Raw genomic sequence first — 55658 nt, forward strand, 5'->3', positions numbered from 1 at the left:
ACAGTTTAAAGCATAAAATCGGCAAACGTTTTACCAACCTAAAACATTATTTGAAAAGTATAGCTCATACTATAACCTCTCAAAAACCACTCATAAACATAAATAAAAGTCATAAAATATCTTTAACATAATTTAAAATCATAATTCATAACTAGTGCGAAAAACTAGCGTCGGTCCTCAGGTTATGTGCACCTTCAGTCAAGTCAGATCAACCATCAAGACTCCATTAACATTATTATCATAATCATCTGCATCAATCACACCTAGTGAGTCTAAAGACTCAACAGACCATAATCTTGATAACAAGTACTACAAATACAGATCACATACAACAGTGCAAATACTTGCACTTAAAATAGTGTTTTCATGAAGCTGCATAAACTTTAAACAAAAACATTTTCATGAACATTTTCATCAACTTTAAACATAATCATTTTCATAAACTTTTTATAATCATTTTCATATCATCCTCAACATATTCATATACATATTATCATCAACATATACGTATTTTTTTCCTTTCGTTGAATTCAGATCGTTATTTGTGACTTTCGTGTCCGTCTACGTGTTGGGCGATGGATCCACCTACATGTAACCACAGTACTGGGCGGCGGGGACATCAGCGACACTCTCAACCGTCAACTGAGCCTTGGCCTTACGTATTAACATATCATCATATCAAGTCATTGGAAATACGATCGTCGGGCTTCCTCTGGGGCCTTCTCCTTTAGACGGGCTCCCTCTGAGGTCTTCTCCCATAAATGGGCTCCCTCTGGGGCCTTCTCCCGTAAACAAGCTCCTTCCGGGGCATTTTCCCTCACGACATCTACAATCATATCATCGTATTCGTATCAATGAAAATACGATCGTCGGGCTCCCACTGGGATCTTCGCCCTCACGATATCTCCAACATATCATCGTATTAGTCATAATTACTTCACTTCCTTAAACGATTCGTATTCTCATCACTTTAAAAAAATTAAACATGCATATAACGTTTTTCTTTTAAACCAAGCATGCAACATGTCTTTTAACGTTTTCGTTTCATCATATGATCCCATAAACATTTAAAATAATAAATCATAACATATTAAATCATAAAATCCATAAACATTTAAAATAAACATTTTAACATGTTAAATCATGGCATTTGAAATATCATTTTGACATATTAGATCATAAACATGGAAAATAAAATTTTTGACACATTAAATCATAAACATTTAAAATAAACATTTTAACATATTAAAAATCCATAAACATTTTAAATAAAAATTTTAACATCATAAAAATTTATAAAAGTTTAAAATAAATATTTTAGCATATAAAGACCCATAAACGTTTTATAATAAATGTTTTAACATATAACGATCCATAAACATTTTTAACATATTAAATCCATAAAAAAAATTAAATACATACTTTAACATATAAAAATTCATAAACATTTAAAATAATCATATTAGCATATAAAACAGCATTCAGGACACTTCCATGACGTTTACTATTTTCGGGTGTAAAATTACTGTTTTACCCCTTGACGTAAAATTTCACGTTTTTGACATTTTCTTAATTTTATTGACTTTAACATGTCCCAAATAATTATTTAAGTTTACATGAATTTTCTCATATTTTTATTTAGCCTAAATCGAGGACTTTTAAATTAATATTTAAATATAACGTATTAATGCGTTTTAAATCACGAATAATTTCAAACTTTAGTATAAAATTCCCAAATTACAAACTTAGGCTTTTAATAATTATTTGAGCTTAAATATTATTTTTCATAATTTTATTCCGCTTAAGTAGGCGTTTCAATTAATTCTTTAATTAACGTTTCGTGCGGCGATTAAATCACGGATAAATACAAAACTCATTATTTTGATCCCAAATTTTAAACATGACTTTTTTATTATTTATTCTACCCTTGGGAGCCATGAACCATACCCGTGGACCCATGGTTCCAATTTTCCTTTTAATTTCCGAAATAATGAGACATTATTGAACACACCGAGCCATCTCCCAATTTACTTGAGCCATGGTCGAGCCACCTCAAGCCAAACCCGATCCAACCCACCTAGTAACCCTCCTGACCAACCCTGACCCATAGAACCTATCCCTAGCTCACTCAAACCCTGCTGGAAACTGACCCAATTGCATGCATGTGTGTGTGTGAGGTGTTCTAGTTGCACTAGGACTCCTAGCTAGCCTAGGGCTCTTCCAGTTGAGCCACTGCCAAGCCACCATGACCTTAACCGACCCTGAACCACGCCCAGACCCAGCCCAGACCAGCACAAGCATTGGACCCCGCTCAGCGAGCCACCAAACAAGCACAGCAACTGCGCGCTTCCTTGCTTCTAACGGTTCTCATGTTTCCTCTCGAGCCAGCAGCCTCCCAAGCCTCAGCAGCCCCTGCCCAGACCCTTGTGCACCATATTAGGACCCTAAGGACCCAGCCCAGCCCAGCCCAAAGCCCCATGTCCGAGCCCCTACATCTTGCGCAAGCCACACACCATGCGCGTCCCCTTCATGCTCTCGGGAGGGAGTCCTAGCCACACCCCTGACTCATACACAGCCCTAGCCAGCCCTGGTCCCAGCCGAACCCAAGACCAGCCACTATCTCCCTTAAACCGAGCCCTTCAAACCCCATGACAGAAAGTTTGTTTCGGCTGGTGTTCTATTCATGTTGTGCAACGTTTGTGGTGATTTCTATGACTGTAAAACTTGTGAAAATCATCATTGATCATATCCTAGTCGTGACATCCCCTTGAACAACCATATAAACATGTTTTAAATCCAATATCAAAGGTTAAGCACAAGCACATGCATAGTTACGAAAATTATGATTTGTGTGACTTGATTTCATTCAAAACATAATCCAAAAAAATACTATGGTGTGATAGATGATTTAAAGAAAAAATATGGCATGCCTTTTGCGTATTTAACGCACGTTAAAATATTGACGATTGAAGAACGACGACGAGGGAACGACGGCTTGAAAAACTCTATCAAACTTGATGATTTTCCCTTCTACCTTGTGTGTGTGCGTGTGTTGTATATTGAGAGAAAAATGTTTGGAGTTTGTAGGGGAAGTGGGCGTGACAATTGAAGGTGTGGGGAAGGGTTTTGGGGCTTTAAATAATTAAACAAAACACTAGCAAAGCTTATGCCTATTAGAGAAGTTAATTAGGCCCATTTAGCCCATTAATGTTTAATTAAAATATTAAAAATAATTTTGCTTAAATAAGTTTGTGAATTTATTAGCCGGGTTGCCAAAACATTTGTATTTTTGTTGAAAATCCAACACAGATAAAATTTACGTTCCGGCGTATAAAATCACCTCAAAACCCCTATTTTCAAAAATAATAAAAAGGATCAATCATATTTTAAATAATTAAAAAACAATTATTTAATAAAAACATTTTCTATTTTCCAGCTCTCATTCTCCGTTCCTCGATCGTAACTCAAATAACCTTTAAAAATACATTTTAATGCAACCATGCAGAAAAATATATTTTAAACATGTCAATATGCACAACATAATTAATTTATGCAATTAAAACAATTAATTGAAATACACAAGGAATTTAATAACTCGTATGCATGTGGTTCGCGTGGACCTTCAAATTTTCGGGGCATTACAAAACTGATATGAACCAAACCGATGATATTCAAACTAATGAAAATAAAAATGTTCTACAATTGGAGCAAAACTAATCCATCCTCACTGGTGATCGCTAATACTTCAGCACTACAACAAATGCTTAATGAATACTCCATGCGATTTTAATTTTGCAATTAGAAACATAGAAGAATGACAAAGCTATTTTAGATAGCAGTTGAACAGAAGTTATGCGGGAAAAATTGAACCAGATTGATAAAAATAAAGTTTGGTACTTAGTTCCTAGGATGTATCATCAGTCCGTTATAAGAACATGATGGGTTTATAGAAACAAACTGCACAAATATATAATTTTGAATAAGAAAAAAGTAAGATTAGTTACACAAAGATTTAGAGAAAAAGAAGGCATAGACTTTGATGAAACTAGGGATGGCAACGGGACGGGGCGGGGGCGGGTTTGCCATCCCCATCCCCCTCCCCCTCCCCATCCCCGTCCCCTAATTATATCCCCGCACCCATCCCCGGATCTACCTAATCGAGGAATCCCCGTCCCCGAACCCGCGGGGATAAAATCCCCGTCCCCGTCCCCGAACCTGTTTGAAATACCCGAATATATTATTGTATTTATATATATATATATATATATATAAGAATTATATTTTATATATATATATATATTTATATATGTTACTGTATTTATATATATATAACTGTATATGTATATATATATGTTATCGGGGCAGGGTTTGGGAGGGTTTGGTATGGGGATAGGATTCCCAAACCGTCCCAATATATTTCGGAGATTTTTAAAAATCCCCGAACCCGAAACCAAACCCATTAACATATCCTCGAACCCGTCGCATTTCGGGTTTTCCCCACGGAGCCCCGAAACCGCGGGGAAAATTGCCATCCCTAGATGAAACATTTGCACCAGTATCCAGGCTTGAGGAAATTAGAACATTTATTGTTAATTCTTCTTTAAAAAATTCAAATTATTTAAAATAGGTCAAGATTTAACTTGTGAATGGACTCCTACAATAATATGTATATGTGGAAAAACCTCCAAGATTTGTTAATCATGCCTTGTTGAATCATGTTTTTAGACTAAGTAAAGCTTTGCATTGATTAAAACAAACAGAACATGTTTGGTATGACACATTATTACATTTTGTTAAGAATTTATTTACTTTTGTTAAGAATGGTCATACATTGTGTTGGGTTAAGCGTGCATGGGTGAGAGTAGTACTAGGATGGGTAACCTTCTGAAAAGTTCTCATGTGTCAAGCTGCTGACGTTGTGTCGCTTGATCTGGTTGGCTAAGTGGGCCATAAACTAGTGAAACTAGATCTTAATGGGTAATAATGTCTTTGCTGGTGACATGGCCGACGGTAGAGAAAAAGTAAGACTGATCTATAAGGGATATGAGACAGCACCAACAGATAGACACGCACATTCCCGGACTCATGGGCATAACAGCTCGACCTATTAGCATCCAAGTAGGTGCACTCTACGTTGCCACAAGTATAAGGAAATAAAGTTGTGCTTTGGCTAACAGCTATAACTTTTATTAGTACGCAACCGATATGTTTGCTAAGCACAACTGATCTTAAAGATCGAATATAATAACAATAAATGTTTGTGCTAGTGCTCGAAATAGAGCCTGAAAACTATAAATATATCTGATAAAGCATGAGCTTTTGTAAAATTTTAAATTTATAGTTCGTGTTAGTTGCTCAAGTTTTGTGATCATCAAAAAGGGGAGATTGTTGGAATATTTCATGTTTGTAATCTTGATTTTGATGTTAACAAAACTTGTTATTTTGTTTCTAATGAATTTACCTAAGTGCGCAGAAGCTGAAACTGATCAGGATTCAAACTGATTAGTTATCGAGCCAAAACTGAAGCTATCAAGACGAAAACTAAAAGCGCCACCTAATTTCTCAAACTGAATCAGTTCAACTGATATATCAAAGATCAGTTCAACTGATTGTCTAGCAGATAGGTGGTTAAGCAGAAGACCTTCAGAAGCCCGGCCAGCTGATGAAGAGCTCAACTGATGAAGAGTCCAACTGACCAGTTCAACTGAAACAATGAACTCAGTCTAGCTGACGAGCCAACTGATTTCACCAAACCAGTTCAAGATCAATTCAACTGACCATTTCAGAACATCAGTTAAGAATCAATCAGTTTACAGAACACGACAAGCGTATTCAAATGGAATGGAATCCAGCTGTTCGCATTGAGGAAAAGCTTTTGTCCAGTCAAAGGATAATAATGGACGTTGCAGCAATGCTTAAAGCCAAAAACGTTCCAGAATGGTTGTCGGAAAGTACAAACATATTTCGAGGAACAGATTCAAATTACAACGAACATATTTGATGAGTCTTGGTGTACGGTCTCATTGCATCTATAAGTACCAGACCAAGATCATCAATATACAAGTTTTTGGAAAAATATACAAGTGTGAAAATCGAAAGAAGAAGGGCACACATAATGCACATCAGCTTACAAGAAGCAATCACACCCGATTTGAGGGAACACTTCAAAGTGTTATCAGCTTAGATTAATAGCACAATTCCCTCAGTGTGTGAGAACACTTCCGTATTGTATTCATAGATCAGTTTTTACACACACACACAATCACTCACATACATACAGAAAATAGAGAGTATTGGATAGCTGAATGAGTCTTGCACAAAGACAATAAACTTATGTATGTAGTCTTTGGCACATAGACATTAAACAAGTGTTGGCTGGAATGTGTTGCCTTCAGTCTAGGCTAGGAGTTCAGTTAGGCAGTAGTGTAAGTCCTAAGCTGAGTGGGTTTGTACAAGACATTGTATAAATCAAATTCTTCTAGTGGAACCTACCCGAGGTGGTAAAAGGGGTGACGTAGGAGCAGTTGAAATCTCCGAATATCCATAAACATATCTTGTATACTTAATTGTTTAACTAATATTTTCAAAGTGATTTGATCAGTTCGAGTTGCTATCAGTTCAGTTCTTACCATAACTTAACAGATATATGCAAGAACTGATCCCATTTATATCAGTTAATCAGTTTACACAAGTTAAAAGGCTTTCAAACTAATTAGCTTTCTTATCGAAAAATTATTTCGAGTATTTTTCGCTTGGTTTAAAACCAAACTCGATTTAATTCATCGGTGTTTACATTCTTAGAACACGAGCTATTGCAACTCATTGAGAATATTGTGTTTGAAGCACCCTCGCAGGTGTCAAAATCGATCCATCTGATTCCATCGGGGAATGAAGAACTGATATAAGTTAAAGATGGTCTATTGCCTAAGACATTTGAGACAGTACAAGAAGTTGAAATAATGGAATTATCCTTGTTACAAGATATAACAACAGTTGAGCAGAATATTGTTGTAGTTGTTGAAGTTCAGAAAGATGAGCAGATCATTCAGGATCAACCAATTTTGATGATTGATCAAGCAAGTACTTCCTCTACCAGTCAAGCACCGGATCTTCAGCTTCTCATTACTCCACCGCCTATGGGATCCAAATATCTTCCAAGAATTATGAACTTTCCAGAACTAGAGATCTCATAATATCACATATTTGTTAGAATCAACGCCAACTTGACTTTGATTACATCCATTTTGACAGTCTTGAAACGAAGTCAAGTGATCACTTCATATAATGTTGAGAATTTCAGACATAAAATGCTCAAGGATTTTTCTAATGTGTCTAAGCATGTGCTCGGCCTTTTCACGCAAGTGGAATACATCAATAAAACACAAGCTACTGCCAACACTAACCTTGGTGGACAAATTAAAGTCAATAATTTTCAGTTAAACTCCATGATTGACAAGGTGAACTCTCAGCTTACCTGAAAAATGGATGGAATAAGTTCTCAGCTAGCTGAAGTGCTTCAAATTCTTAAATCCCTCGATGGTATTAACAAAAAAAGGGAAGTGGGCCAAAATAAGTTTGAATCTAGTCATTATGAAGAATTCTCTCGTAAGAAAAAAGCTTTCAAGTCAACTAATTCCAGAAAGCCCTCGAGGAGTTACAAAGAACATCACAATAGATGGTGCTTCGATCAAAATGTCTTTTATATGTTTTATTATTTGAAGTTATATATGAATTCATTCTTCCAGTTTTACGCATAATTTGTCAATCACCTAAAAGGAGAAAATTATTGGATCAATTTAATTTTGGTGATTTAATAAAAGACTACTGATTGCAGATTATATTTTAATAAAAACTATCCAAACTGAATTTACAAGAGAAACTTATTATCTATATGTTGATGTTTCTCAAGTCGAACTGATCACAAAGCAGAACTAGTCTTCAAAGCTTAACCGTTATTAAAGCGATACTAATGGAAAATCACTGATTAAGGGCTACTAATTCAAATATCACTGATCAAATCATCTTATTGAATTAGGCAGACTATTTGACGGATATTCTCTGAAGATTTTCAGACATTTTTTGTTAAGGATCAGAGCCCTATTGATTTATCGGTTAAAATCTTCACAACATCTTTTCATTCCATTAAATGTCAGATTTCATGCACACTACAAAAATTATACTATCTTTCAGAAAGGACGATCACATGATACAAAGACGTTTATGTTTTGAAATTACTATCTGATTCAAAAAACCAGCTGTTGGAATTGAAGTCTATAAATATAAATTGTGCTATTTCGGTTATCTTTATTTACTCTCAGTTTGATAACCAAATTGTTGTTTCACTTAGTCATTTTCTGTGTTCAAATCGTTTCAGTAATTCTTTTTCCACGCAGTATCCAAATACTGGTTTTTTGTTACCCAACTGATCGAGAATTACAATTCAGTGTTGCTAACCTAACTGAATTTACTTGCATATTTTAGATTGTTTATTCACTCTTTCTAAATCAATCTCTTAATCCTAATAAAAACATATTGAAGAGCCGATCAGTAACTGAATAATTTTCTCATCATTAAAACATAACATAGTTTATAATTCTCATCATTAAAATTGGACATGAGTTTATAAACTTATGTACTCTAATCAACAAGCTATCGGTATAGATTAAAAAATATATAAAATTATTAACCAATTTTTTTAAAAAAAACTCAGGGTATCCGAATTTCAGCGAACTAATCCACAACGGTGATCTTTCCCCTTAAAGCGTAAATCCAGATAATGTCACAGCCTATAAGTTAGTGAACAATTTTTTTCTTGAATTAATGACGCTGTTATCCAAAAATAATAATAATTCACTCATTCTCCAAAAAATCGAACTTCAACATTTTAAACTCCTAAGATTATTTCTAGATTATAAAAAAAAATTATCCTATTTAATTATAAAATCAGACCAAATTATAAAGTACAAAAAATCTTGTGAGATCGATCGTCTCATAGTTTAATTTTAAAACACGGATTTTTGACTAGACTCAATTCATAAAAAAATAATATTATTTTTCTAGTACATATAAATAAAATTGACTAATCTCACAAATATTGATCCGTAAAACCATCTCAAAAGATATCAACTCATAGATAAAAACTTGTGTGAGACAGTCTCACAGGTCGTATTTTGTGATACAGATCTCTTATTTGGATCATCCATGAAAAATATTACTTTTTATGCTAAGTGTATTATTTTCAATGTGAATATCGGTAGGATTGACACGTCTCACGTATAAAGATTCATGAAATAATCTAGACTACTCAACTCATACAAAGTAACAACACTAATCCCATTCACCCATTATCCTTCCCCTTTAAACCTGTGTCGCCTACACACCGCAACAAACATTTTGAGAACAAGGCGAATTACTCTCTGAATGGAATTCCCCCTCTATTGATCGGAATTTGACTGGAAGATTATCTCAAGCGTCTTCAGGTGATGATTATCACGTGAATTTGAATCTGGTTGTTAATTGTTTGCTTTTTCAATCGCTGGATGATTTGGTGGCGTCAATCGTTATTTATCGTTAATTCTTATTGGTAATGGGGTTTTGAAGGTGTTGATTTGATTCTTACAAGGAATTCTGAATTTTATCTCATTGAATCAAATTATCAGCTGAAGATTGAATAATAGAAAGCGACAGAAGATGCCTTCGTCTCTGCTATCGCCAAATCCAGCTGTGAATCCCGACAGATCAGCCACCAGGAGGAGGAAGAACAAAATTCAAAGGGAAGAGAGCCTCGGCAATATCTCTCAGCAGCAAAATCCGCCTATTCAATGGAAATCAGACGCTCAGCAGCAAATCTACTCCTCGAAACTTCTACAGGCGCTGCGGCAAGTCCGCGAAGGCAACTGCTCGCCGGCTCAAAAATCCGCTCCGAGGCGCGTGCGAGAAGCCGCGGACAAAGTCCTGGCCGCCACAGCCAAAGGCCGAACGAGGTGGAGCCGGGCCATGCTCACGAACCGGCTGAAAATAAAGTTCATGGAAAAGCATAACATCGCGAAGCGGCAGCAATCGGTCATCACCGCCGTCACCCGTGGCAATAGCCGGTCGACGAAGAAATCGAAGGTCAGGATCTTGCGCCTGAAAACCAAGAGTTTACCTGCTGTTCAACGCAAGACGCGCGTTTTGAGCCGCCTGGTTCCCGGTTGCCGGCAACAACCGCTGCCCGTGGTGTTGGAGGAGGCTACCGATTACATCGCGGCGCTTGAAATGCAGGTACGCGGACCTGCATTTTTATTTAACTTGATATTTACTCTTTCTTTAATTTAATATTTATTATTATAGTATATGTTATTAGTAATCCACATTTCCGATAAAACTAAATCGATCCAAAACGATTTTGGTTCTGCTTTTGGTTTCTGATTTGGTTATGATTTGAATTGATATTTATTTTTCTAAAATTTAGCGAGAAAAAAACATTGGACTATAACGTGAAAGTTTTAAAGTTAATTATTTGATAATTAAATTACATAATATTGTAAAATATATAACTATAAATAAATAAATAATGGATCAAATTTAAAAATTTATAGTTTAATTACACATATTAAGTATACTACAAAATTTTAAAGTCTAAAATTAATTTACGTTTCCCATTACGATTCACATGGTTCTGATTCAGATTTTGAAACCGTAACCAAAAATCGATTTAAATTTCGGTAAATTAGTTTCATCCAGATGCTATTATTTGCTAGGTACGAGCAATGACGGCTTTAGCAGAGTTGCTTTCTGTTTCTGGAACTGGTTCTGGTTCATCTTCCTCCAGCGATGGGCATAGCCATCCCTCCTCAAGCCACCCTCCCACTAATTGATATGTTTTTTTTTATAAATATTTTTTCTTCTGTTTTTTTTTTTTTTGGGAACTGATTTAATATGGCAGTACACATGTCATTTTTAACATTTCTATTTTCATATCTTAATGTGTATATTATCACTTTTACATTCCGTCTCCACTCTTACAATTATCTTTAAAAATAAAAAAGAGAGAGGTGTTTTCGATCTTTGTAATTCTAGACATTTATTTGATATATGGTCGAAATGCAAATATATGATGATATGGTAAACGCAAATCCAAAAAAAAAAAAAAAAAGAAGAATTTAACAAGTTTTTGTAGCAGTTTATTTGATAGTACAAGTGTCAAGTGTGCAACTTTTTATTATTTGTTTTGCCAGAGTTTTATAAGAAATTTTACGTTTGCAATTAAAAATTGAATTTTGTTTCGATAAGTTCAAAAAACTAGCTCAGCTTTGGACCAAAATCGAAAAAACGATTGGTTGCAGGTTTCCCATATGATACCATAATCGAAGTCTCCCTTGCACAGTTTTAAATTTAAATATCGTTACCATCAACGTAAAACATCGAATATATCGATTTATAATTACAATTAGATGGGAAAATCGTTAAAAAAAAACGTACTTTTCTATGATGCACCGAATGAAATTCAGCTGAAATAGCTTTTAGCATACATTCACCTCTTCTTCTTTTTTTTTCCGATGAACTACGTTCAATAGAGGATAGGGGATGTTGGAATATTTTAGTTTTGGTAATGAGAACCAAATTGAATACTAAAGGTAAACTGGATTTAGTAGTCCATCTGATTGATAACCTAATTGATAAATCAATATGAAGATACCGTGAGCTAAAATGATTCTGAGTCGAATGATTTAGATCCACCGAATATCTATCATTCAGGATAAAATCTTTCACTTTCCCGATCAATGATTAAGGATCAGAGTCAGTTGTTTAAGCTTTCTGTTTTTCACCGATTAGTGATTAAGGTTCAGAGCTGCAGTCAGAATTCTGAACATATCATAAAAGACTACGACTTAGCAACAAGGACATCCACAATCATGAACGAATATTTGGAACATGTTAACGTTGCCAATTGAAAGTATAAATAAATCAGTTGACTTGAATCAAGATACGGTTCCGACTCTCAATCATACAAAGTAAACTGATAGTATATCGATAAAGATTTTAAAGCCCAACCGAAAGTTAGCACACCCAGATAATTCATTATCAGATCAGTTAAATGATCAATTTCGTGCTTGAAATTTTCAATACTATTTGTAATTGAAAGTAAAATTCTTACTTCTCAAATTCTTTAAATCGGATTTTATTGAAAGTTTCAGGCAAGCAGTATTTAATTTCTGTTGAACTGAGTGATTTCAAAGTGCTTGTAATTATCAAAGTTTTTTAGTACAAGCCTTTTGTGAGAAATTAGGGGTGACATAGGAGTATTGAAATCTCCAAACATTCAGAACCAATTTCACATACAGTTTACTATTGCATTTTACTCAACATTTCTCGCCCAGTTTTATTGAGTTATTTGTTCAACCATATTTGGCAAGCTTATTCCGCACAGGTCAACTGATTGACTTGCTAAAAACCTTACTAACAAGAATAAAATTTCAGTGTTGCTACCTCAACCGAAATATTTTTTGGTTAAATTTATTCAATCCCTCTAAATTCTAGTTTTGATCCTAACAAATGGTATAAAAGCAGTTCATTCTTGTACCTTAACAAAATATCTTTATGGAATTATTCAGTAAAATTACAATCTTCTCTAAAGAAGATTTTGATGATTAGAAGATCAGGATGCAAACTCTATTAGCTGCTCAAGATGATGATGTGTGGTTCGTCATCATTGATGGAACAACAAAGATATTGAAAGCAAATATAGCTATAGCCATCGCTGAAGGTGCTACTTAAATTATGGAATCTACCAATAAGCATGTATTTGACTTTAGCTTAACCGACTTTACACGAGAGGACCTTGTTAACGCATTTTATGACATGGTCGATGAGTACCAAGGACTTTCTCAATCATTCGAGGAAATTAAAATTAAGCAAAGTGACATGCCAGACAATAGAACTAAAACTGACTGGGAACAATCTAGTGAAATGTTAAGTTTGAAAGCAAATACTACTAAGCTGAAAATTTAGAATGAGATAATACATTATGAAAACTAGAAAGTTAAATCTAATAATATGAAGCTAACTAAACTAGTTTCATCCTGAAATAAGTCCTCATTTATCTTAATTTGCATTGCAGAAACCTGTTGGATACAAAATCAGTCTCGATTTTAGCAACAAGGACAGCATTCCTGAGAAAAGTACTCAACAAAAATTAAATGCGCAAAGGGAAATGTATTCACTTTGTAATATCCAGTATGGTTCATGAATTTCAAGAACATATTCATCAAGTTTCCAAGCATATTGAAGATATGAGCAAAGGTAGAAATATTGGTGTTGGTTATATACATGAGAGTTCTAATGCTAAATCAAACTGGAACCCCATTCAAACCAGTCTAGCCAAGCAAAACTCAATGAAAGGCAAGTCTAACTTATACATTAATATCAGGCCAGTTCAGAAACGATATAGGCTAAACAATAAAGTCGGAAAAGGTAAACAACATATGATTTCTACTGCACACAGAACACACCACACACATGAACACACACAATCTATTTGAAACACAACAAGTGGTCGATCAGTTAAACTGATCCAAGTTTGGGTTCCAAAAGGACAGATCCCGTCTATGACCTAAGTATGGTACAAAGAGTTATTCTTAATTTGTGATTGTAGGGCACATTAACTGAACTAATCAATGATTCGGTTTGGTACTTGGACAGTGGATGCTCAAACACATGACTAGTGAAGCCAAACTACTATCAAAACTAAATCAGTTTGCTGGACCCAAGATCACATTTGGAGATGTTTCTCAAGGTATAATTTTTGGTAAGGGTAAGCTTATTTATGGTAACATTATCATTAAAAAGATATTACTTGTTGAAAATTTTAAATATAATTTTATCAGCATTTATTCAGTTGGATTTAGTAAACAAGTCTGTACCAGTCAAAGATAAGTATGGATGCATTATAATGACATGTGACATGTGTAGTGTTACATCAAAAATAGTTGGACCACTCAACCTAGTAAACCAGTGTGCTTTATTGCTTCCAACTTACCAAAAACTATTTATAACATAAGATGTTAAGTCATTAAATTTCAGAGTCATTGAAGATCTGAGCAAGAGTGATTTGGTTACTAGGTTTACAATGACAGAATATGTTCAGCTTATCAGTTTAGAAAGCAAGTTAGGTCATCTTTTAAAAAAAGGGTGTAATTCATCAACCAGAAGCATAGAAGTTCTAAACATGGACTTGTTTGGTCCTATTTCAGTTATGAGCTTAAGGAGAATGAATTACACTCTAGTCATCGTTGATGATTTCACAATTTCACAAGGTTCACTTGGGTAATCTTTTTCAAATAAACTGGCGCTCAACTAATCAAAATTTTCAAAAGACTTTTAAGTAAAAAATCAAAGAGAATTGAAAAAATTAGATCCGACAGAGGAACTGAATTCGTCAACCAAACATTGTCTATTTTTTCTAGAAAATCATGGAATCATACATGAGTTTTCAGTAGCTAGAACACCTCAGCATTATGGAGCTGTTGAGAGAATAAATAAGATTCTTAAAGAAGATACTAGAACAATGCTCGTTGATTTTGAAATTTCTCAAAGATTTTTGGGTGAAGCAGTAAAAATTGAAAGCTATACTCAGAACAGATCAATGGTTAACAACAAATATGTAAAACACCTTATGAGATCTAGCATGGTAAGCAACCCATTATATCTTACTTCAAAAATTTTGGTTACAAATGTTTTATCCAAAACAATGATAAAAATCATAGAACTGCTTCTGATGCTAAGGCAGATGAAGGTATATTTCTTGGATATTCTTTACTTAGTAAAGTTTCACGAGTATTTAATAAAAGAAATTTGAATGTTGAAGAATTTGCACATATTATATTTGATGAAATAGTGTCAACTGATCAAACCAAACTAATCAATCGATCTGAAGAAATAAATCTAGAGAATGAAAATGAAGATGAAGTATATAAAAGAACTCCTCAAATTCCAGAACCTGAGTTGATTGATCAATCAGTCGAACAAAATGGTACTACAGTCGACCAGTTCGTAGATGCACAAAGATCCAATAGAATCCCAACTAATACCAACCAAACTGATATAAACTCAACTGAGCAGAACCAAACTGAACTCAATTCAATTGATTCAGTTCCACAGAACATTATTGTTGAACCATTATACAGATGGAACAAGAATAATAAACCTGGCTCGGTAATATATAATCCAAATTCCCTTATAAAAACCCAAGGGCAAATAATCAATCAATTTTTAATGATGCATTTATTTCTCATATTGAATCTAAAAAATTTGACAAAGCTCTAACTAATAGCAACTAGATTGATGCTATGCAAAAAGAGCTCAATCACTTTACTAAAAATCATGTCTAATACTTAGTTCCAAGACCTTCTCACCAATCTATTATAGGCAACAGATGGGTGTACAAGAACAAGCTAAATGAAGATGAAACAGTAGTCAGAAACAAAGAAAGTCTAGTTGCCCAAGGATTCAGGCTAGAAGAAGTAATCGAGTATGATGAAACATATGTACCAATAGCTAGACTGGAAGTAATTCGAATGTTACTTGCCTATGCTTCTTACAAGAATTTCAAAGCCTATCAAATGGAAGTAAAGAGTGAATTCTTAAACGAAAAACTGCAAAAAAGAGGTCTACGTTGAACAACCACCAGGTTTTATCAACCATTTATTTCATGATCATGTCTATTGATTAAATAAAGCTTTTTATGTGGTTTAAAACAGGGTCCAAGAGCGTGGCTATAGGCATTATTGATAATAATCTGTTTAATTCACAAAGATGATCATACCTTATTAATGCAAATTTATGTTGATGATCATATTTTGATCAACTTACCGCAAAATATGTGAAAAGTTTGCTAAACTGATGCAGAAAAAGTTCGAAATGAGCTTGATGAGTGAACTTAATTTCTTCTTAAGACTGCAAGTTAAGCAATTGGCTATTGGAATCTTTGTCAATCACACAAAGTACACCAAATAACTACTTAAAAAATTCGGTATGGAATTCTGTTTAGCAGCTGCAACCCCCATGAGCTCATCAGCTAAGTTTGATAAAGATGAAGGAGAGATATCAATTGAGGTAAGATTGTATCGAGGGTTGATAGACTCATTATTATGCTTAACTGCAGTCGACCAGATATCATATCTGCGATTTTTATGTGTGTAAGTTTTCAGTCTGACCCAAAACATTCACATTATTCAGCAGGCTAAAGGAATTTTTAAATATTTTAAAAGAACTCAAGAAGTTGGGTTATGATATGATAAATACTCATTGTTCAATTTATTTGGATATTCTCATGCAGATTATGTAGGGTGTAAGTTTGACAGGAAAAGTACGAGCATATTATGTAGGGTGTAAGTTTGACAGGAAAAGTACGAGCAGATCATGTCAATTTCTTGGAAACTAATTGATTTCTTGATTCAGTAAGAAGCAAACATCAATTGTCACACCTACTGTAGAAGCTGAATACCTAGCTTCTGAGAGTTGTGCTCAAATACTATGGATTCAACGAACAATTGAAAGATTATGAAATCGATGCCAAATAATCACATATCTTCTGTGATAATATAAATGCAATAGTCATTACATACAATCCGGTTTTACACTCGTGAACTAAGCACATTGACATTCGTCATCATTTTATTCGGGATCATATAAATGATTTTAGATTGGAATACGTATCAACTGAACAACAAACAGCAAACATCTTCACCAAACCAATATCCGAGAATAAGCTTTCTTGTTTCAGAAACATTTTAGGACTTATTGACTTATCTTAATGCATGAATTTAGGGGAATACTGAATCATAGAACTCTACTTATTAAATATCTGCCAGTTAGCCTATGGATTTTTAGTCTTCAGTCAAGCTCACAATCAGCGTACTAAAAATGTTTTTATCCAAACTGATTCTATCATTTAATAGTTTCATAATGCGTCATTAAATGTTGTTTATCACAATATTACGCGACTTAATAATTTTTTGTCACGCACTTGATATCGATTCAAAATTTTCATTAAATATCGTGACACGTTTCCAAGTCTGTTATCAGATTTAAAATCGCACATGATATATACTTCAAATCCATAACACATTTAGTTATCTCTATCTTCTTAGTATTCTTCAAGCAGTTATATATTTTATTTCATCTCGAAAATCACCTAATTTCTACCTTAAGAACATATTTCATATATGGTCATTCGAGAAACTCCTTCCTATATCATGAACGCACTTGCAGTCGATTTCAATCGATTTACTCCATGGAAGATGTTGTAACTCAAGCTTTCGAAAATGTTGAGTAATCTAAACTCCGAACATTCCTCGGTTCTTCTTTGGACATCTACGTGGAAGAACTTAAGAATTTCTATGCCAGCAGTTTAGTAACTAAATATGGGAAAATTTTGATGCTTCTGGGAGAGGATAGTCTGTTAATCGATGAGGATTATTTATCTGCACTTTTTCAGTTGCCTTCTGAAGGGCTAACTGATTTTTCTCTAGTTCCTCATCAAGCAGTTGAGGAAATTAAGCTGAAGTTCTCTGCATCTGGCGAGAGCATCAAAACATTCGATAAAAAGAAAGAGACAAAGTTGGAATATCAACTGTTGGCTGACATTGTGGCTAAGCCTATTCTAGCAAAGGCATGATCGTTTGATGCCTATACTATAGAGATGTTTTTATTTATGACATTCATTGACAAAAGACTCAAAATCAACTGGCCAATTATTATATTCCAAATTCTCAAGTCAATGATTCTTAATGAGAAGCAATCAATTGGTTTTGTCATCCTCTTGAGCAGAATGTTTGAAGACTCAGGAGCCTCACTGAGTAACTCAGTAACTCTGCACAAGTTCAAAGCTCAAACTGCACCAAACATTCTCTCTCTCAGACCTAAAAGACAATCTTTGCATGTCACCTCTGCTGGGATTATAGTCATCAATAAAGAGATTGGAAAGGATCTGATTACTAAAAGGAAACCAGTTGATAAAAAGTGCAGCGGGATAACTAGACTGAATCCTAAGAGGAAATTGATTCTACAAGCCAGTGACTCTGAGGTCACAACTCCTTCGCATATTCCGAAAAATGCTAGAACGGAAAAAATAGACCAGTGCCTGCACCAATTAAGGCAATTTCTTTAGCTCAGATACAAGTGGCTGAGGATTCTGATCAGCCAACTGAAAAACTAAAACTGATAGTTGTGGCAGCCCCTCTCAGAAAAATCAATATGTCATTGGCTCTTCCTCCTCCTAGACCAACGACAAGAGTAATCATTAGAGACTTCACTCAGTCCACTAGATGAGGATTGGTTTCTACCTTCTCCTAAGCTTCAAGGAAAGGAAAAGCTCAGATGGCTTAAGTTCCTATCTCAGAATCTATATCAACTGTCCAGACTCGGATAGAACAATTTATTGATGGATAAAGTTAATGCATTTGCTAAAGAAAACATTGAATTATTTGATTAGTCGGTACAATTTAGGACAATATTCCTTGCATATAAACTGAAGAAAAATGAAGTACTTAAAATTTTATAGCCTTTGAGTAATCAGCTCGGCGTCAAGTCGAGACTGTAGTCATCACTGAAGCTCTTCAGTGATGAGATTATCTTCTGGATCTTCTCAAGAATCAAAAGCTGACTATAGTTTGTGCTGAACATAGATCTAACTATGACCCATCTTACCCAACTGCTTTTGATGATGTAACTGTGATCAATCAACTAGATATGGACCTGGTCTCCCTGCCGATGAAGATCAAATTATGGCAAAACGATCACAAACTTTTTGAACTAATGAATTCCTAGAAGCAGGAAGTGCGTGGATCTTCAGTTCAATCTGTATCTAAGAGGCCCATTGAAATTGATTCCAAAAGAACACAACAGCCCGACCAGTAAGTTTTTCCTCCCTCCCTATCTATGAGAACCTTTACTTTATCTAATGTGTTGTGCAATCCATTGCACAACAGAACATTGAAGATGATGAGGATGATTTCCCGCTCAGTACACTTCTTGCCCCTTCACCAAATAAGAAAACTATTTCATTTTACCCCACTGAAGATGTCACATCATTTGAGGATATTTTGTTGTTAGAATCAGCTGAAACTGCTTTTGTTCGAGAGCTTTTTCAAGAGATAGTTGAAGTGGCAATGACTGATCACAATGATCCAGTGTCATCAAAACAAGTTAGTTAGACTGTAGAATAACCGGCTGATTCAGAAATCTTCTCGATTGATCAAGCATGACCTTCTACCAGTCTAGCTCTTCAATTTGTGGGTCCATTTTCCAAAGAGATACATCCAGTATATTCATCTTCTCCCAATCTAGACCTAACTGATGGAACGACTTAAGATCAGATCAACACTAGCCTCATTTCTATCTCCTCTTCTATCACAATCCTTAAAAGAAACAATATAAATATAGAATAAGCCTTATAAACGTTCAAATATAAGATGCTTAAAGATGTGTAAGAACTATCTAGAAGTATGATTGATATATTTAGTCCACTGAAATAGATAAAAAAAAAAAAAAAGACACAAACAGCAACTGCTACTTATCTTGGTGGGCAAACCCAAGCCAACAACTTCCAGCTTCGCACCAAGATAGAAGACGTTTAGGAAAATTTTAAAGGAAAAATTGATGGTGTTAGCTCTTAGTTAGCTTCCATATTCACTTACTTGAAGCCACGATCTGGTACTTGAAAAAAAAAGGAAAGAGAAGAAGCCAATTAGTTAAAGTCAGCCTAGTTCATCTATTGAACCACATGAGAAATCTACCAGTCAGTTTAAAATATAACCATTACAAATTAGATTACTTGGTTATTCAATTAGCTTAGTTGTACGTACTGTTAAAAATAAATGAATTCAGTATTTTTCCATTATATTCTCAAACATCAAAAGAGAGAAATTGTTGGAATGTTTTAGTTTTGACGACTGGAACCAAACTGAATTCTAGAGGTACAATGAACTCAGTAATCTAACTGATTAATAACATAACTAATAAATCAGTATGAAGGATATCGTGAGCTAAACTGATTATGAGTTGACTGATCCACCAAATATCTATCATTTAGGATAAAATCTTTTCATTTTCTATTAAATCAGTCTGATTAGTGATTAAGGATCAAAGTCAACTTTTTAAACTTTTCTTTTTCACCGATCAGTGATTAAGACTCAGAGCTACAGTCGGAACTTTGAACATATCAGAAAGGACGGCGATATGGAAAAAATGACATCCACAGTAATGAACGAATATATTTGGAACATGTTACCATTGACAATTGAAGGTATAAATAAATCAGATGTCTTGAATCGAGATATGGTTCTGACTCTCAATCATACAAAGTAAATCGATAATCTCTCGATAATGATTTTAAAGCTCAACCGAAAGTCATTACACCCAGATAATTAATTATCATATCAGTTCAAGGATCCCTTTCGTGTTTAAAAATTTTCAGTACTATTTGTAATTGAAAGTAAGAAGTCTTACTTCTCAAATTCTTTAAATCAGAGTTTTACTGAGAGTTTCAGTCAAGCATTGTTTTAAGTCCTGCTGAAGTTGGTGATTTCAAACTGCTTGTAATTACCAAAATCTTTTAGTGCAAGCCTTCCATGAGGAAGAATGGGTGAAGTAAGAATATTGAAATCTCCGAATATCCAGAAACAATTTCGCATTCAGTTTACTATTGCATTTTACTCAACATTCCTCACCCATTTTTTTGAGTATTTGTTCAACCATTTTCAGCAAGCCTACTTCCGAACAGGTCAACTAATTAATTTGCTGAAAACATTACTAACAAGAATCAAATTTAAGTGTTGCTAATCCAACCTGAAATATTTTTTGACTAAATTTATTCATCATCTCAAAATTTAAACTTCGATCCTAAGATGAGAAATATTTGAGAATTAGGAGTAAAATATTCAAGCTTCCTTCTTCAAGAAACACCAAGTGAAATATCCGATCGGTAAGGTTTTCAATTTCTGCATAATTTTTTTAGTGTTCGCGTCATTTAAATTATTTCCAAATTGAATTCAAGCCAAATTCCTTATGGGGGATTTGTAAGAACTTATGCTTGACAGATGTGAATAAATATATCAACAGTAGTATAAAATCGTAAATTTGTGTTTTATCAGAATTAGGTGTTGTGTCAAATGTTACAACATTTACGACAACATGCAGCGGAATATTATATTTTGTAACACACATTCACTTTAAATAAATAGATGGACGAGATTAAATATGCACAAGTAAGTATAAATACTTGTGCGGTGCCTCAGGGCAAAAATTAATCATTAGAAAAACGAATCGTTTACAAAAACCTATCACTAGTGATTAAGACTAAAATCAATTTTCTCAACACGTTGAGAAAATAAAAGCTTTCTAAAACAACCAACAATACTAAAACATCAATTAAGAAAGCAAAAACATGATGCCAAAAAGAGGAGTCACGAAAACGATCTTCAGCCAACTTCGTTACGGATGTTGTATGCAGATGTTCCCAACATTCAAGGCAACACGCGATCACCACTCTTCAAAACAGCACGATCCTTGATGACTTACTTCTCTGATATTCACGGCGTGCACAAGTGCGTATATGTGTGTTTGTATGTCAAGAGAGAGTTAGAGAATTTTTAGTTCCTTGATCTCTTATTTGTAGTTGTAGACTTTTTCTCCACAAGGAAACCTACTGCACAAGGAAAGTAAGATTTTAATTAGAAATAATTTCTTAATACCATATCTCTTTAAAATCATTATCATAAATAGCATATCTAAAATATATTTGCTTAATTATCTCATTATCTTAGAAAGGCAAAATCTCACAAGATATTATATGAAATCAAATTAACAAGGAAAATATATTGTCAGGGAAATAACTTAAATCAAGACATTTTATCAATTAAATTCGGAAATATTATTTCCCTTCAATCTCCCCCTTTTTGACTTTCTTGGACAAAATGAGATCAAACTCATTTATCCTTGTTTAGCTCAAATCATCTCCCCCTGAGTTAGATAATTTTTCTCCCCCTGAATAAAACAAAATTAGCACATGTATTGTTAGTTGTGTTGACAATACTTGAGACAACACCTACAGGAGAAAATTTAGGTCATTAGAACAGAGCAACAAAATCATTTCAGGGAAACAAAACTAACTAATAACAGACTCAGCAAAAACAGTAAAAGCATTAACATGAGAAAGTTTTCAAAACAAAGCATCATAGCATAAAGAGTTTCAAGTGATCCTTCCTGGGTGGTTGTTTGAGCTTCATCTCCTCCCCTTTTTTGTCCAGAATGGACACCAACATCCAGGAGTATCCGGTAATGAGCCACTTGATCTTCATAATTGGCGATCAAGTCTTTAGCACGTACAATCTCCTTTAGAGCAAAATTAATTTGAGCTTGAAGGACGGAAGGAGCAAACTGAACAAAATTAGATGTGGAGAACGGAGGCGCAACATGTTGTGCAGTCTTAGGGGCAACATCAGTCATAACACTTGGTGCAACACGGTCAGCGCACCATGGCAGATCAATTTTCCTATTGCCCTTGAAAAAAGAACATGAGCTATCTTTAATAATTCACTGGTATCAGAAAGAGGCTCAGCAATGTCACAGACAAATCCTTGAGAAGCCAGAATGCCGTAGATCAGAGATAGAAACGGAAATTTTGAGGCCTTGAGGCCACCCTCGGCATTTTGAAGAACCGTCTGGAAAACCAGATCGTTCATCACCAACGCCGGGTGATAAATTTGTATAAAATTCAAGTACAAGCGTGCGACAATAAGGAGTGACAGCAGAAACAGTCGAGTAAAGCTGGTAGTGCTTGAGAAAAGACACCAGATTTTGCCTATTAAAGGCATTTGAATCCACGTTCTTTTCCTCCAGAAATTCTCTATAATCATACAAAGCCCACTGAGCACCAGCTGCTTCACTAAAGAACTTATTATTGAAGGTTGTGCCCAAGTCATAGTAACTAAGGTCTGTGTTGTCCGCAATGTGGGAACATCTCCAGCAACATCCTGCTCAACAGACTCACTTTCTTCAAAAGTGTCCTATTGCTCAACAAACTCATCAGTAGAACTGTCAGACTCTCGGTAAGCAACATCAACAGACGGAATTTCAGCTTTTTGACTCTTCAAGTTGGCCATAACCATTGCATGTCATTGATTATGAATTGAATTTCAAGTAAGGGAGGAAAGACAAGACAAATGCAGAGAGACGAAAGAAATTGCTTAGAAAGATAATAATGCGGGTAACGTGAATTTAGAAGAAAAAGAGTGCGGATTAAAAGATAAGCAAGCACAATCACCACAACGGTAACAAAATCAGGGTTTAATCAATCAATCTCTAAGATCCTAACAGTAAAAAGATTTATTGTGAAAATTTTAGCCTTTAAGGTCTCCCAAGACTACCGAGATAATTGCGTCAAATATCTTTTCAAAATAATTTTCAGAATTAAAACCCATATCGAATTAACACCACCGAACCATCAAAGATCACACATATTCAATTTTTCATAAAATCTGGATTTTTCATCAAATTTTCTTTGTTGAAATACTCATGTCCTCATGACACAACAATATTTACAATGTTATTTTTATGCATAACCTATGTATGCCTAATAACAGAATTAGAAATATGAAAACAAAGATGAAGTGTTGTCACAAATGTTGGCAACATCTTCCGACAACATGCACAATTTCAAAATTTATTTTGATTTTTTTGCACACTTAGAGACTTATCAACTTTCTGATCATAGAAGTGGTAGCTCCCACACTAGAAGAACAGTATTCATTGGACTCTTATAGGTAGCTTTTTCCAACTTCTTATGTTTTTCATCATGTATTAAACTCAGAAGAGGTAGCTCCCATACTAAAAGCGCAGTCTTTACTGGATTCTTTTAGGTAGCTTTTTCCCATCTTTTCTTCTGATACAGAGCAATATGCATAATTGATTTGTCTTTTTACTCCATTTTTAAGTCACTTTTCGTATGGGACAAAGTCATGGTGTACATGATCATCCGTCAACTACTTTGTGATTAAATCAGATTGTTAAGCATATCCAAGTGTGTTAATATTAGATAGAACAAGAAATTGTAAGTGCACCAGAAGATTATGCAACATTATGATATCACTTCATATAACAGTATGCATGCAGATGCAGTATGACTAAGTCCTAAAAATGCTCATGCATGTTAGATGTTGTCCGAGATGTTGTAACATCTGAGACAACATCTATGAATGATCAGGCAGAACACATGCTAAGAGATTTTCTAAGGTTGGAGAATCTCTCAAAGTCTAATGCTTTTGTGAATATTTCAGTCAGTTGGTTGTTTGTACCAACAAATTCAATTCGAATCAATCTTTTTTCTACTAAATCTCGAATAAAGTGGTGTCTAATGTCAATGTGTTTAGTTTGAGAATGTTGTACTGGATTTTTTGAAATATCAGTTGCACTCGAATTATCACAGTATCCGATTTCTCCCTAATGAAACTTACCTATGAAAACCATGAGAAATCATCAACACACACAAAATAATACTTCTTACCTCCAAAGCTTTCCACTTCCATAGGACCCATAATATCCATAGTGTAGCAATTCCAGACAGCGTGTTGTCCCAGATGTTGGCAACACTGGGTGTGACACGCGAGTCTGTTTTTCTTTTTGACAATCTCCGCACACATGTGGTATTCCAGATGAAAGATTAGGCATACCTCGTACTGCATCATACATACTCAAGTTCTTCAAGGTTTTGAAATTTGCATGTCCAAGTTTTTGATGCCAAAGGTCGAGTTCAGTGATTTGCACATGTTTGCATGAAATTTCTTCACCTATTTGATAGCAATTGTCTGAAGACCTTATACCTGTCATAATGCACATGTTAGTTTCATCAAAAACTTCACAAGTATGTTTATCAAACTTGACAAGCAAATTATCGTCACACAATTGGCTTATGCTTATCAAATGTGAATTTAATCCTTCAACATGAAGCATATTGTGGAGCTTTGGTAGTCCTTCAACATTCAAAGTACCCTTTCCAACAATTTTTCCATTAGCTCCCCCTCCATAGGTTACTCTCCCACCTTTTTATCAACATAATCAATGAGATATTCTCGTGATTCCTGTCATATGGCGAGATCTTCCACTATCAAAGTACCAATAACATGCAGTGTTAGTTTTTAATGAAGTATAAACAACATTACAGTGAATTTTTACCTTTGGTACCCAAACCTGTCTTACTGTAGGTCGATTCTTGGAGGTGTTGCGGGAAGTGTTGTGAGACATTTGAGGCAACATCCAGCTTGACTTTTGGTTCATGCGGTCATCCCTGAGTTTAAAACAATATGGCCTGATATGTCCAGGCTTAAAGCAGTAATGCATACATACATGCGTTTTCTTTTCTTAGAACAAGTGCAATGGATTGTCTTTTCGGTGGAGAGCTTTTGGTTGAAGGTGTAGGTTGTGACGGTGTGAATATTTCAGTTTTTCCTTTCACAAAAACTGTAGATTTTGAAGATTAACCAGTTTCATATACACTGTCTTTGAACCCTAAACCCTTCTTGTCATCTCTTCCCTTTGAAAGTATGGATTCAAGCTTGGATGTGCTCGAATTAAACTTGGATAAGGTTTCAGTTACCTTTTGAAGTTCTTCTTTGGTCTTACCCAGTTCTAAGTCCTTTTTTCTCAAAATTACTTCAAGTTTGGCAACCATGGCTTTTAGATCAGTGTTTTCTTTTACAAGAGTGGAGTTAAGCTTGTTTCTTTTGGTCTAATCGTCAAACAACTCTTCATAAAGCTTTTGAACACTCTCAAGAGTCATCTCTTCATCATCAGCTTCCGATTCATCATCTGCCCTCGAATTTCCAGAAGTAGTAGATTTCAAACACACTGAATTTTTGCAGATGTTGCAGCCAGGTGTGTCAACACCTAGGGCAACACCTAAAAGATTCACCTGTAGCCTGCGATTTTCTGTCAATAATGCAGTCAAGGAGGTGTGATTATCTTCATCATTGGATTTTTTCTCCTCATCAGATTCTTCATCGCTTAGAGATGCATTGTAGCCTTTGTTCTTTCGCAATCTGTTGGCACATTCATTTGCATAGTGTCCAAACCCCTTGCACTCTCTACACTGCACTGAATCATACTTCCTTGCGTTAAATTGTTCTCTGCCTTCATTCCTTGGTTGAGATTGTTGCTTGGCAGGAAACCTCTGTAGTCTTTCAGGAGCGGGAAGACTTGGAAATTTCGAGGGTTGTGCATCCTTCTTCTTATCTCTGATTCTTTTCAAGTAATCCCCGAATTTCTTTGTGATAAAGGAGATAAAGTCCTCACAAAGGTCTGATTCATTGACTTCTTGGGATATTTGAAGAATGTCATTGTAGGTGTCGTTTGAAGCTTGGAATGCAATTGTTTTCCTTTTATCCTTCTTCTGCATGTCTATGTTCATCTCAAAAGTCCGAAGTGAACTGATAATGTCTTCCAAAGCCATTTGCGTTGTGTCCTTAGCTTCATCTATCGCACAAATTTTTATGTTGAATCTTTCGGGCAAAGAACGAAGAACCTTACTAACTAATCGTTTATTGGATATGGGGTCTCCAAGACTGAACGCCTCATTAGCAATTTCCTGTAGGCGACGATCATATTTCAGTATATTCTCAGATTCTTCCATCCTCATCATCTCAAACTTGGAAGTGACCATCCTCAGTCTTGTTCGTCGCACACTCTCAGAACCTTCACAGTGTCTTTGTAGAATGTCTCATGCGTACTTGGCCGAGACACAATTAGTAATAAGTCCGAACATGTTCGTATCAACTGAAGAGAAAATGGCATTCAGTGCCTTTGAGTAGTAATTTGAAATCTGCACTTCATCAGTAGTCCAGTCACTTTCCGGTTTTAACAGACTATCAACATCTTCGTCTATTCTCCTTGGTGGAGACCAACCGCTTAGAACTCTTTGTCATGCTCTCTCGTCTATTGATTTTATATGAAACCGGATTTTGACTTTCCATAGACTGTAATTGGTTCAATCTAAGACTGGTGGTCGGAGTGCGGTGTTTGCGAGTGATGGATCCATTTGATATTTCTGTCAAACAAAAAAATCAGAATCAACACTTAGTATATCAAGAGTAGGCTCTGATACCACTTGTAAGAACATATGCTCGACAGATGTGAATAAATATATCAATAGTAGTATAAAATCGTAAATTTGTATTTTATCAGAATTATGTGTTGTGTCAAATGTTACAACATTTACGACAACATGCAGCGGAATATTATATTTTGTAACACAAATTCACTTTAAATAAATAGATGGACGAGATTAAATACGCACAAGTATAAATACTTGTGCGGTGCCTCAAGGCAAAAATTAATCATTAGAAAAACAAATCGTTTACAAAAACCTATCACTAGTGATAAGATTAAAATCAATTTCCTCAACACGTTGAGAAATTAAAAGCTTTGTAAAACAACCAACAATACTAAAACATCAATTAAGAAAGCAAAAACATGATGCCAAAAAGAGGAGCCACCAAAACGATCTTCAGCCAACTTCGTTACAGATGTTGTCTGCAGATGTCCCACATTCAAGGCAACACGCGATCACCACTCTTCAAAACAGCACGATCCTTGATGACTTTACTTCTCCGATATTCACGGCGTGCACAAGTGCGTATATGTGTGTTTGTATGTCAAGAGAGAGAGAGAGAGAGAATTTTTAGTTCCTTGATCTCTTATTTGTAGCTGTAGACTTTTTCTCCACAAAGAAACCTATTGCACAAGGAAAGTAAGAGTTTAATTAGAAATAAACTCTTAATACCATATCTCTTTAAAATCATATCATAAATAGCATATCTAAAATATATTTGCTTAGTTATCTCATTATCTTAGAAAGGCAAAATCTCACAAGATATTAATGAAATCAAATTAACAAGAAAAATATATTGTTAGGGAAATAATTTAAATCAAGACATTTTTTCAATTAAATTCAGAAATATTATTTTCCTTCAGGATTCATGTCGCCATCAAATAAAACTATTTCAAATGGATTTTTTGTTCCCTCGAGTTAAAGCTAATTTATTAATGTTTTTGTCAACATCAATATTAGCTGTAATTAAGCATAAGATAAGAGTTGTTGTAGGGGCCCCAACTTTGCTTAAATAACACTTGTGAGTTGTATCACCACTTTCAATCATTCCACATATTTTATCTGTTAGTTTTTTTAGAATATTTTTATTTTTATCAACAGAAATAGCGTGAAAATTTTGAGTATATAAGTTAATACTTGTATGTATATATATATATATGTGTGTGCGCGCGCGCGCTCAAACTATATTTATTTCATATTAAATATTTATTTGTGTTGGGTCAAGTTTACATGAATAAATAGTATTGAGACGAGTGATTTTCTGAAAAATTATTGTGCATTAAGCTGTTGACGCTTCGGTATTTGATCTTTTTGGTTATGTGAACCATGAGGCATCAAATCTTTAATGAGTAGTCTTGCCTGGAAACAGTGCCAACAACAAAGAAATATCAAGACTGATATCGAAAGTAATATAGAACAACACTAGCAGTGACACATGCTTCTATCCGAACGCATGTGTCTAACAACCTGATCCATCGATGTCCAGACATATACAATCTCTCATGTTCACTCGTCGCTTAATGTGAGGCTCTGGTATAATTTTTGGACTAATTTTAAGTTTTTTACTCTAACAATTTGTATTATAACATCTAAACAATATGGAAGTGGATCCCAACGAATTAAAACCAACATAAAATAGACCGTTTAACCTCAAGTATTTAACCACCGCCAAAATATGAATGGAACATTAGGAACAATATGATTTTGATTTATCTTAAATGGGCTAGCAAAATATTAATAAAACAATAGTCAAATACTTGTAATATATGGACATAACGATTTATCATAGAGATAAAATATGAGTATTGTATGGTCTTATATTTTGGTCATACGATATAAAATATTTAATTTCCATCATTATAAATAATTATAACGTCCAATAAAATCGTAAATCTTCAATCGTATGATTGATATCAAGGTCAGTCTTACAACGTGATTTTGATTATTTTCAAGTTTGAGCAAGTATTGCGATGTATATTGTTACGAGCAATAATCATGTATACCAGACGAGCAACTATGACGTGATGTTTAATATGTATACAATTCAAAATATTTAAGTTGCATCGCTGCTAGAAAAACACAAACTATAATTTTGTTATGATAGCAGATGATCGGTCCTAGAAACATTTTTCTTTCCCGTGTACTTTTTTAGTCTGAAAATTTATATACAACAAAAAAATTTGCAATTCAACAAGATTGTAAATAATTTAAACTTGTATAACTAAACACACTTAATTGCTGGTGACATTCCAATAATTGATTAGGTTGGATGTTAATGTTAAGAAGTAAGAACCCATAAAAAATGATAGCTTGTTAATCAAAAAAGTTAAGAAGAGATATATCTATCACTAGACCTGTCCATCACCTTACTCCACTTGACATTTGTCTAATCATCTTATCTAATTGAAGTGATTATTTTACCCAAGTGGGAACATCAATAATTTACCAGAAAAGTACAAACACATGGATATATATATATATATATATATTATACTAGTGTTTGATTGGTGAGTAAGTCTCTTGTGAGACGGTCTCACGAATCTTTATCTGTGAGACGGGTCAACCCTACCGATATTCACAATAAAAATTAATACTCTTAGCATAAAAAATAATGTTTTTTCATGGATGACCCAAATAAGAGATCCGTATCGTAAAATACGATCCGTGAGATCGTCTCATACAAGTTTTTGCCTTAGGTTGTGTGTGGTGTTTTTTTTTTAGTATAATTATTGGGGGAGGGAATAATTTATGTTTTGAGGAATTGTTTTGGAGAATAATTTTAATTTATAGGGTACAGAAAAATGGTTGGACTTATTTTAGAGATGATAGATTTTAGTCTTTAGGTTAAATAATGCTAGATTTCATATGGTAAAGATTTTAATAGTTGAGTTTTTAATTTTTTTTCTTATTTATTTTAAAAATCCGAATCATATTCATCAGACAATATGAATTATAAAATCGAAAACTGAAAAACATAAACGAGGAAAATTTTAAAATATTTTCTGATTTTCTAAAACACTTATTTAACCAATATATAATAAGCACTAAACATAGATCATATTAATGTGTTAATATTTTTTTTTATGTTTTTTCTGTTTATTTGATAATACTTATTTAAAGTTTCTATATTTTTAAAAATAATTATGAATTGGTTATTTATGTCTGTATTTTTATGGATTTAGTCATTTATATGTACAGTTATAGTCATTTTTTTACGTAGTGCTGATGTGACATAACACATATGACGTTGATATATCCAATATCAAGTAATCATTTCCAATAATAATGATTAAAACAAAACAAAAAAGAACAAATCAGCAAAAAAAATTAAAGATTTAGACTAAAATTCTATTATGATAACATTTTTAACCAAAATCACATAAAATCTCCTAAAAAAGACTAAACATGCAACCCTAATGTAAAGCCAGTATAAGAGAGTGAACGGAGCCAGGCCCAATGAGCAGTTGATGAATAAGCCCAATTTCTACAGCCCAATAAGCAGTTGATGAACAAGCCCAATTTAGTTGATTCAGTCTTCACATTTGGATCTTCTTCCTCGACCTTCTGATCCAGGCGGCTACGATGTCGACGTCAGCTAGTGCGACCGAGAGAAGGGGAATCCCGGCGGCGGCGTTTGTGGAAGACGTGCAGACTTACCTCTCCCAGTCAAATCTCGATGTGAACTCCGCCCTCGCTTTTCTCCAAGAGAGGTTTGCGCTCATTCTGAATATTGAATTTTACTAAGTTTTTCGTTTCTCTTGTTTTAATGGTCAAAGAAGATTACTATTAGATTGCTTTTAGCTAATTTTAGATAAAGATGCCAAATTAGATTAGTACATTTGAGTTGAAAATACCGTGAATCCGGAGTTTTTGCTTTGGGAACAGCAAGATCAGCTGTTGCGTGTCCTTATTTCCACTTTACTCGAAGAGGCTGTGCAACAAGTAGCTGGTGTCACCACCTCCCGCTGATTGTCGATAATACTCGAGAAGGCTGATGCTCCTTCCTCTAATGCTAGTTTTTTGTTAAAAAACATTCAGTTGCGAAGTTTTAAACAGGGTGACTCGACAGTTTCACCTCCATCAACAGGACAAATCCATTTAAGATGAACTATCACGGGTATAGACTTCAATGTTTGAATTTACTATCATCACCTGAAATAATATGATCCTATGAGTTTTGAGAAAAATAAAATAAACTGGTGTTCATATGAATGCACCTGTTACCCTGGCTCCAAGATTATTTTTTTCCCTCCATTTGTTGGATGTCAATGATGATATGAACAAAAGTGATTAGTAGAAGACATCTGATTGATCGAGATGGAACACAATATCTTGGATTTTGGTTGTTTCTTTTATATTATAAAGCATGGGTCTTGGAAGAGAAAATGTTATTTTCAGACTTATCTGGCCCATAGATGTTAAAAGCACTTAATGCAGAGCGGAGCGGAGCGCACGGCCTGCGCTTAATCGCGCTCCAAAGTGCATGGCTTCCATGACGCTTGTGCTTCTATGCGCATCGTAGAAAAGTAGACCTTTCTAAAAAAAATTCTAGATAGAGAGGGTAATTATCCTCTATTTACAGGAATAAAGGACTTAGGAAACACTTACGTTCACGTTGCATTTTCCCTCGTCTTATTTCGCCTCTGCCCTTTGCCCTCATTTTAATATTTGATTGGATGTATAATATTTGATGTTTCATGTATCACACTTAAAAAGAATTGAATTTATTTATTTTTTGAGAATATTTTATTTATTGACGCTTTATTTTTGTAAAACTTGCGCCTCACTTTGCGCTTAAAGCCCCAGGACACTCGATCACTTTAATGCGCCGTGCCCTTTTAATTACTATGATTTGGCCATGCTTGCAGTATTCAAGGATTAGTTTTCTTGAGAAGTTTTGAAAGTTAGGAGGAATCTCTTACCAATTTTTATCATAGTGATTGCTATTTCCTCTGAAATTTTTCTTATCCATGTTGTGTTATCATCGTTTTTCCTTCCAACTTTCCAAATTTCCTTTTCTTTCTATAAATGTTTGGCAGGCTTCAGCAATATAGAGTGGTGGAAATGAAGCTTCTTGCACAGCAGAGGGATCTTCAGGTTTGCCTGTTTCTATGCAAATTCTCAAGTCCTCTTAATTTTTCCTTGCTGCAAGTGCCGAAGTTTGTCTGGTTCCAAAGTTGCAAGCAAAAGTGAAATGAGTGGCATTTCTCAAGTGCTGCATATTCTCATTTTTAGTGTGTATTTAATATATTCATATATAGTTGTTTGAGAGCTTATATGATACATTAAAGTGTTGCCTACTTTTTTTGAAAGTAAGACCTTCCAAAGTTCCAACACAAGATGAGAAGAGCGTAAAAGCTCTTAGATAAAGCTGAGGGATCCCGACTTATATTTAAGATCTCATCCTCCCTTTTCTAGTTTCCACAGCATTAGTTTCAATGCTACCATAAATGCATCATATCAGCTCTTAGAGCATATTTTTTTCCTAATAAATTGATAGCTTACTGCATAAACAAGTTGCAACACCAGAAGCTTAAAAAATTTGTTAACTCATTGTACTTATAAGATTCGTAGCATAAGCTAGTCAAACACTTTCATGCGATGCTTCACATTTGAAATAATTTCCTTAGCATCTATGTGTTATTTTTCTTACTTCTCTTTAGATCTTGTACATGGTGATACAATTACGAGAGTAAGAAAGTCAACCATATTGTATGCAGTTGACTTTTGCTATGTTACTGTTTAGAAACTCAAATCCGTAATTTCCACAATCTGCCAAATCATGGTTTTTTTTACGGCTCCTAACATCTAGGTGTTTTCTGAAATTTGAATTTCTTTATCACTGTAGGCAAAAATTCCGGACATTGAGAAATGCTTAGACGCTGTTGCAACTTTGCAAGCTAATAAGGACACCGGTCAGGTTTGTTCTTAAACTGAGATTGTTTTTTAGTTTTTTAATCTTTTTGGACCTTTGATGTGTAATTTAATTAGATTAATAATGCAGAAAGGTTGAATTTATAATTTTGGAAAAATATGCATTCTTTAAAATGAAAAATGATCTCTTTTGTTAGTTTATTGGTGATTCATGCTTATATAACTAAAATTTATTTAGTTTAACTCGAAGTAAAATAGACTTGGCAATATGTGTTGCACTCTTTCCTTGGAAACTGTTCCAAGACCTCATGGAGAAAAAAAACAGAAGTTTTACCGATACAGCATTTGGTGTGACTTGAGCCTGATACTTATGTTATGGAAATCCAATTGATGTATTATCGTGCTGATTGGTTTGTCACTCCTTGATTTTTGAGAATTTGGGGAAGTTTATTTTACTTTGTGCTGTCGTTTCTTGTTTGTATGAGAGAGATACGTGAGTCTGAAAATTAATAGACAATTTAAATTTCAGGTGCTTCAATTGCAAATAGATTCTTCCTCTCGTGCATATCGTTTACCATAAAGTTTGTCTGTTTAACTATTTGGGTTCTCCTTTGACTTTGCTGGTTTAGAATCAATTAATCCATATTTGGTGTTCTTAGGGTATGCAGGAAGATTTTAGTTTACTCGACCGAATACTTTATTTCAATTATGTCGGTCACAAAGCTCATCACACATATACCTATGAAAATATTATATGATTTGAGACCATTTCTGGCTGTTGCTCGAGTTTATCTCTAGTGGACAAACTTACCGGAGATTACAGCTAAGATGCTTCAAGCCTGTTTTTCTTGTCCCGGTCTCCTGGGGTTTGAGATGATTTAACTTATTTTTTTCCGCATGTAATGCAAAACCTTTGGTGTTCAAATCAACCTTTCTATTTTGGAAAAAAAAATCAACCAATATGCTCCACTTTCATTTTTTGATCATGATTGTGTATTTGAGCTGCCTATGTTCAGTGCCTTGCTCTTTGTTGATTGTAGGAAATTATTGCTGATTTTGAAATCTCCGAAGGCATCTATTCCCGAGCTCGTGTTGAAAATACAGATTCTGTTTGTCTATGGCTCGGAGCGAATGTTATGTTGGAATATTCACGTGAAGAGGTACTACTTAACATCTGAAGAGGCCTTTTACTTTTTTGTTTTCCTGCAATACATATGACTATATATGAGTTCTTTAAACTTCATCGTGCAGGCGGCTACCCTGCTTCAAAAAAATTTGGAGAATGCCAAAGCAAGTTTAGAAGTTCTTGTTGCTGATCTACTATTCCTAAGGGATCAAGTGACTATTACTCAGGTGATGCATGGGTATTATCATTTTGAGGTCTTTTCGCTTAGGTGAACTACAAATTCAAAGGATGAAATAATAGTGACTTGGTAATGCATAGAAATTCATGTTGTCCTTTTTTGCAATTCCAACGGACGTATTTGTCTACATGTTCCATCATAAATTAGGGGAATACCTTGAAATTTGAAAGTTTTTTTCCCAGAAGATACAAAATGAGTTGTGAATGTGTAATAAATCACTCTAAACCACATCGTGCGTCACATTTTTTCTGCTCTATATGTTTCTTGAGCTAGTACCGTTTTCCAGGTTACTATCGCTCGTGTGTATAACTGGGATGTGCACCAACGTAGACTCCGGCAATCTTCTGCTGCCATGTCAGAGCCATAAAACTCAGTATAGTTGGTGGGGCTACTTTACCTCTCCGGGGTTTGTGTGCTCCAGCTCCGTCTTTCATTGTTTCTGGCCATGTATCTTATTTATTAAGTATATCAAGATCCGTCCTATCTTATGGTTCACATATCGATTTTGTCCTACAGAGGTGTATTCTATCTAGGAAAACTATCTACCAAGGCCGGTTCTATGCCCACAAATGATTGAGTTTCTTAGTCATTCCCATTTTTATGTAGTGAATTTAAACATGTTTTCGAGTTGTACGATTGATATTGGTGTATTGTGATTTGTTTGAGTGTGTTTATTCTAGTTTCAGGGCTAAATGGCTTGCGACTAGCCACATGAATGTCAATAATTCAGCATAGTGGCCATATTTTTCTTTGGAAAAAGCCGACCTCCCTTGTTTACTGTCCCCTTCCTCAGTATTTGAGTTCTTTACTGGATGGGGAAAAAGGAAGAATTTCGCTTAAAGACGTACTGAAGTATTAAATATGTTGCTTTCGTCTAGCATAAATTTGAGTGTTTTAACCAAACTTCTAACTATATTATCACACCAAAACATCTAAAAACTTGGGCATGGTTGCCTTAATGCGATCTTAAGCCTATAGGAATAGCAATGCCTCGATTTTTTGCATTGGTAGAAGCACGTGATATATTTATCTACAGGAATAGCATATAGGTTCGATTTTAGTCAACCTATAACCATAAAAGATCACATGGATATAGTTGTTCAAACGAAATTCGTAAATATCGCAAAAAATGTTGGCAGCGAAATAAGAAACTAAACATTCTAATATGTTGAAGCTATATAAAGTGTAATCATTAAATAAAGCAAAATCTTCGAAATAAAGGATCTTCTAGCTGATAACATTGCGAGACATGTACGGGGAAATATAGCCTGGAACCTGAGGGAAGAAATGAAAACTCGGTTACTTCAATCTATTATCGCTAGGAATAAAAATCAACTTGGAAACAAACTTCCATGTGATTCAAAGACCTATGATCACAAATTTTCTGGCCAATCTTGTCAAAATTTATACTAAAACAATCATTTTGAAAAGAAACTGTGAAAACGGGCACCTTCAAAAAACATGTAGGAATCTGAATGTACCCCTGAAGAAAGAGATCGACGTCGTCCAGAGTCTGCTGTGGAACAGGGGTAATAATATACAGCATACCCTTCGATGGGTCGACGGCTCTAACAAGTCCGAGACCAACACATTGAGGTAATTGTTCGGTAACATCGGAAGCAATCGCTAGACCAACAATAGTAGCATTCAAGCTATAGAAAACTTCTGTCTTGGGGACCTAAAAGAAGACAAATGTTCCTTTTTGATAAGAAAGTCAACCATACAATACATGGTACATAAATATAAACTAAAGTAAAACATTCAGATACATTTCTTCGCACAAAACTAAATAAATTGTCAGGCATAATTCAATTTTAAGAATCATTCTAAACTAAAAGGAACCATCAATGTTAATGGCCACATGGTCAGACATACCTGACAATGAAGATGTTTTATCTTTACACTTGAAATCGGAAATTCATAAGGAGGAAGAGCAACTAGTGCAAGACCAAGTTTCTTTCTCGTGAGATTTCTCTCATTGGGAAAGCATTGCCTGAAGTATTCCATTACCCGCAAATCTCGAAGGCAAGAAGCATCCCTTTGTACCGGCACCCTGGAGAGGTATTGTCAAGTACACAAGGCAGAATCAACAATTTTTGAAGATTGACTGATTAAATTCATGTTGTCAGTCATGATGAAATGTTACATGGTGATCTTTGGGAGAAGAATACATCTAGTCGACAGATTAGACAAAAGAACATAAAAGCTATGGATCTTAAAAATGGATCAAATCAGATAACATGGCAATTGATAAGGCAAAATTAGGAAATCATTTCAACTACCTTCTCAATCTGTTTCCTAGTATGATTTGTTCTCAACCTGTTTAATATTCCTAAGCATAAAGAAGTTGACCTTGTGATTGTTGAACACTAAAGAAGAAGAATTAAATTTACAATCCCAAATCATTTCTTATTACTGAACCAAACCACGGGAATAAGGGTCAATAATTTCTTTCTATTTTTATGTTGAATCCATCTATAAGTTCATTGTACTCCCATGTAATATAATTCATGCCAATCAATAATTGACTAAGATTTTTTCAAATAGAATCGAATGATCAAAATTTAATGCAATTTTGATTCATAAAACAAGTGATTAACATGAAGATCAGAGTATTAGTTCATACGATCTATGTAAAAGATCCTGGAGAGCAGTATTTATCTCAATGACATGATTAGTATCCATAACCCCCTCACTTGTCCAAAATGCGCCAGCTGGTAAATTCTTTGCTACACGTGAAATCTTAATCTTGACAACATGGGTAGGAGACATATATTTTATCATGTCCACCAATATTTCATAACCTATACCTGCACATAAAACAAAAGAGATAGCATGTAATGAGCTATAGTAGAAGTAAAGACTATTACTCCTTAGGCACAAAGCAAATTTATAACATTAAAATTACTAGTGTTATAACAATAAGAAAGAAAAGAACGATAAATTACAAACCTTTGACCCATCCAGGGGTATTTATTACAAGCGGAAAACCAGCATCACCCAGACAGTTTGTGTTGTCATTCATATGGTATTCTTTCAGGTAGTGATCAAACAGGTTAAATATATAAGAGAGATACAATTCTGGGTCCCTTTTCGAGGAGATGTCACCAAAGAAAAAGCATCTGAAACGAGATGTCAAAAGTCATAGTGAATTACAGTTTACTACAATAGATTTGACTAGAAAAACATATATAAACAGCAAAAAAATTGCATAACTTACAGAACCCAATTCATAACCAGTGAACTATAGTATATAACTTTGGTTGAGAATTGAGAGAAGAGTTAATAAATTTTGGAACGGGCTTGGCAAATGAACCGCCATGAGTGAGATAACATTGTTGAGCCAAATATTTGAAATTAATCGATGCGCAGAACATATCAAATACTGAGCACCGTTAATTGGGGCATGTGAGTTGGCCACACGGACACGCAGACATACAAATCGACTAGTGATATAACTACCCAAGTTCACCGTCACTTCACCCAGTCAATTACGAATTCTGGGACATATTGAACAGGACAAATAACACTCTCATGTATCGAGCTTCACAAGTTCTTACATTGTTTAACATAAATATAAATTATAATTAGCCAGAGGTTAAAAATGTGGATGGTGCCACAGCTCACAGATTTTTATGTCAACAGCAATCAATACATAAAGGCAAAAAACCTAGTGTTTTAATAGTTTGTACTTTTAATTTTCTTAAATTAAATAATAAACAATACTAAAAGGTATCATTTCGAATGGATAAGATTCGACATTCTTGTTTCATCAACATTTAACTCAAGTTCTACAATATAAGTGGAGTTAAAAACAATCAGTGTTAATTATATCTTCCAATTTATTATGCTCGAATTATATATTATTCATTATATCAACTTACTAGTCGTTGTAAAACCACAGCAAGGATAAACAATGGTAAGCACATTGAGCATTGAGAGTGAATAATTGAAAGATGTAATATAATACCTTTTTGGACAAAAACAAAGAATACTCTTAAATTTTCACAACAAATAAGCCAAGAACACAATAGCCGCATAAGAGCCCAAATTTGACTCGTTATTCTACCTTGATGTTTTTTTCTGAAGGATTTTTCCTAGAGACTTTCATGCAAGCAAAAAGTAGTTTTAAAAACGTAAATCAATTGAACAAAGACATTCAAATAGAAACATGTACCATATAATCAATTCATCATCACCTTTGTGATAATAAGTGTTCACTAAATAAAAAGTTGGACAACACCAACACAAAATAATCTAGTGAATTAGAGATGCAATACCGTTCAGGAATTTTCAAGCATGGACGTATCAGATCTAAATAAGAAAAAAAAAAGAATATAGAACCGATCAGCATATTAACCACACAATATCAAAATAAAAATAACCACCAACAAACAATAGTGGAAGCAATCAAGAGATTGTACCTGGAGTTATTTCGTCGATCATAGTAAGTGACAGGAGACCAGGAGGAGTAAATACTGTCTGACCAACATCAGTATCAAGATAAGCCACTTTCTTGTGCCTGCAAAAGAAGAACTCAATAGTCTCAACTTCTGCTGGTGGTGAATCGAAAAAATGTCTTTCAACAATTGTTTATGAACATGCATGCATGAAGTTTGAAAAAAACATTTAGTTTCAATAGCTTTCCTCTTAACTTTTGTTTCATGTTTGAATAAGATTCTTTGTCACGTTGACCCTATATAACATAACTATATAATTTCCTTAGAAAAGGATTCATGGATCAAAAAATCAATTCACTACTTTAGATTAATTAATTTATTCTATGTAGGTACACCTAATAGGTCCAGCTTATTCTCTCAATGTGAGTCCTCGCTTATAACTAACTTCGCTCAAAACTCTCTCTCCTTTCTACCTTTTCATAAAACATAGACAAAAATGGATGAGATAACCATGCCCGGCACAATAAAGTTGGGCTGCAAGAGGTGTCCCTCCAAAAGTTATCAGGTTTCAAACCTTTCAGACACAGCAGCATGTACAAATTATCAAAGACCACTAATCTTCTAACCATATAACATCTATCATACTCATGTAAAGAAACTAGCTAAATAGTACAATGAATTCGCAAAACCCATTGTGATAGACTAAATATATTACAAAGAGACCAATTCAGTAATTAACTTCAAACAACAAAATGTTGCAACCTCTTCATACAAAACCGTCCATAAACTAACCATGTTCCCATCAAAAACCGAAACAGCGCTCATAAAAAGTTATCATTAACAAGGTAAAAAACGTACCTTTGCAGTAAAACATTGACGAGATTGAGAGAGAAAGTTGTTTTCCCGCAATTATTAGGACCGCAGACAATAGCAATTGGAGGGATTGAAGAAACAGAATTGTTCACTATCGATTCGGTAGCATCAGACCATTCTTGTGGTATAATTATACTGGATAATGGAGTCTCAATCTCTTGAGCTACCTCCATCTTAGGCTGCTTCACGATTTCTTTCACCTCTCTCACTTTAAGCCTCTGTTCCTAGAGCAATGGCGTCTCATTTTGTGATACATATATGCACACTAGCTATCTATTCGATACACACGCGTTGCGGGTGTTAATAAAAGGCATAAGCAAACAATAATGGTGGATACAATATTAGCATGTGGACAACTAATGACCCAAAACATGCATGATTAGACCGCCCGGGTGTACTCTAAACAACAAAAAAAAACAGCCCAGATCATGAAACTTTCAACGAAACAAACGAGGGCCGAGGATTATACCTTTTGAGGCCTGGGCATTGATCAAAAACCACCTATGAACGTCACTTGATGACTTCTATTATAAAAAAATCAGTGCTCAGACTCGATGCTTTCGCGTTCCTTGCGCTAACTCCGCTGTTTTGGGGTTTTCCCTTCGTTTTGCCACTGCTCCGATATGGAGGAGGGCCGTCGACTTGCCTGGGACAGGCGGAGGAAGTTGCAGAATGTCCTACTTGTGGTGGGTTTGGGGCGGAGCTTGGGCTTAGTGAGATTTTTGTTCCCTGGCGGCGGCAGGCGTGGAGAACTCTCCTCTTATGGCCACCAAAATCTAAGCCCATGGAATCAAAATTCAAGCCTGTTTTTATTTTCTTCCTTAACCAAGCCCATTTACAATCATATCATTATTTTTCCCTCTAAGATCCCAAAAAAATTTGCAAATCTTATTTTTAAACATTCCCCGAAATTGAAATTTAAATACTTTCTCCATCTCACCTATAATTTATATTTTCACACAGATTTGAAAATTGTTGGAAGTAGTAATGTATTAATAAATATGAGTAGACTGGTAAAAGCAGGGACAAAGTCAAAAAAACAAAGTTGAGAGGGCAAAAAAATATAGAATGAGTCTCTTGTGAGACGGTCACACGAATCTTTATATGTGGAGACTGGATCAATCCTACCGATATTCACAATAAAAAGTAATACTCTTAACATAAAAAGTAATACTTTTTCATTGATAAACCAAATAAGATATCTGTCTCACAAAATACGATTCGTGAGACCGTCTCACACGAGTTTTTGCCAAAAATATATTGAAAAATTAAGGGGGGCAAGAACAAATTTTAGATAGTTTTTATACAATTTTATAGAATGCGGGTGTGTCAAGTGCTACAAGCACCAATTTGTGTGAAAAACTAAAACAATATGACTCATAATAATCAAACAAGAATGAATTTCTAATTTGATTATTGGTTCTAATCTCCTAAGCTAATATGCACACACAAAAAGGAATTGAAATGAAAAATTTACTGAAATTGAAAGGTGAAATACGATAAACAATTCCTATACATGATTAATGTATTTACAAAACCAAGAGAAATCAAAATAAACATAAAAACTAAACAAAGTTGATAAGAAAATCTTGAAAATTAGGCTAGAAATATGAGAAAATGCTTGAAATGGATTGATTAATTTGTAGATTTGATACTGCAGTGTTGTTCAGTGATTTGTGTTGTTTTTTTTTTTTCTGTTTATGATTTCTTTTGTTTTATTGTGCATGCAGTTTCCACCCTCTGGCTATTCAACTCTTCACTTCTCCACTACTCTAAAACGTGTCGCTAACTTCTAATTCAAATTTCAATAAACAATTTTCAAATAATTAATAGGTTGATTATTGGGCTCAACTTATTGTCTTGGGCAAAATCTATTGGCGAAATTAAATTTGAGCACAAACAAACAAATGTCCCCACAGATATTGACTGACCCATTGGACCAAAATGCCCGTATAATTCTTCGATCCAATTATTCTTTGATTTTCACCATCATATCACTGACTTGGATCAACTAAGATATGATACTCTTAATTATCATTTGGCCCATCAGTTCAATTCAAAACATTTTTGTCTCGTTTTTTCACTTCGTTTCCCCAAAATTTCTCCATAAACTATGGTTTTTTTTTTTACTAAAATGGTTCCAACACTCACCAACAACATTCAAGACCTTCTAGCCATTCCTTGTGCATAGCACATCGCAACCATGCTTAGTCGTTCCTCTATCTGCTAAGACTCTATATATTGTCGTCGCTAACTCCATTTGCAATCGAGGGCTACCCAACTGCCACCTTTGTGAAAGTCGTCGTCCGGATTCCTATTTGCTATTCCCTATGCTATCGCCACCCAAAGAAACGTTATGGATCAAGTCTCTCTCAGGCGCATCTCCCTCGATCAAGTACTGTGAGTGTCCCTTCCTCATGGATTGTTGTTTTCTACAGCCCGAGCCCTCACTATGTCAAGTGAATTACCGATTATGCCGACACTTGCTGAACCCTTTGTCCAATCTACTGCACATATGTGTTCTTCATCTTCTGCAGCCATTGGTCACTCCCATGTTTTCTATATTCAATTTTATCTGTTGGTACTTAATTGTGTCGATTTACAAAGTCAAATTATTTTATATCTAAATTTGTATAATAACACATGAGTACCTTAGTTGTTCAACAAAACTTTGAAAAAGCAAGCCTCTATCTCCATCATTTTCAATATTGTCATAATTAAACAGGTTTTCTATAAGTAACTTTTGAGCAACCAATGACTACATTACATCACATGATTCGGTTGACTCTTTGGACACATCCTTTGACAAACCTTTGGATTGGTCTTTGAATTACTTTTTCTTTAAGTTTTAAGATACTCAGCTACATGGCACTGGACGTCCTAGATCTTGAGGTGGGCACCATATTAGTCACAAGTTTGTTAATATTACACAGAGTCTGTGATGCATATAGTGGGAATTCATTCCATTTACAAAATAGTTAAACTTGGGCAAAACAAGGTCCTCATCTCTTATCATATCACTGACAAGTGACATCCATGAAGTTCTCACATATCTAAACCTAATCGACATCAAAGGTTTTTGATGATACCAAATTTTCTCTGGGTTCGGTCTGGTGAGCTTGAGATTCAGATCAACAATGTTTGAACCGGAATGGGTGGAACACTACCGGTCTATACAGACTAATGGATATTGGAAGACGTCGAAAACTTTTCCGACGCGACCACTTTGATCTTTTAATCGGATAAAGAAATGGGAAGATGCGATCTGTGAAAGATAATATCTTGATTCCTCGACCATGAAATAGAAATGGGTATTTATAGTGGTAGAGAGGACTTCTTCCCATACCGTGTCGAGGTCTATTTTAGGTAAATTTCCTTAAATTCTTCTCCAATCACTGCAAGTTCGGGCTGGATTTCTTGTCACATCTAATCAAACGGCGAGATTCTAGCATATTTACAGATTATTCACGCTTTTGACATGTGACAAAGTTCTTAGGATAGGAACATGACACTTGGGCCTGAGATTCATGTCACGAGCACCTGTGCTTGACAGAACCCTGTTCCGGACGCTGGTTGGGCTCGGATACCTGTGGTTTGGTTGAACGCTGTTCAGGGCTCGACTACCAGGGCTCGGCCACTAGGGCTTGGCCGAGCCCTACCTCGGGCGTGGCCGAGCCCTAGAGCCCTACCTCGGGCTCGGCCGAGCACCAGGGCTCGGCCACTAGGGCTTGGCCGAGCCCTACCCTGGTGCTCGGCCGAGCTCTGTCCAAGACTTGGCCGAGCACCAGGGCTCGGCAATCAGTGGTTCGGCCGAGCTTGGTGCTCGACCAATGTGTTCAAGAAGAACGGCTGAGCTCGTTTAGAGATGGTACCGAATTCGGACGAGTCGTGCCCGATGAGTTACGTTTAAGGTCCTCGGGATGAAATAGGACTCAAGCGCGGTTGAATATTTGGGGCATCAGTAGTAACCCCCCCTTGTGGTATAAAAGAAGTATTGAATTTTAGACCAGTAAATTGCTATGATTGAGCTTTAAGCCCTTGAGTTCAATATTGGTTGCGAGAAGATCTAGACCGTTCAAGTTATTTGAAAGATTTTGGTTGGATAGGATCAGACGATGGTACGGATCCCGAGACCTTTGAACAGGCATGATCCTATTCGTCTATTCTTGATTTAATCGGACGGCTCTCCTTCGTCTTACCTTCTTATAAATATGGCCTTCCCTTCATTCTAAAATCTCACCATTCTCTCAATTTCTCTCCCAAGTTACAAAGTGTCTCCCGCCCTTTCGACGTTCTCGGTTCGGCCAACTGTCTTGAGTTCTGTAACCTCTCGCTCCCAACTCTGTTCTTCTTGACAACTTTGGTAAGTTCTTCTTCCTGTGTTAATTGCAATACTTTGGTTAAGGCATGGATGAAGCTATAGGCACTTCTTCCCCCTCCCCTTCGAGGACTTCGGTGGAGCTTCCCTGGTACGAAATTAAGGCTTCGATCCTAGGGTTCGATGATGTATCTAGGATTAGAGAGTTATCGGGATTATCTTCGGATATTGATATTCCGATCCCTGAGATTACAGATAGGGCTCATCTCCCCCCGACGGATATTGCACATTTTACTTGGACCAACTGGAGATGGGTCTTCGGTTTCCTATCCACAGGATAGTTCAGTGCCTCTGTGATCACTATCTAATATGACCTAGTCAATTAGCTCTCAATTCCTTTAGAACGCTTCTGGCTTTAGGAATATTGCTTAGGTATTTCGATATACCCCTCTCCGTAGCCTTATTAGATCGCTTTGTGAAAATCAAAAGGAAAGAATTTGGTCGATTTTACCTATCACCCCGGCCCGGGTGTGATTTTTTGGGCGGGAACCCTTCATCTCACAAAGGTTGGATGAACAGATATTTTTATGTGGAGTCCGAGCCTCTTCCTTGGCACTGCGATATGGCTTGGGCCGAGCATTTAACCCTTAGAGATCCCCCCGCACCAGGCGTGCCATCGACCTGACCCGCTTCCTCGCTAGTATCTCGGAAAGATGTTTTGACGTCAAGAGCCTGGTCCAGGATGATCTTCTTTGTGAATTTAGGTTCTGCAAAAAAGGAGTCGAAGTGGAGGGGGACATAGGTATATTTTCCTCAGCCTTTCTACTTTTCCATCGAAAACCCATATAATGCTGACTCCATGTTTCTTCTGCTTCTTATGTCTCCCCTTCCCCAACATCTTCATTTTCTTCTTTTTTTTTATTTTATTTTTACAAACAAAAGGATCATGAAGTCGGAAATGCTCCAAAACATGAAGAGGAGGAAAGCTGAGATAGGAGTCTCTTCAAAATCCTCCACTGCTGAGGCCAAAGGGAAACAAAAGAAAGTGCCCATGGAGTCTGATGGGCAGCCAATGAAGAAGACTCTCCAGACCACTGCCTCGTTCCCGACTCCCCAAGGCTCTGGGAAGAGGATACACAGTCCTTCCCCGTTCGTGACCACCATGATTCCGAAGAGGTTGAGCTGGAGGCACCCCTCGACCATGGGACCTCCTTCATAGCCCATCCTTCCAGACCGGACGCACTAAATTTTGTTCGGCACCTGGTCTCCTCTGAAGATCTTGCCGTGGTGAAGGCTGCCACCGACCTTCAAGCCATAGAGGCTATGTCTCTTAACTTTATGCAGGTAACTAGTTTTGTTTCTTTCGCATCACTAGTTTTTTTTTTTTATGTGTGCCTTGGTTTCGCAGGCTCTGGTTTGGGGGGAGGCGAAGTCACTGGTCGGATATGTGGAGCTCGGGAGATGGCTAGTTCCTCCCAAAAATCAATGAATGATGTCCTCGGTCGACATGGGGAACTCATGAAGCGGATGGAGGATCTCCACACGAAAAGTGAGGCAGAGAAGGTGGCTTTCCTAGCCGAACTCGAAGCTGCCCGAGCTCAGGCACAAGTCTTGGAGGACAAAGCCGCTTGGGCTGAGCAGAAGGCACTTCAATTCGAGGAACAACTGCGGAAAAAAGACCATGAAGCCGAGGCCATGTGGCTTCAGAAGAAGGAAGAGTTCATCCACTTTTCGGAATTTGATTCGCTGTGCTCGGACAAAGCCACTTCTTACTTCGAGCATGGGTTTAATGGAGGTATTGCTCAAATACGGGCCCACGGGTATTCCGAAGCCGAACACCCTTTTTCCTTCCTCGATGTGTTTAAGGCTTTGAAAGACATGCCTGAGGAGGAAGGGATGGGCAACAGAGAATGAAGGCCCAGACATCCGGGAGGAAGTGAGGGGGCCCGCCGAACAATGCCTTTTATTTCTCAAGCTCTTCTTGCTCAATACATTTGTATTCCTCGTGTTCTATGTCTTTTTCAGTCAGGTTTCCCAATGTTTGAAACTATGTCTTTAATTTTAAGTGACTAAGTAAATGTTTCGGTTTCCTTTATATCTCATTGTCGAATGTGGTATCGAATTTTTCTCTTGTTTTCGAGCTCGAAACCGGGCTTTAAATCATGTCGAGTGCGAGGTCGGACTTTCTTTTTATTGTCGAGCGCGAGGTCGGACTTTTAATCGTGCCGAACGCGAGGTCGGACTTTCTCTTTATTGCCGAGCGCGAGGTCGGACTTTTAATCGTGCCGAGCGCTAGGTCAGACTCTCTTTATTGTCGAGCGCGAGGTCGGACTTTTATTTTTATCGCCGAGCGCGAGGTCGGACTTTTATAGGTTTATTTCGATTAAGAAAGTTTATATATCAACGCCCAATCTTATTCATGATTTTGAAAATAAATACATAATTTCATAAAATAAAAGACAAAACTAACATGATGGGTTGAGACTATGACTAAGCATAATATTTCTTCAAGTGTTGTACGTTCCACGGGCACTTGTTTTCTTTCCCTCAGCATCTTCTAAATAGTAAGCTGCAATTCCTGCTTTCCCAATAACTTTGTAGGGTCCCTCATATTTCGTGTCTAATTTCCCTCTCTCTCCCTGAAACTGGATTATCTTCATGACCAGATCTCCTGTTTCGAACAACCGGGGCCGCACCCTTTTGTTATATGCTCGAGCCATCCTCTTCTGGTAAGCAGCCATCCGAACAGCTGCTCGATTTCTCTTTTCTTCTACTAGGTCCAAATCCATGGCCCTCCATTCATCGTTATTTGGTCCATATCCTATCACCCGAGCACTTTCTTGTCCGATTTCTGCTGGCAGGACAGCCTCAGTACCATACACTAAGTTATACGGTGTTTCTCCAGTTCCGATCCGAGCCGTTTTTCGGTAAGCCCACAATACACTAGGTAATTCCTCTACCCATTTCCCTTTAGCAGAGTCCAGACGTATTTTAAGAGCATGCACAATGGATCTATTAGTGACCTCGACCTGTCCATTGCTTTGGGGATAAGCCACCGATGTAAATATCTGCTCTATCTTCATCTCCTTACACCATTCCCGAATTTTAGAACCAGAAAACTATCTCCCATTGTCAGATATAAGCCTCCTTGGTATCCCAAAACGACACACCAGGTTCTTCCATAAAAATTTTAAGATCTCTCTTGGCTTTCGCCCATTTAGAGAAATAATCTACTGCTACTAATAAGAATTTCCTTTGACCTGTGCTTATGGGAAATGGTCCCACAATGTCTATGCCCCATTGATCGAAAGGGCAGGGGGAGACAACTCACCTCATAAGTTCGGCTAGTTGCCATTGTAAATTAGCATACTTTTGACAATTATAACAGGACCTCACCATCATTAGCGCGTCTTATTTCATGGTTGGCCAGAAGAAGCCTGCCATCAAAGCCTTCCAAGCCAAAGCTATACTCCCGAGGTGATTACCACAACATCCTTCGTGGATTTCTCGAAGCACATAATCAGCTTCTTCTGGACCCAAACACTTCAAGAGAGGTCTAGAAAAAGACCTCTTATACAGTATTCCATCCAAGAGCGAGAAACGGAGTGCTCTCCTCTTGACTTCTCGAGCTCTTTTTGGTTCAGCCGGGACTTTCCCATGACATAAGTATTGCTGAATCTCGTATCTCCAATCTTCTTCCAACATATCTACTTTCTCAGCTTGAAGATGATCAATTTGCGAGACAAGCTCTTGTCCGACTAGCTCTGGTTCCGTGGGATGATCAAGAAAACTGGCCATCTTGTCCAACCTATCTGCCGCTTCGTTCTCAGTTCGAGAGATTTGTTTCATGATGAACTCTGAGAAGTCCTCCTTAGCTTTTTCAATAGCTTGGGCGTATCTGACCATTTTCTCATTTTTCACTTCGAACTTACCCTTAATTTGCTGTATTACCAATTGAGAATCAAAATAGAGGACGGCCCGAGTAACACCCATGCTTCGGGCAGCCCTTAGTCCGATCAAAAGTGCTTCGTATTCGGCCTCGTTATTGGAGGCTCGAAAGTTCAGCCTCACTGCCACCTTGGTCTCTTCCCCCCAAGGAGATATCATCACGATTCCGACCCCACTTCCTGTTCGACAAGAAGAACCATCCACGAAGATCTTCCATTGTTCTTCCTCCGATACTTGAACAGTTTCCGCCAGAAAGTCGGCTAAAGCCTGGGCTTTAATAGCAGTTCTAGGCTCGAACTTGATATCGTATTCACTGAGCTTGGTAACCCAATTAATCAATCTTCCAGAGGTATCTGGATGTGAGACAATCTTCCCCAGGACGCTGTTAGTGAGGACAGTGATAGGATGTGATAAGAAATAAGGCCTCAATTTTCTGGCCATGATGACGAGGGCCAAGGCCAACTTTTCCTTAGTAGTATAATTGAGCTCTGCCCCCTTTAAAGCGTGACTCACAAAATAGACTGGCTGATGAACTGCATCCTCTCTTCTGACTAGAACCGAACTTGCAGCCTGAGGAGTGACTGCCAAGTACACGAAGAGCTCCTCTCCAAGGACGGGTTTGTTCAAGATAGGGAGTTCCCTAAGATAAGTTTTCAGCTCCTGCAATGCTTTCTCACTCTGATCGTTCCATTCGAAATTTTTAGTTTTCCGAAGTACCTTAAAGAATGGGAAACTTCGATCTGCGGATTGAGATATGAATCGGGCTAGAGCGGCGATCCTTCCTGTCAATCGCTGCACTTCTTGGATGTTTCGAGGAGAACCCATAGAGGATAGTGCTTGCACTTTTTCTGGATTAGCCTCAATGCCTCTGCGAGTCATCATGTACCCCAAAAATTTCCCCGTCTGAACCCCGAACACACACTTGCTAGGGTTCAGCTTCAACGTGTACTCCCGCAGAGTCTTAAAGGTTTCATCCAGATCCGTCACAAACTGGTCGACGACTTTGGACTTGATCAATATATCATCCACATAGACCTCAACGTTCTTCACAATCTGATTTTTGAAGACCTTATCCATAAGCCTCTGATTGGTAGCGCCAGCATTCTTTAATCCAAATGGCATTACTACATAACAGAATGTCCCATCAGATGTGATAAAACTGACCTTGCTTCTGTCCTTTTCCGCCGAGGGAATTTGGTGATATCGTTGATATGTATCGAGGAAACAAAGGAGCTCGTGTCCTGCCGTGGAATCGACCAATTGATCTATCCTCGGGAAAGGATAACAGTCTTTAGGGCAAGCCCGGTTTAAGTCACGGAAGTCCACACACATCCGCCATTTTTCAGCCGACTTAGAAACCAAGACCACATTAGATAACCATGTCGGGAAATAGATTTCTTGAATGTGTCCTGCTCTTAATAAATCCTGCACTTGTTCCTTGATGATAGCGTCTTTTTCGGGGCCGAAATGTCTATTCTTCTGTATCACAGGTCGGCATTCGTTCAAGACATTCAACTTATGCTCCATCACCTCCCTCCTAACCCCTTGGAGTTCGGACGGACACCAAGCAAATACATCTTTATTTTTCTCCAAACATTGGACCAATTGTTCTTTCAAGGGCTCTTCCAAGGTCCGAGCTATCTTCATGACTCCAGATGGGGGATTTAGGATAAGCTCCTCACACACGTCTTCCGAAGTAATCTCCCCTGCTTCTTCAATTATATGTAATTGATCGAATCTCCTGGATTCAGGTCGACTTTGATGTTCAATTTTAACCGATTTCTGCTCAACCCTTACTTCTTCCACATGACATTTTCGAGAAGTCTTCTGATCTACCTAACCTCTCCTACAGCTTCTCCGACGGGGAACTTGATTTTCTGGTGTAGAGCCAAGGCGATTGCCATGAAAGCGGCCATGGCTAGTCTCCCCATGATAACATTGTATGATGAAGGGGCATCAACTATCACAAAGTTGATAATTCGGGTCTTTCTAGTATCCCCACTCCCCAAAGAGAGAGGGAGATTGACGACTCCAAGGGGGTGTATTGCATGCCCCGTGAATCCAAACAAAGCCGTGGAGATAGGCTCTACCGTGTTTCGCCCAAGTCCATCTGATCAATTGCTTCTTTAAACAGAACGTTGACAGAACTTCCGGAGTCCACAAAGATATGAGCAACCTCGTAATTGGCGATCATAGCTCGGATAATCAAAGCATCATTATGTGGATCAGCCACTCCCTTCATGTCTTCGGGTCCAAAAGTAATCATTGGTCCTGAGCGTGTTCTAATGCTACTAATCTCCATGTTCTCCAACCTTCTGCTGCTAGCTTTCCTGGCCCGGTTGGAGTCTCCGTCTGTAGGCCCACCCGATATCATATTAATTACCCCTCGAGGGGGTGGTTGTTCCCGAGGTTCTGCCCTCCGCATGTTCGGGTTAGCATTTTGAAAATTTTTCCTTTGATTCGGAGCCATTCTCCTTTCAGGATGACTTTTCTCCCGAGTTCTCTTAGGGGGTCGGTGCTCACCACCTGGACTGGCTAGAATTGCTTTCATTTCTGGATCTCTCTGGATGATCCGTTCTATTTCTTAATTCAAATGATGACATTCATCGGTAGTATGACCATAATCCTTGTGAAATCCAAAATACCTTTCTGACCTGGGATTACGAGGTCCTCTGTCACTACTCCGAGGTCTTCGAATGAGTTGTCGTTCGTCACATAGTTCCAATGCTCGGGCTTTGTTGACTTTCAAAGGTGTGTAAGCGGCGAATTGCCCAAGCAGCGTAGGTGGTTCGAAACGTCCGACCCTTGGCACGAGGTCGGTGGGTCGAACGTCTCGCGTAGCTTTCGCTGAGGCCTTCGGTTCACTTTTCCTAGCCATTTGTACTTCTTCCACGTTCATATACTTCTCTGCTCTCGCCAAGAGCTCTTCGAAAGTAGATGGGGGCTTTTTCACCAACGACTTGAAGAAATCACCACCTCTTAGCCCTTGTGTAAAGGCACTGATCAGTATATCCGGAGTAGCCGAGGGAACATCGATGTCCATCTTGTTGAAGCTCTTAACAAAATCTAGTAGGCTCTCCTGTTCTTGTTGTTTGACATTGAACAAACTCAGAGCCGTCAATGGATGTTTCTTGCTGCTTGCAAATTGGTGGAGAAAAGCTCTTCCGAAGTCTTGAAAAGTTTTGATGGTCCCCGGCCTAAGCAAATTGAACCACTGTTGGGATGACCTGACCAAAGTGGTTAAGAAGACCCTACATTTGATCGGGTCTGAGTATTGGTGCAGTAATGTCGCGTTCTCAAACCGGGATAGATTCTCTTCCGGATCCCCCGAGCCGTCGTATTCTCCGACGTTAGGGAATTTGAAATTTTGAGGCAATTCGGCAGCTAATATCTCGGCCGAGAAAGGGATCCCCCGAGCCAGAAGGGGTGGAGGAGGGGGTGCATTCCTCTCTTCTCTAAAACGTTCCATCTCTTCCCTTAATCTTTGTATCTCTTGCCTCTGAGCTTCACGATCCTCTCCTGGAGGAGGATTGTTGTCTGGTCTTTGGGCCAAGAATTGTTCGACAGTCGTTGTGATCAGCCGGACGAGCTCTGCCATGTTGGATGTTGGTTGATTGTCCACTCCCAATCGACTCCTGGTACTTGCCATCTTATCTCTCTTTCAAATTTCCCACAGACAACATCAATTGATGATACCAAATTTTCTCTGGGTTCGGTCTGGTGAGCTTGAGCTTCAGATCAACAATGTTTGAACCGGAACGGGTGGAATACTACCGGTCTATACAGACTAATGGATATTGGAAGACTTCGTAAACTTTTTCGGCGTGACCACTTTGATCTTTTAATCGGATAAAGAAATGGGAAGATGCGATTTGTGAAATTTAATATCTTGATTCCTCGACCATGAAATAGAAATGGGTATTTATAGTGGTTGAGAGGACTTCTTCCCATACCGTGTCAAAGTCTATTTTAGGTAAATTTTCTTAAATTCTTCTCCAATCACTGCAAGTTCGGGCCGGATTTCTTGTCACATCTAATCAAACGGCGAGATTCTAGCATATTTACAGATTATTCACACTTTTGACATATGAAAAAGTTCTTAGGATAGGAACATGACACTTGGGCCTGAGATTCATGTCACGAGCACCTGTGCTTGACAGAACCCTGCTCCGGACGCTGGTTGGGCTCGGATACCTGTGGTTCGGTTGAACGCTGTTCAGGGCTCGGCCACTAGGGCTCGGTCGAGCCCTACCTCGGGCGTGGCCGAGCACCAGGGCTCGGCCACTAGGGCTCGGTCGAGCCCTAGAGATCTACCTCGGGCTCGACCGAGCACCAGGGCTCGGCCACTAGGGCTCGGTCGAGCCCTACCCTGGTGCTCGGTCGAGCTCTGTCAAAGACTTGGCCGAGCACCAGGGCTCGGCCATCAGGGGTTCGGCCGAACTTGGTGTTCGACCGATGTGTTCAAGAAGAACGGCTGAGCTCGTTTAGAGATGGTACCGAATTCGGACGAGTCGTGCCCGATGAGTTACGTTTAAGGTACTCGGGATGAAATAGGACTCAAGCGCGGTTGAATATTTGGGGCATCAGTTTTGTTTTATGTTGGCTCAAAATCGCTCCCTTGGATTCTTGCAGTTGTCATTTCCGAAATCATACCCCATGACCACCAGATGCCGACAGAGCCCCAAAATCCACCATTTCTTTAGATCGAAAATTCTAAAATAAGTACCAGCAACAAGTTTAGAAAGATTATTTGGCCAAATCACCACTTCATCAAATGTAGCAGGAATACTAGCTTCTAACAATTTCACCTCAAGGCAACTAGAGAGTTCAGTCAAATATGTATGTTTGACATTTTTCTGCAATGGCCCCCACAACATGAGCTGCACCAACCTTGGTGTCCCATTTTTTACTATGTAAATATTGAGATTTGAGACACTTTGTTCAAGAGGGAAATAAGGTGACGAGGATGTGATTTGGTGATTTCCCCTATCTGCCTTGCCTCTAAAAACCTTGTCGCTCTAGTTGAAAAATGTCCAGCAAGGTAAACAGATGATGCGGCCGCACGACTTATGAACCATAATTTATGATTTTATCATATTCCAATGTTACACCTTATTTCTACATATATTACATAAAACATGGGATGGGAGATAACATGGTATGTCTTGTGATTGCTTTCTGGAAATGAGTATATCCCACCGCCGTTTGTTTTTTTTTCTTATATCAAATTCTCGTGGGGAGTTAGGCGATTTTGTGCTATTTGGTCATTAATTAGCCTTAGTGATAGGATCGGGTAAAGGTGAAAGAATGTTTAGAATGGAGGTTGAATAGACACTAACAATTTTCACAACCTTTGCTCTTTTGATGAGTCAGTTTAGTGATAAACTGATATTCGGGAATCTTATAAGTTGGTATGAATCGGTTAACAATAAAAGTGCGGAAATAAACTAACTGATAGATAGAATAAAACCTAAATAAGAAGACACAAGATTTTATGGATGTTCGGAGATTTCAAACACTCCTACGTCACATTTTCTATAACAAAGATAGGATATTCACTTAAAGACTTTGATCGATACAAAGAGTTGTACAGACCCACTTCAGTTTTGGACTTAACAATGCCAAACTGAAACTCATAGTTACAAACTAGTTTACAGTACTCAATTGGATTTGAAATAATTTTGCACAATTGATATCTTCAAGATCAAGTATTATAACAATAACAGTTTGTGGTTGTGAGCTTGAAGTATAGCCTTGAATGCTATGAACGCATACAATAAGCGTGAGCAAAGATTTCAGCATAGTAATGTTAGAGTAGATGTCCTGCAAGCCAACGGTTGGCTAGAGAATTTATTGACTCAGTTGTAATAATAATCTTTATTTTAATATAATTTAAATTTTAATGGTCTTGTTTTACTTTATCTGTATACCTATGAAATCAGCATAGATAAAGTCCTCGATTATACTTTAATACAAATGAATCGTAATTCGACGTTGAAACTCATATGTAAACACTGTATAATCTAAATTTGTTCCTAGTCGATTCAGCCGTCTAAAACATGGATAAAGGTCGCTTGAGCTCGAGACTAGAATCTGTGATGTTTTGTACCGCGTTTCTTGGTAGGGGCATAGAGATGTCCAAACATGCAGATGGGTAGTCATATGATGATTATACCGAACTATCATCCCTCGGACTTTCCAAGTGGTTATCATGCATCGAGAGGATAAGTCCGTGATTATGATAGTACACCATTAGTCCTTACGAACAGGAACAAAACTGAGTCTCAATATGCTAAGGTTGTGCTTTGACTCATTTACCGACTCCAGGAGAGTCATCAAGTGGCGAGATTGGGTACAGTTGCGACACATGTAGGAGCCAGTGCATTGTAGTCTGGAATTCACCGCTCACCTACGGGTGTGAATATCCTATGTGATATGATGAAATAATAGTTCATGGAATCTCTGGCCAGAGTATGATATGTACGTTAGAGAAGGAGTTCTCCAATTGTACATGCGATCCCACTATTTATTCTCAAAGATGTGTCACATGGTTATCGAATTATTATGCAACCCTCGATGAACCAATGTTTGTAGATTCGATCGGGATATATGAGATGAAGGGATCGTATTGTACGTTAATCATAATCGACTGGTTCTTGCAGGCACTATCAGTGATGCCTAGGGAGTCATGGGGCGATGCTACTAGACGCTCTTACCATGATTCGATGGGTTTAATAAGAAAATAGTTTCTGATATTCTCATGATCAAATGTTGGTGCATGGAATGGGGCAAATTAAGGTAAGCCTGAATAAAGGATTATATCCTGAATCACAAAGAGTTGTGAACCCACGGCTAGTTGTATCCCTGAACCATTGAAGGTCACACAAGCACTGGTTTACTTGCTCCCGTTGAGATAATAAATTCAATAAATTGAATTTATAAGAAATAAGTTTGATATGATCAATCGATAAGCTTATAAATAAAGTTTATAAATGCTTATAGAAATTTTTTAGAGCATGACTGCTAAAACAGTCAAAAAGAGTACACCTGCCTTATGTGGACATTGGTGATCTCGAAATTAAAGTGTGTATCATAATAACAAACAAGTTGAAAATGTCACATCGATGATAGTGGATCATCGATCGGGATTATCATGAGATTAATGTAATGGGAGCATGGATCATGGTCTTGTAAGAGTATAAGTCTATCATGCAAATTTATTAAAGTTCAAATGGACTTTAATAATTAATTATATTTTAATTGAGTTAAAATATAGCTCATTAATTTTTTATTAAATATGGTATTTATTTATGTAATATGGAGATATTCATGATACCATAATTGAAAACCTTGCACACAAACAAAATAATATTGATGCATAATATTCTAAAAAATTATGTATTGATTCGAGATTGACCATGAATGGAATGCAATAAAAATCTTTAGTTAAGTTAATTAATTAGATTAATTAAGTAAAATGAAGATTAATATTAAAATAAGATTTTATTATTCTTATTGCACATGGCATACATTCAAAAAGGACATGGATTTTATAATCTATAGTTTATTTAATTTATTTCTATCCACACACGAAATTTTTTTTTCAGAAAATTGATGCACCATAAAATTATTTTTCCAGAAATAAAAAAAAAAAAAATTATTTTCGGATCTGGCCGGAGGCCTGCGCGCAGCTGTGCGCTACTGCCCAATACGATCGGGCAGCGGGCGGGCGGCGCGGG

General features: G+C 36.7%; 5 protein-coding genes across 7 annotated transcripts; 3 read left to right on the top strand and 2 right to left on the bottom strand.

The window, feature by feature from the left end:
• Positions 1–9311: 9311 nt before the first annotated feature.
• Positions 9312–10992, top strand: LOC142518137 (transcription factor bHLH148-like). The gene is made up of 3 exons (XM_075620833.1): positions 9312–9479; positions 9660–10263; positions 10743–10992. The coding sequence occupies exons 2-3, from the start codon at positions 9691–9693 to the stop codon at positions 10857–10859; spliced, it is 690 nt and encodes a 229-aa protein (XP_075476948.1). The 5' UTR covers positions 9312–9479; positions 9660–9690; the 3' UTR covers positions 10860–10992.
• Positions 10993–14110: 3118 nt separating this feature from the next.
• On the top strand, positions 14111–17659 carry LOC142519764 (uncharacterized). Its single transcript, XM_075622793.1, has 6 exons — positions 14111–14297; positions 14448–14671; positions 14767–15013; positions 15409–15648; positions 16034–16095; positions 17480–17659. Exons 1-6 carry the CDS (start codon positions 14111–14113, stop codon positions 17657–17659), a joined length of 1140 nt encoding a protein of 379 aa, XP_075478908.1.
• Positions 17660–30666: 13007 nt separating this feature from the next.
• On the top strand, positions 30667–35054 carry LOC142519379 (prefoldin subunit 3). The gene is made up of 6 exons (XM_075622377.1): positions 30667–30852; positions 32182–32239; positions 32991–33062; positions 34057–34176; positions 34268–34369; positions 34667–35054. The coding sequence occupies exons 1-6, from the start codon at positions 30725–30727 to the stop codon at positions 34745–34747; spliced, it is 561 nt and encodes a 186-aa protein (XP_075478492.1). The 5' UTR covers positions 30667–30724; the 3' UTR covers positions 34748–35054.
• A 372-nt stretch (positions 35055–35426) lies between these two features.
• Positions 35427–40522, bottom strand: LOC142519377 (polynucleotide 5'-hydroxyl-kinase NOL9). 3 transcript variants are annotated; one of them, XM_075622375.1, is made up of 9 exons: positions 40123–40522; positions 39639–39871; positions 38805–38902; positions 38661–38694; positions 37333–37502; positions 37007–37190; positions 36256–36433; positions 35831–36058; positions 35427–35655 (listed from the first exon to the last, which is right to left on the bottom strand). In XM_075622375.1, exons 1-9 carry the CDS (start codon positions 40138–40140, stop codon positions 35608–35610), a joined length of 1191 nt encoding a protein of 396 aa, XP_075478490.1. In that variant the 5' UTR covers positions 40141–40522; the 3' UTR covers positions 35427–35607. The 3 variants fall into 3 exon arrangements, with proteins under 3 accessions (XP_075478490.1, XP_075478489.1, XP_075478491.1); XM_075622374.1 differs by having other exon boundaries at positions 39639–39877; XM_075622376.1 differs by having other exon boundaries at positions 39639–39926; positions 40123–40521.
• A 9981-nt stretch (positions 40523–50503) lies between these two features.
• Positions 50504–51568, bottom strand: LOC142519766 (uncharacterized). The gene has a single exon (XM_075622794.1). It carries the CDS (start codon positions 51566–51568, stop codon positions 50504–50506), a length of 1065 nt encoding a protein of 354 aa, XP_075478909.1.
• Between the last annotated feature and the right edge of the window lie 4090 nt (positions 51569–55658).

Source organism: Primulina tabacum, chromosome 11 (genome assembly GCF_025594145.1).
Source record: "Primulina tabacum isolate GXHZ01 chromosome 11, ASM2559414v2, whole genome shotgun sequence".
Taxonomy (NCBI): Eukaryota; Viridiplantae; Streptophyta; class Magnoliopsida; order Lamiales; family Gesneriaceae; genus Primulina; species Primulina tabacum.

Coding starts and splice junctions, on each gene's coding strand:
- LOC142519764 (XM_075622793.1), top strand. CDS start 14,111: ATGACAGAATATGTTCAGCTTATCAGTTTAGAAAGCAAGTTAGGTCAT. Junction 15,014..15,408: donor TCAATCAGTCGAACAAAATG/GTACTACAGTCG, acceptor AATCTATTATAG/GCAACAGATGGGTGTACAAG. Junction 15,649..16,033: donor CGAAAAACTGCAAAAAAGAG/GTCTACGTTGAA, acceptor TCTGTTTAGCAG/CTGCAACCCCCATGAGCTCA.
- LOC142519377 (XM_075622374.1), bottom strand. Junction 38,903..39,638: donor GTCAATGTTTTACTGCAAAG/GTACGTTTTTTA, acceptor CTTCTTTTGCAG/GCACAAGAAAGTGGCTTATC. Junction 36,059..36,255: donor TAAAACATCTTCATTGTCAG/GTATGTCTGACC, acceptor GTCTTCTTTTAG/GTCCCCAAGACAGAAGTTTT.
- LOC142518137 (XM_075620833.1), top strand. CDS start 9,691: ATGCCTTCGTCTCTGCTATCGCCAAATCCAGCTGTGAATCCCGACAGA. Junction 10,264..10,742: donor TCGCGGCGCTTGAAATGCAG/GTACGCGGACCT, acceptor ATTATTTGCTAG/GTACGAGCAATGACGGCTTT.
- LOC142519766 (XM_075622794.1), bottom strand. CDS start 51,568: ATGGCAAGTACCAGGAGTCGATTGGGAGTGGACAATCAACCAACATCC.
- LOC142519379 (XM_075622377.1), top strand. CDS start 30,725: ATGTCGACGTCAGCTAGTGCGACCGAGAGAAGGGGAATCCCGGCGGCG. Junction 30,853..32,181: donor CTCGCTTTTCTCCAAGAGAG/GTTTGCGCTCAT, acceptor AATGTTTGGCAG/GCTTCAGCAATATAGAGTGG. Junction 33,063..34,056: donor CTAATAAGGACACCGGTCAG/GTTTGTTCTTAA, acceptor TGTTGATTGTAG/GAAATTATTGCTGATTTTGA.